The following is a 62102-nucleotide window of genomic DNA, read 5'->3' as shown; positions in this document are numbered from 1 at the left end:
CCATTCCAGTCACTCAGTCCTATCCAGTCCAGTCACTCAGTCCTTTCCAGAAGCTCTCAAGGTCCTACGACTTCCTCCTACAGCACCCTGATGAGAAGCACAAACCCCCATGACAGTACGTTTGAATATCTCTAAGTGCTGTACCGTACTGAGACAATCTGACTAGCACCAGACTAGCATTTCGTATACATTGTTTGTCTTCAGGAAGGCAGTGAGTTGCTGCACAACAGCTTTCTCAAATTTTTGAGAGGAATGGAAGATTCGATATAGGCCGATAGTTTTATATTTTCTGGGTCAAGGTTTGGCTTTTCACAAGAGGCTTTATTACTGCCACTTTTAGTGAGTTTGTACATCCGATTGGATAGAGAGCCGTTTATTATGTTCAACATAGGAGGGCCAAGCACAGGAAGCAGCTCTTTCAGTAGTTTAGTTGGAATAGGGTCCAGTATGCAGCTTGAAGGTTTAGAGGCCATGATTATTTTCATCATTGTGTCAAGAGATATAGTACTAAAACACTTGAGCGTCTCTCTTGATCCTAGGTCCTGGGAGAGTGGTGCAGACTCAGGACAACTGAGCTTTGGAGAAATACGCAGATTTAAAGAGGAGTCCGTAATTTGCTTTCTAATAATCATAATCTTTCCTCAAAGAAGTTCATGAATTTATCACTGCTAAAGTGAAATACATCCTCACTTGGGGAATGCTGCTTTTTAGTTAGCTTTGCCACAGTATCAACAATATATTTAGAATTGTTCTTATTTTCCTCAATTAAGTTAGAAAAATAGGATGATCGAGCAGCAGTAAGGGCTATTCGGTACTGCACGGTACCGTCTTTCCAAGCTAGTCGGAAGACTTCCAGTTTGGTGTGGAGCCATTTCTGTTCCAATTTTCTGGAAGTTTGCTTCAGAGCTCGGGTATTTTCTGTGTACCAGGGAGCTAGTTTCTTATGACAAATGTTTTTAGTTTTTAGGGGTGCAACTGCATCTAGGGTATTGCGCAAGGTTAAATTGAGTTCCTCAGTTAGGTGGTTAACTGATTTTTGTCCTCTGGCGTCCTTGGGTAGGCAGAGGGAGTCTGGAAGGGCATCAAGGAATCTTTGTGTTGTCTGTGAATTTATAGCACGACTTTTGATGTTCCTTGGTTGGTCTGAGCAGATTATTTGTTGCGATTGCAAACGTAATAAAATGGTGGTCCGATAGTCCAGGATTGTGAGGAAAAACATTAAGATCCACATTTATTCAATGGGACAAAACTATGTCCAGAGTATGACTGTGACAGTGAGTAGGTCTGGAGACATGTTGGACAAAACCCACTGAGTCGATGATGGCTCCGAAAGCCTTTTGGAGTGGGTCTGTGGACTTTTCCATGTGAATATTAAAGTCACCAAAAATGTGAATATTATCTGCTATGACTACAAGGTCCGATAGGAATTCAGGAACTCAATGAGGAACGCTGTATATGGCCCAGGAGGCCTGTAAACAGTAGCTATAAAAACGGATTGAGTCGGCTGCATAGATTTCATGACTGGAAGCTCAAAAAATGAAAACATAATTTTATTTTTGTAAATTGAAATTTGCTATCGTACGGGGGACATGGTCACGAGTGTAACCAGGAGGAGAGGCCTCATTTAAAACACAGTAAATTCATCATTGTATTGTAATGTATGTTCTATAACGGCTCTCATTTTGCTGAACCTCAGGAAGAGTTTTATTTGATTTATTTCACCTTTATTTAACCAGGTATTTATATATATATATATAAAACCCTTTATTTAACCAGGTATTTCTATATATATATATAACCCTAACCCTTTATTTAACCAGGTATTTCTATATATATATATATATATATAACCCTTTATTTAACCAGGTATTTATATATATATATATATATAACCCTTTATTTAACCAGGTATTTATATATATATATATATATATATAACCCTAACCCTTTATTTAACCAGGTATTTATATATATATATAACCCTTTATTTAACCAGGTATTTATATATATATATAACCCTAACCCTTTATTTAACCAGGTATTTATATATATATATATATAACCCTTTATTTAACCAGGTATTTATATATATATATATAACCCTAACCCTTTATTTAACCAGGTATTTATATATATATATAACCCTAACCCTTTATTTAACCAGGTATTTATATATATATATATATATATAACCCTTTATTTAACCAGGTATTTATATATATATATATATAACCCTTTATTTAACCAGGTATTTATATATATATATATAACCCTAACCCTTTATTTAACCAGGTATTTATATATATAACCCTTTATTTAACCAGGTATTTATATATATATATAACCCTAACCCTTTATTTAACCAGGTATTTTATATATATATATATATATATATATATAATAACCCTTTATTTATATATATATATATATATTTAACCAGGTATTTATATATATATATATATATAACCCTTTATTTAATAGGTATTTATATATATATATATTTAACCAGGTATTTATATATATATAACCCTTTATTTAACCAGGTATTTATATATATATAACCCTTTATTTAACCAGATATTTATTTATATATATATATAACCCTAACCCTTTATTTAACCAGGTATTTATATATATAACCCTTTATTTAGGTATTTATATATATATATAACCCTAACCCTTTATTTAACCAGGTATTTATACCCTTTATTTATATATATATAACCCTAACCCTTTATTTAACCAGGTATTTATATATATATATATATAACCCTAACCCTTTATTTAACCAGGTATTTATATATATATATAACCCTAACCCTTTATTTAACCAGGTATTTATATATATATATAACCCTAACCCTTTATTTAACCAGGTATTTATATATATATATATAACCCTAACCCTTTTATTTAACCAGGTATTTATACAGGTATTTATATATATATATAACCCTAACCCTTTATTTAACCAGGTATTTATATATATATATATATATAACCCTTTATTTAACCAGGTATTTATATATATATAACCCTAACCCTTTATTTAACCAGGTATTTATATATATATATATAACCCTAACCCTTTATTTAACCAGGTATTTATATATATATTTATATTTATATATATATATATATATATATATATATATATATATATAACCCTAACCCTTTATTTAACCAGGTATTTATATATATATATATATATATATATTTATATATATATATATATATATAACCCTAACCCTTTATTTAACCAGGTATTTATATATATATATATATAACCCTAACCCTTTATTTAACCAGGTATTTATATATATATATATAACCCTTTATTTAACCAGGTATTTATACATATATATATATAACCCTAACCCTTTATTTAACCAGGTATTTATATATATATATATAACCCTTTATTTAACCAGGTATTTATATATATAATAACCCTTTATTTAACCATATTTATATATATATATATATAACCCTTTTATTTAACCATATTTATATATATATATATATATATATATATAACCCTTTATTTAACCAGGTATTTATATATATTTATATTTATATATATATATATATATATATAACCCTAACCCTTTATTTAACCAGGTATTTATATATATATATATAACCCTAACCCTTTATTTAACCAGGTATTTATATATATATATAATATATTTATATATATATATATATATATATATAACCCTAACCCTTTATTTAACCAGGTATTTATACATATATATATATATATACCCTAACCCTTTATTTAATCAGGTATTATATATATATATATAACCCTTTTATTTAACTAGGTATTTATATATATATATATATATATATATATAACCCTAACCCTTTATTTAACCAGGTATTTATACATATATATATATATATAACCCTAACCCTTTATTTAATCAGGTATTTATATATATATATAACCCTTTATTTAACCAGGTATTTATATATATAACCCTAACCCTTTATTTATATATATATATATATATATAATAACCCTTTATTTAACCAGGTATTTATACATATATATATATATATATATATATAACCCTAACCCTGTATTTAACCAGGTATTTATATAGTATATATATATATAACCCTAACCCTTTATTTAACCAGGTATTTATATATATATATAACCCTAACCCTTTATTTAACCAGGTATTTATATATATATATATATATATATATATAACCCTAACCCTTTATTTAACCAGGTTGGCCAGGTGAGAACAAGTTCTCATTTACAACTGCGACCTGGCCAAGATAAAGCAAAGCAGTGCGACACAAACAACAACACAGAGTTATACATGGAATTAACAAGCGTACAGTCAATAACACAATAGAAAAAAGAAAGTCTATATACAGTGTGTGCAAATGGCATGAGGAGGTAAGGCAATAAATAGGCCAATAGTAGCGAAGTAATTACAATGTATCAAATTAACACTGGAGTGATAGATGTGCAGATGATGTGCAAGTAGAAATACTGGTGTGCAAAAGAGCAGAAAAGTAAATAAAAACAATATGGGGATGAGGTAGGTAGATTGGGTGGGCTATTTACAGATGGACTAAGTACAGCTGCAGCGATCGGTTAGCTGCTCTAGCTGCTGGTCCTTCTGTAGCTCAGTTGGTAGAGCATGGCGCTTTTAACGCCAGGGTTGTGGGTTCGATCCCCGGGACCACCCATACGTAGAATGTATGCACACATGACTGTAAGTCGCTTTGGATAAAAGCGTCTGCTAAATGGCATATATTTATATATTTGCTCAGATTACGTTTAAAGTTAGTGAGGGAGATATGAGTCTCCAGCTTCAGAGATTTTTGCAAATCGTACCAGTCAATGGCAGCAGAGAACTGGAAGGAAAGGCGACCAAATGAGGTGTTTGTTTTGGGGATGACCAGTGAGATATACCTGCTGGAGCGCGTGCTAGGGGGTGAGTGTTGTTATGGTGACCAGTGAGATATACCTGCTGGAGCGCGTGCTAGGGGGTGAGTGTTGTTATGGTGACCAGTGAGATATACCTGCTGGAGAGCGTGCTAGGGGGTGAGTGTTGTTATCATGACCAGTGAGCTGAGATAAGGCAGAGTTTTACCAAGCATGGACTTATAGATGACCTGGAGTAGCAGCTGGCTTGGCAGGAACTAATGGGGATCCATAATAAACCCCAGGAAGAGAAGCTGCTGCCTTGGCAGGAATTAATGGGGATCCATAATAAACCCCAGGAAGAGAAGCTGCTGCCTTGGCAGGAACTAATGGGGATCCATAATAAACCCCAGGAAGAGTAGCTGCTGTCTTGACAGGAACTAATGGGGATCCATAATAAACCCCAGGAAGAGTAGCTGCTGCCTTGACAGGAACTAATGGGGATCCATAATAAACCCCAGGAAGAGAAGCTGCTGCCTTGGCAGGAACTAATGGGGAACCATAATAAACCCCAGGAAGAGTAGCTGCTGCCTCGGCAGGAACTAATGGGGATCCATAATAAACCCCAGGAAGAGAAGCTGCTGCCTTGACAGGAACTAATGGGGATCCATAATAAACCCCAGGAAGAGTAGCTGCTGCCTCGGCAGGAACCAATGGGGATCCATAATAAACCCCAGGAAGAGAAGCTGCTGCCTTGACAGGAACTAATGGGGATCCATAATAAACCCCAGGAAGAGTAGCTGCTGCCTTGACAGGAACTAATGGGGATCCATAATAAACCCCAGGAAGAGTAGCTGCTGCCTTGACAGGAACTAATGGGGATCCATAATAAACCCCGGGAAGAGTAGCTGCTGCCTTGACAGGAACTAATGGGGATCCATAATAAACCCCAGGAAGAGTAGCTGCTGCCTTGGCAGGAACTAATGGGGATCCATAATAAACCCCAGGAAGAGTAGCTGCTGCCTTGACAGGAACTAATGGGGATCCATAATAAACCCCAGGAAGAGTAGCTGCTGCCTTGGCAGGAACTAATGGGGATCCATAATAAACCCCAGGAAGAGAAGCTGCTGCCTTGACAGGAACTAATGGGGATCCATAATAAACCCCAGGAAGAGTAGCTGCTGCCTTGGCAGGAACTAATGGGGATCCATAATAAACCCCAGGAAGAGAAGCTGCTGCCTTGACAGGAACTAATGGGGATCCATAATAAACCCCAGGAAGAGTAGCTGCTGCCTTGGCAGGAACTAATGGGGATCCATAATAAACCCCAGGAAGAGTAGCTGCTGCCTTGACAGGAACAATGGGGATCCATAATAAACCCCAGGAAGAGTAGCTGCTGTCTTGGCAGGAACTAATGGGGATCCATAAAACCCCTGGAAGAGTAGCTGCTGTCTTGGCAGGAACTAATGGGGATCCATAATAAACCCCTGGAAGAGTAGCTGCTGTCTTGGCAGGAACTAATGGGGATCCATAATAAACCCCAGGAAGAGAAGCTGCTGCCTTGACAGGAACTAATGGGGATCCATAATAAACCCCAGGAAGAGTAGCTGCTCTTGGCAGGAACTAATGGGGATCCATAATAAACCCCAGGAAGAGTAGCTGCTGCCTTGACAGGAACTAATGGGGATCCATAATAAACCCCAGGAAGAGTAGCTGCTGTCTTGGCAGGAACTAATGGGGATCCATAATAAACCCCTGGAAGAGTAGCTGCTGTCTTGACAGGAACTAATGGGGATCCATAATAAACCCCTGGAAGAGTAGCTGCTGTCTTGGCAGGAACTAATGGGGATCCATAATAAATACCAATGAGGTATATCTGTTGTTGTTTTAGTAAATCTCAGTCTGGAAACTGTTACATTTTAGACATATTTTCAACACCAGTATCCAAAATGATCTGGCTGCTCCCATTGGACGGTGCAGAACGCTGAAAGTAGGGCCACAGTATAACATCTCTCGTATGGTGTTTGTCATTAGAATGTTGCTGAGCCTTATGCTGGCCGGCCCAATGGTTACACGGCCCTGATAAAACTAGATTCTGAATCAGAATGTCATTAGAATGTTGCTGAGCCCTATGCTGGCCGGCCCAATGGTTACATGGCCCTGATAAAACTAGATTCTGATTCAGAATGTCATTAGAATGTTGCTGAGCCCTATGCTGGCCGGCCCAATGGTTACATGGCCCTGATAAAACTAGATTCTGAATCAGGGGAATGTTCATGAGGGGTGGGGGGAGGGGGCGGGGGCCATTTGATTAATTGTTCTTCCCAAGCCATAAGACTGCTGAACAATTACTCAAATGCGAGTAGCAGCAGTTTAAAAACAAATGGGGGGTGTCAATGTAAATTGTCCGATGGCCATTTGATTAATTGTTCTTCCCCAAGCCATAAAACTGCTGAACAATTACTCAACTGGCCACCTGGATTATTTACATTGCCCCCCCCCACACGACTGCAACTCGCTGTTTTATCTATGCATAGTCACTTTACCCCTACTTATATGAACAAATGACCTCGACTAACCTGAACTCGTTATTTTATTTTATTGTGTTACTTATTTTAAATATTGTTTTACTTTATTTGGTAAATATTTTCATAACTCTTTCTTGAACTGAATGGTTTGGTTAAGTTAAGAGCATGTAAAGCAGCGTTACACGGTAAGGTCTAAACCGGTTGTATTGAGCGCATGTGATAAATAAAGTTTGATTTCATTTGAACACTCACCTTCCAATCAGTGTTGTCGACTCAATAACAGTGGAAATGACAGGTAGTCTAGTGGTTAGAGGGGAGGGGAGGTAGGTAGTCTAGTGGTTAGAGGGGAGGCAGGTAGTCTAGTGGTTAGAGGAGGCAGGTAGCCTAGTGGTTAGAGGGGGAGGCAGGTAGTCTAGTGGTTAGAGGGGAGGGGAGGCAGGTAGTCTAGTGGTTAGAGGGGAGGCAGGTAGTCTAGTGGTTAGAGGGGAGGGGAGGCAGGTAGTCTAGTGGTTAGAGGAGGCAGGTAGCCTAGTGGTTAGAGGAGGCAGGTAGCCTAGTGGTTAGAGGGGGAGGCAGGTAGTCTAGTGGTTAGAGGGGGAGGGGGAGGGGAGGCAGGTAGTCTAGTGGTTAGAGGAGGCAGGTAGCCTAGTGGTTAGAGGGGAGGCAGGTAGTCTAGTGGTTAGAGGGGAGGGGGAGGCAAGTAGTCTAGGGGTTAGAGGGGGAGGCAGGTAGCCTAGTGGTTAGAGGAGGCAGGTAGCCTAGTGGTTAGAGAGGGAGGCAGGTAGTCTAGTGGTTAGAGGAGGCAGGTAGTCTAGTGGTTAGAGGGAGGCAGGTAGTCTAGTGGTTAGAGGAGGGGAGGCAGGTAGTCTAGTGGTTAGAGGAGGCAGGTAGCCTAGTGGTTAGAGGGGAGGCAAGTAGTCTAGTGGTTAGAGAGGGGGGAGGCAGGTAGTCTAGTGGTTAGAGTGCCTAGTGGTTAGGAGGCAGGCCTAGTGGTTAGAGAGGGGAGGCAGGTAGTCTAGTGGTTAGGGGAGGGAGGGGAGGCAGGTAGTCTAGTGGTTTAGAGGGGGAGGCAGGTAGTCTAGTGGTTAGAGGGGGAGGGGAGGCAAGTAGTCTAGTGGTTTGGGAGAGGTAGCCTAGTGGTTAGAGGGGGAGGCAGGTAGTCTAGTGGTTAGAGGGGGAGGGCAGGCAGTAGTCTAGTGGTTAGAGGAGGGGGGAGTAGCTAGTGGTTAACCTAGTGGTTAGAGGGGGAGGCAGGTAGCCTAGTGGTTAGTGGAGGGGAGGGGAGGCAGGTAGTCCAGTGGTTAGAGAGGGAGGGGAGGCAGGTAGTCTAGTGGTTAGAGGGGGGAGGAGGCAGGTAGTCTAGTGGTTAGAGGGGACCTGGTGGTTGGGAGGCAGGTGGTCTAGTGGTTGAGGGAGGCAAGAGTCTGGTGGGAGGGGAGAGGGAGTTAGAGGGGAGGCCTAGTGGTTAGTGAGTTAGCAGGTAGTCTAGGGTTAGAGGAGGGGAGGCAGGTAGTCTAGTGGTTAGAGGGGAGGGGGAGGCAGGTGGTCTAGTGGTTAGAGGGGAGGGGAGGCAGGCAGGTAGTCTAGTGGTTAGGGAGGGGAGGCAGGTAGTCTAGTGGTTAGAGGGGGAGGGGAGGCAGGTGGTCCAGTGGTTAGAGGGGAGGGGAGGCAGGTAGTCTAGTGGTTTAGAGGGAGGAGGTAGGGGAGGCAGGTAGTCCAGTGGTTAGAGTCTGTGGGAGGGGAGGCAGGTAGTCTAGTGGTTGGGGGGAGGAGGCAGGTAGTCTAGTGTGGTTAGGTAGTCTAGTGGTTAGAGGGGAGGCAGGTAGTCTAGTGGTTAGAGGGGGAGGGGCAGTAGTCTAGTGGTTAGAGGGGGAGGCAGGTAGTCTAGTGGTTAGAGGGGGAGGGGAGGCAGGTAGTCTAGTGGTTAGGGGGGAGGGGAGGCAGGTAGTCTAGTGGTTAGGGGAGGGGAGGCAGGTAGTCCAGTGGTTAGGAGGGGGGAGGGGCAGGTAGTCTAGTGGTTAGAGGGGAGGCAGGTAGTCTAGTGGTTAGAGGGAGGGAGGCAGGTAGTCTGAGTGGTTGAGGGGGAGACAGGGTAGTCTAGTGGTTAGAGGAGAGGGGGAGGCAGGTAGTCTAGTGGTTGAGGGAGAGGGGGAGGGCAGGTAGTCTAGTGGTTAGAGGGGGAGGCAGGTAGTCTAGTGGTTAGAGGGGGGGAGACAGGGTAGTCTAGTGTTAGAGTGCTGGTCCATTAAACCCACAGCTTTAGAACCCTCCCATTGGCTCCTCAGTGTCTCATTAGAACCCCTCCCATTGGCTCCTCTGTGTCTCATTAGAACCCCTCCCATTGGCTCCTCAGTGTCTCATTAGAACCCTCTCCCATTGGCTCCTCTGTGTCTCATTAGAACCCTCGCATTGGCTCAGTGTCTCATTAGAACCCCTCACATTGGCTCCTCAGTGTCTCATTAGAACCTCCCATTGGCTCCTCAGTGTCTGGGTTAGAACCCCTCCCATTGGCTCTCTGTGTCTCATTAGAACCCTCCCATTGGCTCCTCAGTGTCTGGCTAGAACCCCTCCCATTGGCTCCTCAGTGTCTCATTAGAACCCCTCCCATTGGCTCCTCAGTGTCTCGTTAGAACCTCCCATTGGCTCCTCAGTGTCTCGTTAGAACCCTCCCATTGGTCCTCGGTGGAATGCATGATATTCACAGCCAGGACCTCAGAAACCTTGTTACATTCCGCTCATGCATACCGAGAGTGAAACAGACTATTGTTGACATAACTCCTTATCAGTGAGACTGGAGACGGTGAGAGAAGCTCTGGGGTTTAATTAACATGTGTATAGATCCTGAACCCAGCCACACCTCCCACTGGGGTAAAACAATAGTCATTTCAACACCCAGAACCGAAACCCGTCTATCAGAGAGACTGAAACAATTGGTACCCCAATGCACCACAGCAGGAGTCGTACATGTGGTTAGCACTGAAACCCCACCTCTGGAATTTGTGGTCTGATATAGTTTCAGGATGAGGATTTATTTAGGGGAGGGGGGCAGGTATTCCAGACAGAGTTTTGTACATGTGGGCACTTTTACACACCAGGCTACGGACTCATTTGAGGTTCAAATCACAGTTTTCACCGCCACAGAAATACACTGAAGCAGGCCCAGGTTTGGGCTCAGACAGGTGTGGTTAAAGTAGGTTCTCCTACTGGCTGCTTCCCCTGGTGGTTGTGAGAGGAAAGAGCAGGCTGAAGGTGTACAGTGGAGGAAAAAAAAACATTACAACAAAAACCACAGAACAATGAGCCATACATTTTGCCAGAAGTTTCAATGTGAAGCATCTGGTTGGCGTGTTCCACTCACTACCAAATATGGTAATGAGAGGAAGTCCAGTGGTCAGCGGTGGAGAAGATGGAACGAAATGAATTTATGACAAAATTCTGCTCATTTTCTCATCTATGAAACATTTGAACTCCATACAGTTTCTGTTTCCAAAACTAGAATAAAATATCAAACAGAGTGGACTGCGTTTTGTAGACTTTAACCTTTGCCAACGTTTTTGTTGTTGTTGTTGAATGGTTGTTGTTTAGGAATGCAAACGAGAAATGAGTTCTTACACATGCGCACTTCAATGAGTAGGCGTTCCCTAACGGAAACATGCAAATGAATGCTTGAACGCACCAATAGAATTGAATAGCTCTTGCTTGGCTCTGCCCACCTCCTTGCTCGTTCTGTCCCACTATGATTAATTTGGCTCCCATTTGGAACGATAAGCTTTGGTCTATCTTGGTTTAGTATATAACAAATAAAAAATAGCTAAAACAGGTACTGCACGCATACTGCGAATGTCTTTATGACTCAAAAGTACAGCATCTGCACATTTACCAGACGGACACCCTCATCAGCGGGGAGGGAAATTAACACCAGCCGAATGCTGGTAGAGTTTGGCATTGACTGATAGAATGTATATTATCCAAAACCACTCAGTTAAATCCAAAAACCCACATGCAAAACAACGTATCTGTGTGATATAACATTACATGCGTTTTCTATGTATTATAGTCATTATTTTCGGGAAGAAAATGTGGGCATCGACCAGCCATCCTGCTCATATGAGTTACTGTCTGTCTTGAACCTGAAGACAGGAACCAGTGAATGCTGTTTCCACCCGTTATAGATATACAACCATGCGTGAACTTGTTTTTACCTCAAAGACCAATGGCTGTGTTGCATTTGCTAACAGCAGAAATTTGAGAGCAGCAATAGCGGTCAAATCAAGGAATATTATTTGGTAGAATTGAAGAAGAAAACAAAACAACAACAAAAAAAACAATACGTGTAATTGATCAAAGAGGTCTTTGATTAATAAGATCTCGCGTTGATAGGATCAGATGACGCAAACCAACGCGAGAATCTGCGAGATCTGTGTTTTAAGGGGGTTCAACAGCACATGACCACATGTTCATTCCCTTCTGCGTAGCTACGCTAGAGTGTGTTCCGGAGCCTCGGCACACATTTTATTATCAAAAAAAAAACACAAAAAAAATATATAAAATAAATAAACACAAGGGAAGATTATTTTTTTGTAAGAAAAAGAAAAAACTCGGTGAAGCAGGATTTAACAAGTAACCCGTCGAAAATAGGACGAGATTTCGGAAGAGAAGGTCATTTTGTTCCATTTTGATAACATTGCTGGAAAGGCGTGGGGTGATTTCATTTTAATAGTTAACCGAGACATTTTATGATTATTTTATTAGCTAGAAGCTATAACGTAGCAGGGGATTTTTTGTTGTTGTCGCATCTGTTATTATTGTAACGTTAACTAGTCGTAGCTACTATTAAACTTTTATTTTGTAATTTATTTCCTCCCGAAGGTAACGTAGCAGAATTAGCCAACCGGCCCGCATTGCTTTTTTTTAGGGCCTAAGTGCGAAGTAGTTAACGTCAAAACATTTATTTTTATTTCATTTTTTTTAGCAAACAGCAAATCTTCGGTGTCATAAGACACCATTTCACGTTAACCTGACAACGTAACGTGTTTATTCCCCTCCGTATTAGTTATTTAAAAACCCCATAATGAATCCAAGCGCCCCCAGTTACCCGATGGCCTCCTGTACGTGGGCGACCTGCACCAGGATATCACCGAGGCCATGCTGTACGAGAAGTTCAGCCCCCGCCGGGCCCATCCTCTCCATCCGGGTCTGCAGGGACATGATCACTCGGCGATCCCTCGGATATGCCTACGTCAACTTTCAACAACCAGCCGATGGTAACTATTTTATTATATTATTATTTTATATTTATTATTTTTATTTATTATTTATTATTTTTTAGATAATAATAATACATCGTATTTAATCGTAATGGTATCACCAGTAAAAAAAAATATATATATATATATATATATATAACATGACGTGGCTCACACGTTCACGTTGCACCAAAAAAATTAAAATGTCAATCCGGTGTGATGAATAACATTATAGGTGTAAGTACATAATCACGCGTCAACATTTGATCTAACATGGTTTCAGTTCAGCAAGCTATGTAAGGCCAACGAGTCTTTCACTGTCCTAATTTGTTGTAGGTTCAATAATTAAATTGGGAGTATTGGCTGCAAATGGCGCGGTTTCCTTCAACCGCATTCTTAATGGTACACGGCTCCCGATATGTGTTTTCTAGCTGAACGTGCCCTGGACACCATGAACTTTGACGTCATCAAAGGAGACCTCTGCGTATCATGTGGTCTCAGCGTGACCCTTCCCTGAGGAAGAGTGGGGTGGGCAACATCTTCATCAAGAACCTGGACAAGTCCATTGACAACAAGGCCCTCTATGACACCTTCTCGGCGTTCGGAAACATCCTATCCTGCAAGGTAGGATGAGAGAGACGCTTTCTGGCTGTGTGTGGTTGCCATGTGCTGTGTTGTTCAACCCCCCAGTGTTGGTTGAAATGTGTGTTGGATTCTGAGTCTGTTGTTTTGGTGCGCATGGTGTTTTTAAAACCACCGCCTGTGCTCTCGATGTTTCTTCTCCCAGGTGGTTTGTGATGAGAATGGCTCAAAAGGCTATGGCTTTGTGCATTTTGAGACCCAGGAGGCGGCTGAAAGAGCCATTGAGAAAATGAACGGCATGCTGCTCAATGACAGAAAAGTGTAAGTGTGATCAGTCCTCGTGAACTTAGAGACGTAATCAATAATAGATGGGGGTGGTAGGGAAGGGGCTAGTCAGCTGTTTACAGAGTTAAAATGCAACTCAACCCGTACAGAAATGTAACTTGAGTTGTAAACGCGAACTGGTTTTCAATTTCAACTAGATTCAAAAGAATTGGTTTGATTTTTAAAGCATGATTTTGTTTTGTGTGAGTTCTAAACTTTTAATTTGACTAACTCAAGGTTTTTTTTGTTTGTTTCAAGTGTCCACTAATAAAGAACTGTTGCTCTGTAGCCTTGTGCTTCTCTCCTCACAGCTTTATCAAACCCAATCCTCTTTCCATGGGGGTGGTTTAGTCAAAATGGTGGTAACATACGCCACCAAGCTCACCTCCCTCCCCAACTCTACAGAACAGGAAGCCCTTTCAACACACTGTTCAACTAACAATATTATTTTATTAACATACAATAGGTTCGTCGGGCGTTTCAAATCCCGCAAAGAGCGCGAGGCTGAGCTCGGAGCCAGAGCCAGAGAGTTCACCAACGTGTACATCAAGAACTTCGGAGAGGACATGGACGACGAGAAGCTCAGGGAGCTGTTTGGGAAATATGGTAAGTGTCTGCCACGTGCTCTGTTCCACGCTGGGGGTCCACGTGTTGTTCTACACCCGGGGGTCCACGTGCTGTTGTTCTACACCCGGGGGTCCACGTGCTGTTGTTCTACACCCGGGGGTCCACGTGCTGTTCTACACCCGGGGGTCCACGTGCTGTTCTACACCCGGGGGTGTGTTCATTAGGGAGCAAACGGCACCAAGGGAGGAGGGAGGGACCTGATTAATGTCCAATAAATAAATGTTTTCTCACGGCAATATAATGGAATCTAGCCCAGATTGTCGATTTTTTCCCCCTCGTGTTGTAAATGTCGGTTCCGTAGAGTTAGAATTTGATGTCGTTTTGTGTTGGGTTCTACTGTTCCAGGACCGGCCCTGAGCATCAGGGTGATGACGGACGACAGCGGGAAGTCCCGAGGGTTCGGCCGTCAGCTTTGAGAGGCACGAGGATGCTCAGAGGGTGAGTTGTACCGCACATTTCCTTATTATCGCTTATCTGGACGTTGAATAGAGCTACGTGTCCTATGAAAGACAGTGAATTCTTGACCTCAACGGGGCCGCCTTTATCCGTTACGTTCTCAGGCTGTAGACGAGATGAACGGGAAGGATTTCAACGGGCGACAGGTCTACGTGGGCCGAGCCCAGAAGAAGGGAGAGCGCCAGACGGAGTTGAAACGCAAGTTTGAGCAGATGAAGCAGGACCGTATGACCCGCTACCAGGGGGTCAACCTGTACGTCAAGAATCTGGACGATGGCCTCGACGACGAGCGGCTGAGGAAGGAGTTCTCTCCTTTCGGTACCATCACCAGCGCCAAGGTAACCTTCCCACACCCTTCTACACCCTCCTACAACCTTCTACACCCTCCTACAACCTTCCTACACCCTTCTACAACCTTCTACACCCTCCTACAACCTTCTACACCTTCCTACACCCTCCTACACCTTCCCACAACCTTCTACACCCTCCTACAACCTTCTACACCCTCCTACAACCTTCTACACCTTCCTACAACCTTCTACACCTTCCTACAACCTTCTACACCTTCCTACACCCTCCTACACCTTCCCACAACCTTCTACACATTCCTACACCTTCCTACAACCTTCTACACCTTCCTACAACCTTCTACACCTTCCTACAACCTTCTACACCTTTCTACAACCTTCTACACCTTTCTACAACCTTCTACACCTTTCTACAACCTTCTACACCTTCCTACAACCTTCTACACCCATCTACACCTTCCTACAGCCTTCCTAAGTCAATATCACCCTCTGATTGAGCCATTACTGTAGTGTGGTGGTACGCTTGTTGCCTGTCTCTATAAAGCGGTGTGGTCTATAGGCCCCTGTCTTTCTGGTTCAGAAACCCCTTTTATTTAATGTGCCTCTCTCTCTAGGTGATGATGGAAGGTGGTCGCAGCAAGGGCTTCGGCTTTGTGTGCTTCTCCTCCCCGGAGGAGGCCACCAAGGCCGTGACGGAGATGAACGGGCGCATCGTGGCCACCAAGCCGCTGTACGTGGCGCTGGCCCAGAGGAAAGAGGAGCGCCAGGCTCACCTCACCAACCAGTACATGCAGAGGATGGCCACCGTCCGGCCCGTACCCAACCCAGTCCTCAACCCCTACCAGCCTGCCCCTCCCTCTGGGTACTTCATGGCTGCCATCCCCCAGACTCAGAACCGCGCTGCCTACTACTCCACCAATCAGCTGGCTCAGCTGAGACCAGGCCCACGCTGGGCCACCCAGGGCGTCAGACCACAACGTAAAGATCTACAATTTTTTTTATTTTAGTCAACAGTTTCACTCCAGACTAGAATAGCTCCACCCAGGAAGTCGTTTGTTTTAATTGTCTGTTCTGCTTCCAGACTTCCAGAACATGCCCAACGCCATGCGCCCGTCCGCCCCCAGGCCGCAGACCTTCGGCGCCATGAGGCCCTCGTCATCCCAGGTGCCACGCATGATGGCCGGCCAGAGAATGGGTGAGTTTACCTGGTTAACCCAGAGGATGGGTGAGTTTACCTGGTTAACCCAGAGGATGGGTGAGTTTACCTGGTTAACCCAGAGGATGGGTGAGTTTAACCAGAGGATGGGTGAGTTTACCTGGTTAACCCAGAGGATGGGTGAGTTTACCTGGTTAACCCAGAGGATGGGTGAGTTTACCTGGTTAACCCAGAGGATGGGTGAGTTTACCTGGTTAACCCAGAGGATGGGTGAGTTTACCTGGTTGACCCAGGGGATGGGTGAGTTTACCTGGTTGACCCAGGGGATGGGTGAGTTTACCTGGTTGACCCAGGGGATGGGTGAGTTTACCTGGTTGACCCAGGGGATGGGTGAGTTTACCTGGTTGACCCAGGGGATGGGTGAGTTTACCTGGTTGACCCAGGGGATGGGTGAGTTTACCTGGTTGACCCAGAGGATGGGTGAGTTTATCTGGTTGACCCAGAGGATGGGTGAGTTTACCTGGTTGACCCAGAGGATGGGTGAGTTTACCTGGTTGACCCAGGGGATGGGTGAGTTTACCTGGTTAACCCAGCCCTGTATATACCATAATGCTTTTCACAACCACCTTTCAGCTACTATTTACTCTATTTCTACCGTCGGTTGAAGGATTTAAGCCTTGAGGCATGGTGTGTGTGTATGGTGTCATTCAGAGGGTGAACGGGCAAGACAAAATATTTAAGTGCCTTTGAACGGGGGGTGGTAGGTAGTAGGTGCCTTTGAACGGGGGGTGGTAGGTAGTAGGTGCCTTTGAACAGGGGGGTGGTAGGTAGTAGGTGCCTTTGAAGGGGGGGTGGTAGGTAGTGGGTGGTGGTAGGTGCCTTGAACGGGGTGGTAGGTAGTGGGTGCCTTTGAACGGGGGTGGGTAGGTAGTAGGTGCCTTTGAACGGGGGGTGGTAGGTAGTGGGTGCCTTTGAACGGGGGGTGGTAGGGCGCCTTTGAACGGGGGGTTAGGTGCCTTTGAACGGGGGGGGTGGTAGGTAGTGGTGTGTGGTAGGTAGTAGGTGCCTTTGAACGGGGGGGTGGTAGGTAGTAGGTGCCAGGCGCCCCGGTTTGAGTTTGTGAAGAACTGCAACGCTGCTGGGTTTTTGAGACTCAACAGTTTCCCCTGTGTATCAAGAATGGTCCACCACCCAAAGGACATGCCGCCATCTTGACACAATTGTTGGAACGCTTTCAACATCTTGTAGAGTCCATGTTCCGACAAGTTAAGGCTGTTATGGGGTTTGGGGGGGGGGGTACAGCTCAATATTAGGAAGGTGTTCTTAATGTTTTGTACGCTCACCATGTCTCAATATATGAATCTGTCTCTTGGATGTTGACTGACTCTCCTCCTCTTCCTCCCCTCTCCCTTTTCTTCCTCCCGCTCTTCTTCTCTTCCTCCCCCTCTTCTTCTCTTCCTCCTCTCCCCTCCTCTCCCTCTCCAGCCACCCAGGCCCTGGGCCAGCGTCCTGCCGGTGCGGCGGCTGCTGCAGCCCCGGTGAGGATGCCTCAGTACAAGTATGCAGCAGGCGTGAGGAACCCCCAGCAGCACATGTCCAGCCAGCCCCAGGTGCCCATGCAGCAGCCGGCTGTCCACGTCCAGGGACAGGAGCCTCTGACGGCCTCCATGCTGGCGGCGGCTCCTCCTCAGGAACAGAAGCAGATGTTGGGTGAGTCTCTTTTTACTGACCTTCCAGTCTCCTTCAGTTAAAGGTGCTTCCTCTGCATTGGAAGGTCAGGAATATATCTGTAGTAATAGTGCTAAAGGTCTGTAGTAATAGTGCTAAAGGTCTGTAGTAATAGTGCTAAAGGTCTGTAGTAATAGTGCTAAAGGTCTGCTAAAGGTAGTAATAGTGCTAAAGGTCTGTAGTAATAGTGCTAAAGGTCTGTAGTAATAGTGCTAAAGGTCCGTAATATATCTGTAGTAATAGTGGAATGATAAAGAGTTTCTGTAGTAATATGAATGATAAAGTTTCTTAACCGGGCGGCGTTGTGGATTGGCTGATTTTCGCCTGTTGATTTCTCCCGGCCATTTCCCGGTTGCTAAAATTCAAATATTTTTGAAAAAACTTCCAGTTTTACGTGATAAAATAATCGGTCATTGTGTAGAGAATCATTGTTCTGTCTAAAACCGCTGTTAAATATATTTTAAATCATTAAATATTGTCTTTTCAGTTATTTGAAGCTGGTGCACAAAAAACGCACGTAAAACACACACAAAAAAAACAACTTCAGAACAGGAAGTATAGAAATAGCGACATAGATCATATCTACCTCTTCTTAGACTTGCTTTCAGTGAGAATGCCAGATCTATAACGCCCGTTTCTATGTGAATCTGGTCTGGTCGCCCAAAGAGTTACACACCGTTTGCTGCTTCTTCTTCTTTTTTCAAAAGGACGATCAACATTTTTATGTGCTCTTTGTCAATGATGTATTCTGTAAAAATGTCTGAACTTATGACTTTCAGTGATTCTTATTTTTCAACTGAGACAAAGAGCCCAACCTGTCTGTCAATGAACCACTGAAGAAGTAGCATCTGTTGTCTTGACTGTTGGCCCTCAAATGGCTGCTGAGCCTTTTTCTGGGTCCTTTTATTGATGCTGAATCCCCCCCCGCCCCTCCTCATTCTCCAGGCGAGCGTCTGTTCCCTCTCATCCAAAACATGCACCCTAGTCTGGCTGGAAAGATCACCGGCATGCTGTTGGAGATCGACAACTCCGAGTTGCTCCACATGCTGGAGTCTCCCGAGTCTCTCCGCTCCAAGGTGGACGAGGCTGTCGCTGTGCTGCAGGCTCACCAGGCCAAGGAGTCCGCCCAGAAGCCCACCAACCCCGCCGGAGTCCCCAGCTAAGAACCGGTAAGGACTATATTTAGACTGTAGATGTATTTAATCTGTTTTAAGTGTACCATCGACGTTGTCATGCTACTAATGTTAACGTTTGTTTGTTTGTTTCAGAGACGGTAATCTTGCTTCACCGAAGAAAATGGTAGAAAAAAATTTAAACATGGAAAAAACCCTGAAAACTCTGAAAACATTGCAAAAATGAATAAAGTTTTTCTTTACAAAAAATGAATACAACATCTGCCGGGTCTAGAGAAGATTAAGCTAGTCCTCGTTATTAAAAGTTACAAAAGTGGACAAACACAAAAAAAAAATAGAAAAACACTTATCTTAATTATTGAAAAATGTTTGACAAAATGTGACCATTAAAATTAAAAACATTCCATTGTTTTATTTCCTCTTCCAGTATCAATACTCAGATTATCAGCTGTTGTGTTCGGAGATGAGATAGCTGAGTACTTTGTCATTTGGATTGAAAACTGCTAAATAAAGATATCAAACACTTAAAATGGCCGTCTTTTCCTTTTGAGCTGGTGCACGAAGGTTCATCCTAACCTCCTTTGTAGATGGCATTCACCTTATAGTAATTATTACGATGAAGAGATATATGTTTTTCCCCCACACTTTTTAGTGCACTGTAGTTGCTAATGGAACCGCTGACCTGTACTTTTGAGGTGATGGGTACTGCAGAGCACTGGTGTGGTGTAGCAGGAGCTGTGTTCTGCCACTAGGTGGCGCTGTAGTTTACAGTAATAGTGGAGGTGGCTCGTGAATGTGTGATGTGCAGCTCCAGATGATCAGGAGTTGCCTTTACAACCTCCCAAATATGGTCTCTCTTTGTAAACTAATGAGAGTTTTCTTCTGAGGTGACCAGCAATGTTAAAGGCAGGTGTGACTGGTCAACCAGTGATCTGGTCTCTGACCCTCCAGTACTCTGAATGACTGGTCAACCAGTGATCTGGTCTCTGTGACCCTCCAGTACTCTGACTGGTCAACCAGTGATCTAACATCTGTTACCCTCCAGTACTGACTGGTCAACCAGTGATCTTGTCTCTGACCCTCCAGTACTCTGAATGACTGGTCAACCAGTGATCTAACATCTGTTACCCTCCAGTACTCTGAATGACTGGTCAACCAGTGATCTAACATCTGTGACCCTCCAGTACTCTGACTGGTCAACCAGTGATCTGGTCTCTGACCCTCCAGTACTCTGACTGGTCAACCAGTGATCTAACATCTGTGACCCTCCAGTACTCTGACTGGTCAACCAGTGATCTGGTCTCTGACCCTCCAGTACTCTGACTGGTCAACCAGTGATCTAACATCTGTTACCCTCAGTACTCTGAATGACTGGTCAACCAGTGATCTAACAAATATTAGTTCTGTCAAGGTCCATGACCTGAATATTAGTTCTGCCAAGGTCAATGATCCTAATATTAGTTCTGCCAAGGTCCATGATCCTAATATTAGTTCTGCCAAGGTCCATGACCCTAATATTAGTTCTGTCAGTATGCCAAGGTCAATGACCCTAATATTAGTTCTGCCAAGGCCCATGACCCTAATATTAGTTCTGCCAAGGCCCATGACCCTAATATTAGTTCTGCCAAGGTCCATGACCCTAATATTAGTTCTGCCAAGGTCAATGATCCTAATATTAGTTCTGCCAAGGCCCATGATCCTAATATTAGTTCTGTCAAGGTCCATGACCTGAATATTAGTTCTGCCAAGGTCAATGATCCTAATATTAGTTCTGCCAAGGTCAATGATCCTAATATTAGTTCTGCCAAGGCCAATGACCCTAATATTAGTTCTGCCAAGGCCCATGACCCTAATATTAGTTCTGCCAAGGTCCATGACCCTAATATTAGTTCTGCCAAGGCCCATGACCCTAATATTAGTTTGCCAAGGCCCATGACCCTAATATTAGTTCTGCCAAGGCCCATGACCCTAATATTAGTTCTGCCAAGGTCCATGACCCTAATATTAGTTCTGCCAAGGTCCATGACCCTAATATTAGTTCTGTCAGTATGTCAGTCAGGACCATCGGTCCATGCTGTGCTGCCTGTCCTTACCTTAACCATCCAACCGTCGGTCCATGCTGTGCATGCTGTCCTTTGCCTTAACCATCCAACCGTCGGTCCATGCTGTGCTGGCTGTCCTTACCTTAACCATCCAACTGTCGGTCCGTGCTGTGCTGGCTGTCCTTACCTTAACCATCCAACTGTCGGTCCGTGCTGTGCTGGCTGTCCTTACCTTAACCATCCAACCGTCGGTCCATGCTGGCTGTCCTTACCTTAACCATCCAACCGTCGGTCCGTGCTGTGCTGGCTGTCCTTACCTTAACCATCCAACTGTCGGTCCGTACTGGCTGTCCTTACCGTAACCATCCAACCGTCGGTCCATGCTGTGCTGGCTGTCCTTACCTTAACCATCCAACTGTCGGTCCGTGCTGTGCTGGCTGTCCTTACCTTAACCATCCAACTGTCGGTCCGTGCTGTGCTGGCTGTCCTTACCTTAACCATCCAACTGTCGGTCCGTACTGGCTGTCCTTACCTTAACCATCCAACCGTCGGTCCATGCTGGCTGTCCTTACCTTAACCATCCAACCGTCGGTCCATGCTGTGCATGCTGTCCTTTGCCTTAACCATCCAACTGTCGGTCCGTGCTGTGCTGGCTGTCCTTACCTTAACCATCCAACTGTCGGTCTGTACTGGCTGTCCTTACCGTAACCATCCAACCGTCGGTCCATGCTGTGCTGGCTGTCCTTACCGTAACCATCCAACCGTCGGTCCATGCTGTGCATGCTGTTGTTCTTGGGTTTCAGCCCCATTTCTGGGGTCCTGACTTTTCAGGCTAAAAACAAAGGTCAGTTTGTCATCAACTAAGGACTAATCAATGGTAACCTGTTCATGTAGGCCTAATCAATGGTAACCTATTCATGTAGGCCTGATCAATAGGCCTGATAACCTGTTCATGTAGGCCTGATCAATGGTAACCTGTTCATGTAGGCCTGATCAATGGTAACCTGTAGGCCTAATCAATGGTAACCTGTAGGCCTAATCAATGGTAACCTATTCATGTAGGCCTAATCAATGGTAACCTGTAGGCCTAATCAATGGTAACCTGTTCATGTAGGCCTAATCAATGGTAACCTATTCATGTAGGCCTAATCAATGGTAACCTGTTCATGTTATTAGGAACATTTCTTGGTGTTTTGTAACTGTCTTTTTCCATTCATCAAATGGTAAAATTGTAGCCTATGCACAGGTAGACACCATGCACAGGTAGACAACATGCACAGACACCATGCACAGGTAGACAACATGCACAGGTAGACACCATGCACAGGTAGACACCATGCACAGGTAGACAACATGCACAGGTAGACACCATGCACAGGTAGACACCATGCACAGGTAGACACCATGCACAGGTAGACACCATGCACAGGTAGACACCATGCACAGGTAGACACCATGCACAGGTAGACACCATGCACAGGTAGACACACCATGCACAGGTAGACAACATGCACAGGTAGACAACATGCACAGGTAGACAACATGCACAGGTAGACAACATGCACAGAGTAGACACCATGCACAGGGACACAGGTACCAGAGTCAATGTGGGGGTACAGGTACCGAGTCAATGTGCGTGGGGGTACAGGTACCGAGTCAATGTGCTACAGTGGGGGTACAGGTACCGAGTCAATGTGTGGGGGTACAGGTACCGAGTCAATGTGGGGGTACAGGTACCGAGTCAATGTGTGGGGGTACAGGTACCGAGTCAAGTGTGGGGGGTACAGGTACCGAGTCAATGTGAGTCAATGTGTGGGGGTACAGGTACCGAGTCAATGTACAGGTACCGAGGGGGTACAGGTACCGAGTCAATGTGGGGGCACAGGTACAGAGTCACAGAAGTCTAAACTGTGCAAAGTAGAGGGGAAGTCATTGTGTTAAAGTCATCTATTCTGTTACCAAGAAGTCTAAACTGTGGGGAAGTCATTGTTACCTGGGATTCTATTCAAGGTTGTTGTGAAGGGGGAGAAATCATGAGCAGAGAGCCTCCAACCCTGAATACCAGTTCTATTCAAGGTTGTTGTGAAGGGGAGAAATCATGAGCAGAGAGCCTCCAACCCTGAATACCAGTTCTATTCAAGGTTGTTGTGAAGGGGAGAAATCATGAGCAGAGAGCCTCCAACCCTGAATACCAGTTCTATTCAAGGTTGTTGTGAAGGGGGAGAAATCATGAGCAGAGAGCCTCCAACCCTGAATACCAGTTCTATTCAAGGTTGTTGTGAAGGGGAGAAATCATGAGCAGAGAGCAGGACCGTGTGGTGACAAAACACTGACACAGGAAACAAACACCCACAAACCAACAGAAACCTGAAACAGGACCGTGTGGTGACAAAACACTGACACAGGAAACAAACACCCACAAACCAACAGTGAAACCCAGGCTACCCAAGTATGATTCTCAGTCAGAGACAACTAACGACACCTGCCTCTGATTGACAACCATACTGGGCCGAAAACAGAAACCTAAACATAGACTGCCAACCCCAACTCACACCCTGACCACACTAAATAAAGACAAAACATAGACTGCCCACCCCAACTCACGCCCTGACCATACTAAATAAAGACAAAACATAGACCGCCCGAGTGCTTCAGGTAAACCCGTCTCTATTGATCAGACTGAGTCCTTCAGGTAAACCCATCTCTATTGATCAGACTGAGTCCTTCAGGTAAACCCATCTCTATTGATCAGACTGAGTCCTTCAGGTAAACCCATCTCTATTGATCAGACTGAGTCCTTCAGGTAAACCCGTCTCTATTGATCAGACTTCTCTTACTGTTATATATAGTTATTACAACTATTCGCAAATAATAAGCAATCTACACTGTACCATTTCTAATGCCAGAGAAAATAATTTGTTTTCACTTAGACTCTCTTTCAGCATGTTAGGTCTCACTGTGTCGGCACCTTGATCTCCCTGTTCCTGTGCGTTCTCCTGATCTCCCTGTTCCTGTGCGTTCTCCTGATCTCCCTGTTCCTGTTCTCCTGATCTCCCTGTTCTCCTGATCTCCCTGTTCCTGTGCGTTCTCCCGTTCTCCCTGTTCCTGTGCGTTCTCCTGATCTCCCTGTTCGTTCTCCTGGAACCCGTTGAGGGGTCTCTCACGCAGCCCTGTCAGCCCATCAACCAGACTGTGTCTCTGGAGAAGGAAGGCTGCCCAACATGCCTAGTCATTCAAACCCCTATCTGCCCTGTCCACTGCGTCACCAAGTTACAATGAACAAACTGGCTCTAACTCTGACCACTTTCAGTGTCCTTTTTTTTTAAAGGGACTCCGGGAGAGAATGGGAACAAAAGAGGAGAGTGATCTCAAATATCCACATGATCAGTTTATTGAAAGAAACAAGTCCATATTTTTCTGAAAAGCTGCAATACAAGCCCAACACAGATAGCGCAATGCAGAATAGGGCTGAGTACAATACAGTATGTCATGTATTGTATATAAAAAAATCAAGGCATGTACTCTTCACATTTTAACTACAAGCCTAGTGGTTAGAGCGTTGGACTAGTAACCGGAAGGTTGCAAGTTCAAATCCCGAGCTGACAAGGTACAAATCTGTCGTTCTGCCCCTGAACAGGGTAGTTAACCCACTGTTCCCAGGCCGTCATTGAAAATAAGAATTTGTTGTTAACTGACTTGCCTCGTTTAAATAAAGGTAAAATAAAAAATAAACTTTTATACTGTCCCAAGATGCAAAGAAATACAACAATACCTGACAAAACAACAAATGGTGTCTTTTCCATTTTTAACTGTGTTTTTGGAATTCTTCTCACAGACACAGGAATGGTAACTTTTTATATTTTTAAATACAGATACAGTCCATTACCCTGCATCTGTCCTACCTGGAGCCTTCTACTACACTCTCAGTCATGGTCATAGTGTTAGTGACTTGGCTCTGCTCCTCGTCACCCATCAGCTTGTCGAAGCAGGGGAAGGCAAGAGTGTCCTTCGCTCCCTTTCTCATGAACACGTAGAGTAAGGGATCCACAAGGGGGCTGAATCTCTCAAGGAGTGTCCCGATCTCTACATTGTGACGGCCTGTCACCCCTGATATCAGATATTGTATGATGAGGGGTAAGAACAGGACTGTGTAATTGCCCAGCACAAGGGCCAGGGTACCAATAATCCGTCTCCGTTCGACAGCCGGCACGGAGACGGAGACGGACAGAGCTTTCAACGTGCCCGCGAGGAAGAATACGAGCAATGGAAAGGGTATGAGGAGGTTAACCGCAAACAGAATCAGCTTCGTATCGAGAGTCGGCGTGAGGTATAACATGGAGATTTGGAGGAAAGGGATAACCCAGATGACGGAGGACATTATGAGCGAGTATTTGATGTTACGACGAAAACGGTACCAGAGAGGAAATGCAATCACGAGATATCTCTCCAGAGCAACACACACCATGAAACCAATGCTCGCACTAATACCAAAGAATTCAATAAACATCACAATCAATTTCCAGGTACCAGACAGGTTGAACGGCCTCGTGCAGATCTGAATGAGATCTGCAATAAGAAGGTTGATAACGTAGACTGGAGCGATGTGATCAGCTCTGACCAGGAAGTACATGGCATAAATGGACAGACAGATCAGAGGAAAACCGATGGAGAACGTCGTCCACTGAACGACGGTTTCAACGATGCTCCAAGTGGATGGGATGTCGTCCGTAACATTGTACAGGTTTTCTCCAGCCATCCCTGGCGGTGCTTGTTGTTGCAGGAACTGGTGAACGGCAGGGTTTCCTTCAGATTCCAAGTTCAAGGTCCTTTAATATTTTCCTGTTGTGCGCCTACACTCAGAAAGAAAAAAACAGAGAAATAGCTGGTGTTATACTCCTATAACATCTAAGATCCCAGTCATGATTCTTTAAAACAGGTCTAGTTTTGAGCTCGATTATGCATCTTTACTCTAAATCTAAAAGCATTTCCCTTCTGAAGAAACAGGAAGTGTGCTCAATATAGTTCTACGTTCTGTGTATTTTTAGTAAAACAGACCATGTAATACAAAATAGAACTATCAAAGTGCAATGTCTGCAGACATTAACATTCTTACATTGTGTAAATGTTAGGATACCTTAAAACGTCTCTTTTTTACGCAATTAACTAATCAATTGAGCCATTACGACATTTTTTTATGAATATCATATAATAGAAAAAACGAAGAAAAACAAAGTCATCACTGTGTATTACAGTGGTTAACGCGTGAAGCACAAGAACAGTTAAAATAGCCATTTAGTAACCTTGTGGAATCTACAGTATCGTCTCCATTTAGTAACCATGTGGAATCTACAGTATCGTCTCCATTTAGTAACCATGTGGAATCTACAGTATCGTCTCCATTTAGTAACCATGTGGAATCTACAGTATCGTCTCCATTTAGTAACCATGTGGAATCTACAGTATCGTCTCCATTTAGTAACCATGTGGAATCTACAGTATCGTCTCCATTTAGTAACATGTGGAATCTACAGTATCGTCTCCATTTAGTAACCATGTGGAATCTACAGTATCGTCTCCATTTAGTAACCATGTGGAATCTACAGTATCGTCTCCATTTAGTAACCATGTGGAATCTACAGTATCGTCTCCATTTAGTAACTATGTGGAATCTACAGTATCGTCTCCATTTAGTAACCATGTGGAATCTACAGTATCGTCTCCATTTAGTAACCTTGTGGAATCTACAGTATCGTCTCCATTTAGTAACCATGTGGAATCTACAGTATTGTAACCATGTGGAATCTACAGTATTGTCTCCATGTAGTAACCATGTGGAATCTACAGTATTGTCTCCATTTAGTAACCATGTGGAATCTACAGTATTGTCTCCATTTAGTAACCATGTGGAATCTACAGTATTGTAACCATGTGGAATCTACAGTATTGTAACCATGTGGAATCTACAGTATTGTCTCCATGTAGTAACCATGTGGAATCTACAGTATCGTCTCCATTTAGTAACCATGTGGAATCTACAGTATTGTAACCATGGGGAATCTACAGTATTGTAACCATGTGGAATCTACAGTATTGTCTCCATGTAGTAACCATGTGGAATCTACAGTATTGTCTCCATTTAGTAACCATGGGGAATCTACAGTATTGTAACCATGTGGAATCTACAGTATTGTCTCCATGTAGTAACCATGGGGAATCTACAGTATTGTAACCATGTGGAATCTACAGTATTGTCGCCATTTAGTAACCATGTGGAATCTACAGTATTGTCTCCATGTAGTAACCATGTGGAATCTACAGTATTGTAACCATGTGGAATCTACAGTATTGTCTCCATGTAGTAACCATGTGGAATCTACAGTATTGTCTCCATGTAGTAACCATGTGGAATCTACAGTATCGTCTCCATTTAGTAACCATGTGGAATCTACAGTATTGTCTCCATGTAGTAACCATGTGGAATCTACAGTATTGTCTCCATTTAGTAACCATGGGGAATCTAATCTACAGTATTGTAACCATGTGGAATCTACAGTATTGTCTCCATGTAGTAACCATGGGGAATCTACAGTATTGTAACCATGTGGAATCTACAGTATTGTCGCCATTTAGTAACCATGTGGAATCTACAGTATTGTCTCCATGTAGTAACCATGTGGAATCTACAGTATTGTAACCATGTGGAATCTACAGTATTGTCTCCATGTAGTAACCATGTGGAATCTACAGTATTGTCTCCAGGTAGTAACCATGTGGAATCTACAGTATCGTCTCCATTTAGTAACCATGTGGAATCTACAGTATTGTCTCCATGTAGTAACCATGTGGAATCTACAGTATTGTCTCCATTTAGTAACCATGTGGAATCTACAGTATTGTAACCATGTGGAATCTACAGTATTGTCTCCATGTAGTAACCATGTGGAATCTACAGTATCGTCTCCATTTAGTAACCATGTGGAATCTACAGTATTGTAACCATGGGGAATCTACAGTATTGTAACCATGTGGAATCTACAGTATTGTCTCCATGTAGTAACCATGTGGAATCTACAGTATTGTCTCCATTTAGTAACCATGGGGAATCTACAGTATTGTAACCATGTGGAATCTATAGTATTGTCTCCATGTAGTAACCATGGGGAATCTACAGTATTGTAACCATGTGGAATCTACAGTATTGTCGCCATTTAGTAACCATGTGGAATCTACAGTATTGTCTCCATGTAGTAACCATGTGGAATCTACAGTATTGTAACCATGTGGAATCTACAGTATCGTCTCCATGTAGTAACCATGTGGAATCTACAGTATTGTCTCCATGTAGTAACCATGTGGAATCTACAGTATTGTCTCCATGTAGTAACCATGTGGAATCTACAGTATTGTCTCCATTTAGTAACCATGTGGAATCTACAGTATTGTCTCCATTTAGTAACCATGTGGAATCTACAGTATTGTCTCCATTTAGTAACCATGTGGAATCTACAGTATTGTCTCCATTTAGTAACCATGTGGAATCTACAGTATTGTCTCCATGTAGTAACCATGTGGAATCTACAGTATCGTCTCCATGTAGTGGAATCCATGTAACCATGGGAATCTACAGTATTGTCTCCATGTAGTAACCATGTGGAATCTACAGTATCGTCTCCATGTAGTAACCATGTGGAATCTACAGTATCGTCTCCATGTAGTAACCATGTGGAATCTACAGTATTGTCTCCATGTAGTAACCATGGGGAATCTACCTGGTCTTACCTGGTGGTTCCATTAGATTGACTGGCGTTCCTCTTGTAGCACCTATCAAATCAACTCATTATCAGGAAGTGGAAATGCAAGTTAGAAACATGCCATTTTTACAGCACAGATACAGATACAGATACAGATACTCACAGATACAGATACAGATACTCACAGATACAGATACAGATACTCACAGATACAGATACAGATACTCACAGATACAGCACAGATACTCACAGATACCGCATAGATACTCATAGATACAGATACAGCACAGATACTCATAGATACAGATACAGATACTCACAGATACAGATACAGCACAGATACTCACAGATACTCACAGATACTCATAGATACAGATACAGCACAGATACTCATAGATACAGATACAGATACTCACAGATACAGATACAGCACAGATACTCACAGATACTCACAGATACAGATACAGCACAGATACTCACAGATACTCATAGATACAGATACAGCACAGATACTCATAGATACTCACAGATACTCATAGATACAGATACAGCACAGATACTCACAGATACAGATACAGATACTCACAGATACAGATACAGCACAGATACAGCACAGATACAGCACAGATACAGCACAGATACAGATACAGATACTCACAGATACAGATACAGCACAGATACTCACAGATACTCATAGATACAGATACAGCACAGATACAGCACAGATACAGATACAGATACAGATACAGATAAAGATACTCACAGATACAGATACTCACAGATACAGATACTCACAGATACAGATACTCACAGATACAGATACAGCACAGATACAGATACAGCACAGATACAGATACAGATACAGATAAAGATACTCACAGATACAGATACTCACAGATACAGATACTCACAGATACAGATACAGCACAGATACTCACAGATACAGATACAGATACAGATACAGATACAGACACAGATACAGATACAGATACAGACACAGATACAGATACAGCACAGATACAGATACAGATACAGATACAGATACAGATACAGCACAGATACAGATACAGCACAGATACAGATACAGACACAGATACAGATACAGCACAGATACAGATACAGATACAGACACAGATACAGATACAGCACAGATACAGATACAGATACAGATACAGATACAGATACAGCACAGATACAGATACTACAGATACAGATACAGATACAGACACAGATACAGATACAGATACAGACACAGATACAGATACAGCACAGATACAGATACAGATACAGATACAGATACAGATACAGCACAGATACAGATACAGATACAGATACAGATACAGATACAGATACAGATACAGATACAGCACAGATACAGATACAGATACAGATACAGATACAGCACAGATACAGATACAGCACAGATACAGATACAGATACAGATACAGATACAGATACACAGATACAGATACAGATACAGACACAGATACAGATACAGACACAGATACAGATACAGATACAGATACAGATACAGATACAGATACAGCACAGATACAGATACAGCACAGATACAGATACAGACACAGATACAGATACAGCACAGATACAGATACAGATACAGACACAGATACAGATACAGCACAGATACAGATACAGCACAGATACAGCACAGATACAGATACAGATACAGATACAGCACAGATACAGATACAGCACAGATACAGATACAGCACAGATACAGATACAGATACAGATACAGATACAGATACAGATACAGATAAAGATACTCACAGATACAGATACTCACAGATACAGATACTCACAGATACAGATACAGCACAGATACTCACAGATACAGATACAGATACAGATACAGATACAGACACAGATACAGATACAGATACAGACACAGATACAGATACAGCACAGATACAGATACAGATACAGATACAGATACAGATACAGCACAGATACAGATACAGCACAGATACAGATACAGACACAGATACAGATACAGCACAGATACAGATACAGATACAGACACAGATACAGATACAGCACAGATACAGATACAGATACAGATACAGATACAGATACAGCACAGATACAGATACTACAGATACAGATACAGATACAGACACAGATACAGATACAGATACAGACACAGATACAGATACAGCACAGATACAGATACAGATACAGATACAGATACAGATACAGCACAGATACAGATACAGATACAGATACAGATACAGATACAGATACAGATACAGATACAGATACAGCACAGATACAGATACAGATACAGATACAGATACAGATACAGATACAGCACAGATACAGATACAGATACAGATACAGATACAGCACAGATACAGATACAGATACAGATACAGATACAGATACAGATACAGATACAGCACAGATACAGATACAGATACAGCACAGATACAGATACAGATACAGATACAGATACAGATACAGATACAGATACAGATACAGATACAGATACAGATACAGCACAGATACAGATACAGATACAGCACAGATACAGATACAGCACAGATACAGATACAGCACAGATACAGATACAGATACAGCACAGATACAGATACAGATACAGCACAGATACAGATACAGATACAGATACAGATACAGATACAGATACAGATACAGATACAGCACAGATACAGATACAGATACAGCACAGATACAGATACAGATACAGATACAGATACAGATACAGATACAGATACAGATACAGATACAGATACAGATACAGATACAGCACAGATACAGATACAGATACAGATACAGATACAGATACAGATACAGATACAGATACAGCACAGATACAGATACAGATACAGCACAGATACAGATACAGCACAGATACAGCACAGATACAGATACAGCACATATACAGATACAGATACAGCACAGATACAGATACAGATACAGCACAGATACAGATACAGATACAGATACAGATACAGCACAGATACAGATACAGATACAGATACAGCACAGATACAGATACAGATACAGCACAGATACAGATACAGCACAGATACAGATACAGATACAGATACAGATACAGATACAGATACAGATACAGATACAGATACAGCACAGATACAGATACAGCACATATACAGATACAGATACAGATACAGATACAGATACAGCACAGATACAGCACATATACAGATACAGATACAGCACATATACAGATACAGATACAGCACAGATACAGATACAGCACATATACAGATACAGATACAGCACAGATACAGCACAGATACAGCACAGATACAGATACAAATACAGCACAGATACAGATACAGATACAGATACAGATACAGATACAGATACAGATACAGATACAGATACAGATACAGATACAGCACAGATACAGCACAGAAACAGATACAGATACAGCACAGATACAGCACAGATACAGATACAGATACAGCACAGATACAGCACAGATACAGATACAGATACAGATACAGATACAGATACAGATACAGATACAGATACAGATACAGATACAGATACAGCACAGATACAGATACAGATACAGATACAGCACAGATACAGATACAGCACAGATACAGATACAGCACAGATACAGCACAGATACAGATACAGCACAGATACAGATACAGCACAGATACAGCACAGATACAGCACAGATACAGATACAGCACAGATACAGATACAGATACAGCACAGATACAGATACAGCACAGATACAGATACAGATACAGATACAGCACAGATACAGATACAGATACAGCACAGATACAGATACAGCACAGATACAGCACAGATACAGATACAGCACAGATACAGATACAGATACAGATACAGATACAGATACAGCACAGATACAGATACAGCACAGATACAGATACAGATACAGATACAGATACAGATACAGATACAGATACAGATACAGATACAGATACAGATACAGATACAGATACAGATACAGATACAGCACAGATACAGATACAGATACAGCACAGATACAGATACAGATACAGATACAGCACAGATACAGATACAGCACAGATACAGATACAGATACAGATACAGATACAGCACAGATACAGATACAGCACAGATACAGATACAGATACAGATACAGATACAGATACAGATACAGATACAGCACAGATACAGATACAGCACAGATACAGATACAGCACAGATACAGATACAGCACAGATACAGATACAGATACAGCACAGATACAGATACAGATACAGATACAGATACAGATACAGATACAGATACAGCACAGATACAGATACAGATACAGATACAGATACAGCACAGATACAGATACAGATACAGATACAGATACAGATACAGCACAGATACAGATACAGATACAGATACAGATACAGATACAGATACAGCACAGATACAGATACAGATACAGATACAGATACAGCACAGATACAGATACAGCACAGATACAGATACAGCACAGATACAGATACAGATACAGATACAGATACAGCACAGATACAGATACAGATACAGATACAGATACAGATACAGATACAGATACAGATACAGATACAGATACAGATACAGATACAGATACAGATACAGATACAGCACAGATACAGATACAGATACAGATACAGATACAGCACAGATACAGATACAGATACAGATACAGATACAGATACAGCACAGATACAGATACAGATACAGATACAGATACAGATACAGCACAGATACAGCACAGATACAGATACAGATACAGATACAGCACAGATACAGATACAGCACAGATACAGATACAGCACAGATACAGATACAGATACAGATACAGATACAGATACAGATACAGATACAGATACAGATACAGATACAGATACAGATACAGATACAGATACAGATACAGATACAGATACAGATACAGATACAGATACAGATACAGATACAGATACAGATACAGATACAGATACAGATACAGATACAGATACAGATACAGATACAGATACAGATACAGATACAGATACAGCACAGATACAGATACAGATACAGATACAGATACAGATACAGATACAGATACAGATACAGATACAGATACAGATACAGATACAGATACAGCACAGATACAGATACAGATACAGATACAGATACAGATACAGATACAGATACAGATACAGATACAGATACAGATACAGATACAGATACAGATACAGATACAGATACAGATACAGATACAGATACAGCACAGATACAGATACAGATACAGATACAGATACAGCACAGATACAGATACAGATACAGCACAGATACAGATACAGATACAGATACAGATACAGATACAGATACACAGATACAGATACAGATACAGATACAGATACAGATACAGATACAGATACAGATACAGATACAGATACAGATACAGATACAGATACAGATACAGATACAGATACAGATACAGATACAGATACAGATACAGATACAGATACAGATACAGATACAGATACAGATACAGATACAGATACAGATACAGATACAGATACAGATACAGCACAGATACAGATACAGATACAGATACAGATACAGATACAGATACAGATACAGATACAGATACAGCACAGATACAGATACAGATACAGATACAGCACAGATACAGCACAGATACAGATACAGCACAGATACAGATACAGATACAGCACAGATACAGATACAGATACAGATACAGATACAGATACAGATACAGCACAGATACAGATACAGATACAGCACAGATACAGATACAGATACAGATACAGATACAGATACAGATACAGATACAGCACAGATACAGCACAGATACAGATACAGATACAGATACAGCACAGATACAGATACAGATACAGATACAGATACAGCACAGATACAGATACAGCACAGATACAGCACAGATACAGATACAGATACAGATACAGCACAGATACAGATACAGATACAGCACAGATACAGCACAGATACAGACACAGATACAGATACAGATACTCACAGATACTCACGGTGCACACCCAGTGACAATACAGCTGTAACGGCGTTCGTCTGTTGAAGGAAGAGAGTCGGACCGAAATGCAGCGTGTTTGTTTCTCATGACTTTAATGTGATACATGAAATAACTGAAAGACGAAAACAACAAACGGAACGTGAAACTATTACAGCCTATCTGGTGACTAACACAAAGACAGGAACAAACACCCACGAAATACAGAGCGAAACTCAGGCTACCTAAATACGGTTCCCAATCAGAGACAACGAGAATCACCTGACTCTGATTGAGAATCGCCTCAGGCAGCCAAGCCTATACAACACCCCTAAACATCCGCGATCCCAAATACTACAAACCCCAATACGAAAAACAACAATATAAACCCATGTCACACCCTGGCCTACCCAAACATATAACAAAAACACAAAATACAATGACCAAGGCGTGACAACAGCACAGATACTCACAGATACTCACAGACCCAGTGACAATACAGCATGCACGTCTGAGCCTTCAATACTGTGAGACAGGAAGTCCACCACTCCAGGATGTCAAAAGTCATTGCACAATGTGTGTTACTGTATCATTTGTCTTCGACAGCTGATTGGTCAGGGAGATCACATGACATCACTACCAGTGGTTAAAAGATCCCCGGACCTAATCCATTCCACACTAAGTTTCCACTTCCATGTATTTCAGAAGGACAACAGGAATATGACATAATACGCTTCATGCACACATCTTATCATACGCATTAGAGGTCGCGTTCAGCTTCCTGTGTAAACCAGAAGTGCCTTAAAATGATGTCATAGGTGCTGTTTCGAAGGGTTAAAAAAGGTCAGATCTTTTCAAAACTTCATATGTGTGATTAGGCAACCCCCATGAACTGTAAGTCAGTCATTTCCCCCAACAGATGTCAAAGAAAAGCTCTCTCTCTCACGCACACACACACGCACGCACGCACGCACGCACGCACGCACGCACGCACGCACACACACACACACACACACACACACACACACACACACACACACACACACACACACACACACACACACAAAGTGACAAAGTGCAGTGCTTAAAGACACACAGAACCTGCAATGGCATTTCCATATTCTCTAGGCCGTGCCGAGTTCAACGAGATGCCCCGCTTGACCGTAGCCCGCTCTGAGTGCAGCGACCGTGAAAAAACGTAGGCCCAAAATGAAGCCTGGCCCTAAATGTCATTTGCTTTTGGGTGACAGTGAGAGAACCGTTAGGGTGAGAAGCACAATTCGACCTCAGGTACATTCCTGAGGTCCTCCCGATCCGTGCAAGCCTAACCTTGACCGTGTGGCATTAACCCTTAACAGTAAAACAGGGTTTTTTGATCTCACAGATTATAATGACTTCTCTCCCCATAGGAATACATTGCCTGCTCCTCTAAAGTCAACCTAAAGCCTATGTAGGTTATGAATGCCTTATAAACCTGTCTTCAATGACAGTCCATCAGGCCAGTATGAGGTCTACCTGTGTCGATTTTAAGCTTCCTGTAGCAACCGGAAGTGGTTAAAATCACCCCAAAAGTGTATATCCATACCCTGCCTGCAGTTTGATAGACATAGTGCATTCAACCCTGTGTAAATCGGTCAGTTCTTGAAGTAAACACTTAAGACCCAGGATTCTGTAAAAGCCCCAATGAGGATATGTCTTTACCTATAGCTTCCTGTGCCAACCGGAAGTGCCATAATTGGTGTCTCTTGGGCTGTTTCGAGGGGTTAAAAAGTCAGATCTGTCCAAAACTTCATATGTGTGATTAGGCAACCCCCATGAACTGTAAATCAGTCATTTTTCCCATAAAATTTAATAGAACAGAATAGAATAGAATAGAATAATAAAACTAAATCACACACACACACAGCTTGGAAGGAGGGACACATTGGGGTGCATGGAGACATACACTGCCTGCATTAGTTAACCTTGTTCGAACTATTAAAGAACCGTCAGACATAGACTTCCGAAACTTTAGAAACCTGTTCTAGACCTCAGGTCGATAGTGCAAGGTGAGTTACGTGGCTCTAGAAGGTTCTCGGATCGAGAAACAGCCTCATACATTTGCAATAATTTCATTTTTGCATCACGAAAATGACGACATTTAGAAATGTCCCAGAGTCGCAAGACTAGGTGCATTGCAAACGTCTCGGCCCATATAGACATTTACATTTACATTTAAGTCATTTAGCAGACGCTCTTATCCAGAGCGACTTACAAATTGGACGGACCCCAACGTTTCTATCCGATAGCTCATTCAAGGACCCCGTAGCAAGGCATGGAAAAAAGTGGATTTTCAGAACCAATTAGTGTATTGCTCGGGCAACAAATTACCTATCGAGCCGAAACTTGGGATTCGGGGTCGCCTCAGCTAGGCCTACACATGATGTCAGAACTGGACCCGCAGCTGGAACGTAACTACGTGTTTTACGTTTTCATTATGGTTTGAACAGAAGGCGTTGTGAATGTTGGGCCAGCTCTGAAGTATGTGATAGTTGGCTTCTAAACGAGTTGGAAAAAGTGGGTTTGGTGTCAGTTTGTATCAGTTTGGTGTCAGAATGATTTCTAATTGACTGATGGACGGTGACTTGCTGGTGACTTTTGTCCATTTGCAATATGTTTAGACAGTGAGTTACCATCACCAAAAGTGACATTCTGAAATCAACCCTAACGAGTGATGGAGAGGAACCAGAATCACTGCCCGGCCATCCTGTGTTCATCAGGCCAGTCAATTTAGCATTCCTGCAGGATTTTTGAGCATGACAAATTTGTGATGGTAAATGCCCATTGAAACATATTGCAAATGCACATGCATTTGCAATATGATTCAACATTGAAAAAAACATCACCAAATGGACATGATGAAATCAACACAACAAGCGATGGAGAGGAACCACTATCACTGCCCGGCCATCCCGAGTTCATCAGGCCAGTCAATTTTGCATTTCTGCAGTATTTTTGAGCATGTCAAATTTGTGATGGTACATGGCAAATGGACATAACATCCTGATTTGGCATTTTCAAATCTTTCATATTGCATTTGGACATTTCTTATGGCATTTGGCCAAAATAAAGTGACTTTTGACTTCCTATGAAATCATATTGCAAATGGACAAGTAAAAAAAAAAAAAGAATTTTAAAGAAAAATAATGATCATAAAAGTTGACAAAAGTATATTCATACAGTTCTTACACATGTGTAATTGACAAAAAATCGAAAGATTTTCAAGAAACGGTTCAGAAAGCACTTTTTAAGGGGGTGATATTTTTTTTTTTTTATTCACTTTTTAAAAATGTTACTTTTGGATGTTGACTTGTGTTACATTTGCAATATGAAAAACCACGGTGGAGCGCACTCGCCACCTGTTGGATTTTTAAAGTGTTACACCTGGCATTTGCCATATGGCATTTGCAATCAACTTTGAACGAAACGACGCCGAATTGAGTGGTATTGGACACCGTGTATATGGTTTCTCCAGTGCCAATGACTTCCCATTCATTTTTGTCCATTTCAGGGGGGTGTTCCCTTACTTAATATAATACATCAATAAAATCAATTTAGCCTCAAATAAATAATGAAACATGTTCAATTTGGTTTAAATAATGTAAAACATAGTGTTGAAGAAGAAAGTAAAAGTGCAATATGTGCTATATAAGAAAGCTAACGTTTCAGTTCTTTGCTCAGAACATGAGAACATATGAAAGCTGGTAGTTCCTTTTACCTTTTAACATGAGTCTTCAATATTCCCAGGTAAGAAGTTTTAGGTTGTAGTTATTATAGGAATTATAGGACTATTTCCTTCTAAACCATGGGCCGTCATTGAAAATAAGAATTTGTTCTTAACTGACTTGCAGTTAAATAAAGGTATAAAAAAATCGGCCCTAATGAATCGGCCCTAATGAATCGGCCCTTCCGATGAATCGGTCGACCTCTAATATGCATACACCTCTTTGGGTGAAGAAGCTGTTAGTTTTATATTCACAGACTTGATGTGCTGGAGTACAGGCAGCTACTTGAGAAAATAAAACAAACTTACTAGTGATATTCCACCATACTTTTATAGGTCAGTCACAATGTCTAGGTCCATCAGACTTAAAACCAATATGTTGAGACAATGATGAAATGTGACAACTGTCCTCCACCACACACAAATGCAACAAATGAAATATTGTGCAAATACTTCAGAAAAATGACTTCCTTGTCACTAATGTTGAAATTGTGGGGTTACATACAGTACCTGTCAAAAGTTTGGACACACCTGCTCATTCAAGGTTTTTTTTTCCATTTTTACTATTTTCTACATTGTAGAATAATATGGATGACATGAAAACTATGAAAGAACACATATAGAATCATGTAGTGACCAACAACAAAAAAGTTGTAAATAAATATTTTATATTTGAGATTCTTCAAAGTAGCCACCCTTTGCCTTGATGACAGCTTTGCACACTTTTGGAATTCGATGTGTGGGAGTTCAGGTACCGAGTCAATGCGCGGGGGTACAGGTACCGAGTCGATGTGTGGGGGTACAGGTACCGAGTCAATGTGGGGGGCTACAGGTACCGAGTCGATGTGCGGGGCTACAGGTACCGAGTCGATGCGTGGGGGTACAGGTATCGAGTCAATGTGGGGGCTACAGGTACCGAGTCGATGCGCTGGGCTACAGGTACCGAGTCGATGCGTGGGGGTACAGGTACCGAGTCGATGCGTGGGGGTACAGGTACCGAGTCAATGTGGGGGCTACAGGTACCGAGTCGATGCGCTGGGCTACAGGTACCGAGTCGATGCGTGGGGGTACAGGTACCGAGTCGATGCGTGGGGGTACAGGTACAGAGTCGATGCGTGGGGGTACAGGTACCGAGTCGATGTGTGGGGGTACAGGTACCGAGTCGATGCGCAGGGGTACAGGTACCGAGTCGATGCGTGGGGGTACAGGTACCGAGTCGATGGGCGGGGGTACAGGTACCGAGTCGATGCGTGGGGGTACAGGTACCGAGTCGATGCGTGGGGGTACAGGTACAGAGTCAATGTGGGGGTACAGGTACCGAGTCAATGTGTGGGGGTACAGGTACCGAGCGATGTGCGGGGGTACAGGTACCGAGTCGATGTGCGGGGGTACAGGTACCGAGTCAATGTGGGGGGGCACAGGTACCGAGTCAATGTGCGGGGGTACAGGTACCGAGTCAATGTGGGGGTACAGGTACCGAGTCAATGTGGGGGTACAGGTACAGAGTCACAGAAGTCTAAACTGTGCAAAGTAGAGTTCATGAGGAAGTCATTGTGTTAAAGTCATATATTCTGTTACCAACATGGGATTCTATTCAAGGTTGTTGTGAAAGGGGAGAAATCATGAGCAGAGAGCCTCCAACCCTGAATACCAGTTCTATTCAAGGTTGTTGTGAAGGGGGAGAAATCATGAGCAGAGAGCCTCCAACCCTGAATACCAGTTCTATTCAAGGTTGTTGTGAAGGGGGAGAAATCATGAGCAGAGAGCCTCCAACCCTGAATACCAGTTCTATTCAAGGTTGTTGTGAAGGGGGAGAAATCATGAGCAGAGAGCCTCCAACCCTGAATACCAGTTCTATTCAAGGTTGTTGTGAAGGGGAGAAATCATGAGCAGAGAGCAGGACCGTGTGGTGACAAAACACTGACACAGGAAACAAACACCCACAAACCAACAGAAACCTGAAACAGGACCGTGTGGTGACAAAACACTGACACAGGAAACAAACACCCACAAACCAACAGTGAAACCCAGGCTACCCAAGTATGATTCTCAGTCAGAGACAACTAACGACACCTGCCTCTGATTGACAACCATACTGGGCCGAAAACAGAAACCTAAACATAGACTGCCAACCCCAACTCACACCCTGACCACACTAAATAAAGACAAAACATAGACTGCCCACCCCAACTCACGCCCTGACCATACTAAATAAAGACAAAACATAGACCGCCCGAGTGCTTCAGGTAAACCCGTCTCTATTGATCAGACTGAGTCCTTCAGGTAAACCCATCTCTATTGATCAGACTGAGTCCTTCAGGTAAACCCATCTCTATTGATCAGACTGAGTCCTTCAGGTAAACCCATCTCTATTGATCAGACTGAGTCCTTCAGGTAAACCCGTCTCTATTGATCAGACTTCTCTTACTGTTATATATAGTTATTACAACTATTCGCAAATAATAAGCAATCTACACTGTACCATTTCTAATGCCAGAGAAAATAATTTGTTTTCACTTAGACTCTCTTTCAGCATGTTAGGTCTCACTGTGTCGGCACCTTGATCTCCCTGTTCCTGTGCGTTCTCCTGATCTCCCTGTTCCTGTGCGTTCTCCTGATCTCCCTGTTCCTGTGCGTTCTCCTGATCTCCCTGTTCCTGTGCGTTCTCCCGATCTCCCTGTTCCTGTGCGTTCTCCCGTTCTCCCTGTTCCTGTGCGTTCTCCTGATCTCCCTGTTCGTTCTCCTGGAACCCGTTGAGGGGTCTCTCACGCAGCCCTGTCAGCCCATCAACCAGACTGTGTCTCTGGAGAAGGAAGGCTGCCCAACATGCCTAGTCATTCAAACCCCTATCTGCCCTGTCCACTGCGTCACCAAGTTACAATGAACAAACTGGCTCTAACTCTGACCACTTTCAGTGTCCTCTTTTTTTTAAAGGGACTCCGGGAGAGAATGGGAACAAAAGAGGAGAGTGATCTCAAATATCCACATGATCAGTTTATTGAAAGAAACAAGTCCATATTTTTCTGAAAAGCTGCAATACAAGCCCAACACAGATAGCGCAATGCAGAATAGGGCTGAGTACAATACAGTATGTCATGTATTGTATATAAAAAAATCAAGGCATGTACTCTTCACATTTTAACTACAAGCCTAGTGGTTAGAGCGTTGGACTAGTAACCGGAAGGTTGCAAGTTCAAATCCCCGAGCTGACAAGGTACAAATCTGTCGTTCTGCCCCTGAACAGGGTAGTTAACCCACTGTTCCCAGGCCGTCATTGAAAATAAGAATTTGTTGTTAACTGACTTGCCTCGTTTAAATAAAGGTAAAATAAAAAATAAACTTTTATACTGTCCCAAGATGCAAAGAAATACAACAATACCTGACAAAACAACAAATGGTGTCTTTTCCATTTTTAACTGTGTTTTTGGAATTCTTCTCACAGACACAGGAATGGTAACTTTTTTATATTTTTTAAATACAGATACAGTCCATTACCCTGCATCTGTCCTACCTGGAGCCTTCTACTACACTCTCAGTCATGGTCATAGTGTTAGTGACTTGGCTCTGCTCCTCGTCACCCATCAGCTTGTCGAAGCAGGGGAAGGCAAGAGTGTCCTTCGCTCCCTTTCTCATGAACACGTAGAGTAAGGGATCCACAAGGGGGCTGAATCTCTCAAGGAGTGTCCCGATCTCTACATTGTGACGGCCTGTCACCCCTGATATCAGATATTGTATGATGAGGGGTAAGAACAGGACTGTGTAATTGCCCAGCACAAGGGCCAGGGTACCAATAATCCGTCTCCGTTCGACAGCCGGCACGGAGACGGAGACGGACAGAGCTTTCAACGTGCCCGCGAGGAAGAATACGAGCAATGGAAAGGGTATGAGGAGGTTAACCGCAAACAGAATCAGCTTCGTATCGAGAGTCGGCGTGAGGTATAACATGGAGATTTGGAGGAAAGGGATAACCCAGATGACGGAGGACATTATGAGCGAGTATTTGATGTTACGACGAAAACGGTACCAGAGAGGAAATGCAATCACGAGATATCTCTCCAGAGCAACACACACCATGAAACCAATGCTCGCACTAATACCAAAGAATTCAATAAACATCACAATCAATTTCCAGGTACCAGACAGGTTGAACGGCCTCGTGCAGATCTGAATGAGATCTGCAATAAGAAGGTTGATAACGTAGACTGGAGCGATGTGATCAGCTCTGACCAGGAAGTACATGGCATAAATGGACAGACAGATCAGAGGAAAACCGATGGAGAACGTCGTCCACTGAACGACGGTTTCAACGATGCTCCAAGTGGATGGGATGTCGTCCGTAACATTGTACAGGTTTTCTCCAGCCATCCCTGGCGGTGCTTGTTGTTGCAGGAACTGGTGAACGGCAGGGTTTCCTTCAGATTCCAAGTTCAAGGTCCTTTAATATTTTCCTGTTGTGCGCCTACACTCAGAAAGAAAAAAAACAGAGAAATAGCTGGTGTTATACTCCTATAACATCTAAGATCCCAGTCATGATTCTTTAAAACAGGTCTAGTTTTGAGCTCGATTATGCATCTTTACTCTAAATCTAAAAGCATTTCCCTTCTGAAGAAACAGGAAGTGTGCTCAATATAGTTCTACGTTCTGTGTATTTTTAGTAAAACAGACCATGTAATACAAAATAGAACTATCAAAGTGCAATGTCTGCAGACATTAACATTCTTACATTGTGTAAATGTTAGGATACCTTAAAACGTCTCTTTTTTACGCAATTAACTAATCAATTGAGCCATTACGACATTTTTTTATGAATATCATATAATAGAAAAAACGAAGAAAAACAAAGTCATCACTGTGTATTACAGTGGTTAACGCGTGAAGCACAAGAACAGTTAAAATAGCCATTTAGTAACCTTGTGGAATCTACAGTATCGTCTCCATTTAGTAACCATGTGGAATCTACAGTATCGTCTCCATTTAGTAACCATGTGGAATCTACAGTATCGTCTCCATTTAGTAACCATGTGGAATCTACAGTATCGTCTCCATTTAGTAACCATGTGGAATCTACAGTATCGTCTCCATTTAGTAACCATGTGGAATCTACAGTATCGTCTCCATTTAGTAACCATGTGGAATCTACAGTATCGTCTCCATTTAGTAACCATGTGGAATCTACAGTATCGTCTCCATTTAGTAACCATGTGGAATCTACAGTATCGTCTCCATTTAGTAACCATGTGGAATCTACAGTATCGTCTCCATTTAGTAACTATGTGGAATCTACAGTATCGTCTCCATTTAGTAACCATGTGGAATCTACAGTATCGTCTCCATTTAGTAACCTTGTGGAATCTACAGTATCGTCTCCATTTAGTAACCATGTGGAATCTACAGTATTGTAACCATGTGGAATCTACAGTATTGTCTCCATGTAGTAACCATGTGGAATCTACAGTATTGTCTCCATTTAGTAACCATGTGGAATCTACAGTATTGTCTCCATTTAGTAACCATGTGGAATCTACAGTATTGTAACCATGTGGAATCTACAGTATTGTAACCATGTGGAATCTACAGTATTGTCTCCATGTAGTAACCATGTGGAATCTACAGTATCGTCTCCATTTAGTAACCATGTGGAATCTACAGTATTGTAACCATGGGGAATCTACAGTATTGTAACCATGTGGAATCTACAGTATTGTCTCCATGTAGTAACCATGTGGAATCTACAGTATTGTCTCCATTTAGTAACCATGGGGAATCTACAGTATTGTAACCATGTGGAATCTACAGTATTGTCTCCATGTAGTAACCATGGGGAATCTACAGTATTGTAACCATGTGGAATCTACAGTATTGTCGCCATTTAGTAACCATGTGGAATCTACAGTATTGTCTCCATGTAGTAACCATGTGGAATCTACAGTATTGTAACCATGTGGAATCTACAGTATTGTCTCCATGTAGTAACCATGTGGAATCTACAGTATTGTCTCCATGTAGTAACCATGTGGAATCTACAGTATCGTCTCCATTTAGTAACCATGTGGAATCTACAGTATTGTCTCCATGTAGTAACCATGTGGAATCTACAGTATTGTCTCCATGTAGTAACCATTGGAAGTCCATTTAGTAACCATGGGGAATCTACAGTATTGTAACCATGTGGAATCTACAGTATTGTCTCCATGTAGTAACCATGGGGAATCTACAGTATTGTAACCATGTGGAATCTACAGTATTGTCGCCATTTAGTAACCATGTGGAATCTACAGTATTGTCTCCATGTAGTAACCATGTGGAATCTACAGTATTGTAACCATGTGGAATCTACAGTATTGTCTCCATGTAGTAACCATGTGGAATCTACAGTATTGTCTCCAGGTAGTAACCATGTGGAATCTACAGTATCGTCTCCATTTAGTAACCATGTGGAATCTACAGTATTGTCTCCATGTAGTAACCATGTGGAATCTACAGTATTGTCTCCATTTAGTAACCATGTGGAATCTACAGTATTGTAACCATGTGGAATCTACAGTATTGTCTCCATGTAGTAACCATGTGGAATCTACAGTATCGTCTCCATTTAGTAACCATGTGGAATCTACAGTATTGTAACCATGGGGAATCTACAGTATTGTAACCATGTGGAATCTACAGTATTGTCTCCATGTAGTAACCATGTGGAATCTACAGTATTGTCTCCATTTAGTAACCATGGGGAATCTACAGTATTGTAACCATGTGGAATCTATAGTATTGTCTCCATGTAGTAACCATGGGGAATCTACAGTATTGTAACCATGTGGAATCTACAGTATTGTCGCCATTTAGTAACCATGTGGAATCTACAGTATTGTCTCCATGTAGTAACCATGTGGAATCTACAGTATTGTAACCATGTGGAATCTACAGTATCGTCTCCATGTAGTAACCATGTGGAATCTACAGTATTGTCTCCATGTAGTAACCATGTGGAATCTACAGTATTGTCTCCATGTAGTAACCATGTGGAATCTACAGTATTGTCTCCATTTAGTAACCATGTGGAATCTACAGTATTGTCTCCATTTAGTAACCATGTGGAATCTACAGTATTGTCTCCATTTAGTAACCATGTGGAATCTACAGTATTGTCTCCATTTAGTAACCATGTGGAATCTACAGTATTGTCTCCATGTAGTAACCATGTGGAATCTACAGTATCGTCTCCATGTAGTAACCATGGGGAATCTACAGTATTGTCTCCATGTAGTAACCATGTGGAATCTACAGTATCGTCTCCATGTAGTAACCATGTGGAATCTACAGTATCGTCTCCATGTAGTAACCATGTGGAATCTACAGTATTGTCTCCATGTAGTAACCATGGGGAATCTACCTGGTCTTACCTGGTGGTTCCATTAGATTGACTGGCGTTCCTCTTGTAGCACCTATCAAATCAACTCATTATCAGGAAGTGGAAATGCAAGTTAGAAACATGCCATTTTTACAGCACAGATACAGATACAGATACAGATACTCACAGATACAGATACAGATACTCACAGATACAGATACAGATACTCACAGATACAGATACAGATACTCACAGATACAGCACAGATACTCACAGATACCGCATAGATACTCATAGATACAGATACAGCACAGATACTCATAGATACAGATACAGATACTCACAGATACAGATACAGCACAGATACTCACAGATACTCACAGATACTCATAGATACAGATACAGCACAGATACTCATAGATACAGATACAGATACTCACAGATACAGATACAGCACAGATACTCACAGATACTCACAGATACAGATACAGCACAGATACTCACAGATACTCATAGATACAGATACAGCACAGATACTCATAGATACTCACAGATACTCATAGATACAGATACAGCACAGATACTCACAGATACAGATACAGATACTCACAGATACAGATACAGCACAGATACAGCACAGATACAGCACAGATACAGCACAGATACAGATACAGATACTCACAGATACAGATACAGCACAGATACTCACAGATACTCATAGATACAGATACAGCACAGATACAGCAGATACAGATACAGATACAGATACAGATACAGATAACAGATACAGATACTCACAGATACAGATACTCACAGATACAGATACTCACAGATACAGATACTCACAGATACAGATACAGCACAGATACAGATACAGCACAGATACAGATACAGATACAGATAAAGATACTCACAGATACAGATACTCACAGATACAGATACTCACAGATACAGATACAGCACAGATACTCACAGATACAGATACAGATACAGATACAGATACAGACACAGATACAGATACAGATACAGATACAGACACAGATACAGATACAGCACAGATACAGATACAGATACAGATACAGATACAGATACAGCACAGATACAGATACAGCACAGATACAGATACAGACACAGATACAGATACAGCACAGATACAGATACAGATACAGACACAGATACAGATACAGCACAGATACAGATACAGATACAGATACAGATACAGATACAGCACAGATACAGATACTACAGATACAGATACAGATACAGACACAGATACAGATACAGATACAGACACAGATACACAGATACAGATACAGATACAGATACAGATACAGATACAGATACAGATACAGATACAGATACAGATACAGATACAGATACAGATACAGATACAGATACAGATACAGATACAGATACAGATACAGATACAGATACAGATACAGATACAGATACAGATACAGATACAGATACAGATACAGATACAGATACAGATACAGATACAGACACAGATACAGATACAGACACAGATACAGATACAGATACAGACACAGATACAGATACAGATACACAGATACAGATACAGATACAGATACAGATACAGATACAGATACAGATACAGCACAGATACAGATACACACAGACACAGATACAGATACAGATACAGATACAGATACAGATACAGACACAGATACAGATACAGCACAGATACAGATACAGCACAGATACAGCACAGATACAGATACAGATACAGATACAGCAGATACAGCACAGATACAGATACAGCACAGATACAGATACAGCACAGATACAGATACAGATACAGATACAGATACAGATACAGATACAGATAAAGATACTCACAGATACAGATACTCACAGATACAGATACTCACAGATACAGATACAGCACAGATACTACAGATACAGATACAGATACAGATACAGATACAGATACAGACACAGATACAGATACAGATACAGACACAGATACAGATACAGCACAGATACAGATACAGATACAGATACAGATACAGATACAGCACAGATACAGATACAGCACAGATACAGATACAGATACAGATACAGATACAGCACAGATACAGATACAGATACAGCACAGATACAGATACAGATACAGCACAGATACAGATACAGATACAGATACAGATACAGATACAGCACAGATACAGATACAGATACAGATACAGATACAGATACAGATACAGATACAGATACAGATACAGACACAGATACAGATACAGCACAGATACAGATACAGATACAGACAGATACAGATACAGATACAGCACAGATACAGATACAGATACAGATACAGATACAGATACAGATACAGATACAGATACAGCACAGATACAGATACAGATACAGATACAGATACAGATACAGATACAGATACAGATACAGATACAGATACAGATACAGATACAGCACAGATACAGATACAGATACAGATACAGATACAGATACAGATACAGATACAGCACAGATACAGATACAGATACAGCACAGATACAGATACAGATACAGATACAGATACAGATACAGATACAGATACAGATACAGATACAGATACAGATACAGATACAGATACAGATACAGATACAGCACAGATACAGATACAGCACAGATACAGATACAGCACAGATACAGATACAGATACAGCACAGATACAGATACAGATACAGCACAGATACAGATACAGATACAGATACAGATACAGATACAGATACAGATACAGATACAGCACAGATACAGATACAGATACAGCACAGATACAGATACAGATACAGATACACAGATACAGATACAGATACAGATACAGATACAGATACAGATACAGATACAGATACAGATACAGATACAGATACAGATACAGATACAGATACAGATACAGATACAGATACAGATACAGATACAGCACAGATACAGATACAGATACAGCACAGATACAGATACAGCACAGATACAGCACAGATACAGATACAGCACATATACAGATACAGATACAGCACAGATACAGATACAGATACAGCAGATACAGATACAGATACAGATACAGATACAGATACAGCACAGATACAGATACAGATACAGATACAGATACAGATACAGATACAGATACAGATACAGATACAGATACAGATACAGATACAGCACAGATACAGATACAGATACAGATACAGATACAGATACAGATACAGATACAGATACAGATACAGATACAGATACAGATACAGATACAGCACATATACAGATACAGATACAGATACAGATACAGATACAGCACAGATACAGCACATATACAGATACAGATACAGCACATATACAGATACAGATACAGCACAGATACAGATACAGCACATATACAGATACAGATACAGCACAGATACAGCACAGATACAGCACAGATACAGATACAAATACAGCACAGATACAGATACAGATACAGATACAGATACAGATACAGATACAGATACAGATACAGATACAGATACAGCACAGATACAGCACAGAAACAGATACAGATACAGCACAGATACAGCACAGATACAGATACAGATACAGCACAGATACAGCACAGATACAGATACAGATACAGATACAGATACAGATACAGATACAGATACAGATACAGATACAGCACAGATACAGCACAGATACAGATACAGCACAGATACAGATACAGCACAGATACAGATACAGCACAGATACAGCACAGATACAGATACAGCACAGATACAGATACAGCACAGATACAGCACAGATACAGCACAGATACAGATACAGCACAGATACAGATACAGATACAGCACAGATACAGATACAGCACAGATACAGATACAGATACAGATACAGCACAGATACAGATACAGATACAGCACAGATACAGATACAGCACAGATACAGCACAGATACAGATACAGATACAGATACAGATACAGATACAGATACAGATACAGATACAGCACAGATACAGATACAGCACAGATACAGATACAGATACAGATACAGATACAGATACAGATACAGATACAGATACAGATACAGATACAGATACAGATACAGATACAGATACAGATACAGATACAGATACACAGATACAGATACAGATACAGATACAGATACAGATACAGATACAGATACAGCACAGATACAGATACAGACAGATACAGATACAGATACAGATACAGATACAGATACAGATACAGATACAGCACAGATACAGATACAGATACAGATACAGATACAGATACAGATACAGATACAGCACAGATACAGATACAGCAGATACAGATACAGATACAGCACAGATACAGATACAGCACAGATACAGATACAGATACAGATACAGATACAGATACAGATACAGATACAGATACAGATACAGATACAGATACAGATACAGATACAGATACAGATACAGATACAGATACAGATACAGCACAGATACAGATACAGATACAGATACAGATACAGATACAGATACAGATACAGATACAGATACAGATACAGATACAGATACAGATACAGATACAGCACAGATACAGATACAGATACAGATACAGATACAGCACAGATACAGATACAGATACAGATACAGATACAGCACAGATACAGATACAGATACAGATACAGATACAGATACAGATACAGTACAGATACAGATACAGATACAGATACAGATACAGATACAGATACAGCACAGATACAGATACAGATACAGATACAGATACAGATACAGATACAGATACAGATACAGATACAGATACAGATACAGATACAGCACAGATACAGATACAGATACAGATACAGATACAGATACAGCACAGATACAGATACAGATACAGATACAGATACAGATACAGATACAGATACAGATACAGATACAGATACAGATACAGATACAGATACAGATACAGATACAGATACAGATACAGATACAGACACAGATACAGATACAGATACAGATACAGATACAGATACAGATACAGATACAGATACAGATACAGATACAGATACAGATACAGATACAGATACAGATACAGATACAGATACAGATACAGATACAGATACAGCACAGATACAGATACAGATACAGATACAGATACAGATACAGATACAGATACAGATACAGCACAGATACAGATACAGATACAGATACAGATACATACAGATACAGATACAGATACAGATACAGATACAGATACAGATACAGATACAGATACAGATACAGCACAGATACAGATACAGATACAGATACAGATACAGATACAGATACAGATACAGATACAGATACAGATACAGATACAGATACAGATACAGATACAGATACAGCACAGATACAGATACAGATACAGATACAGATACAGATACAGATACAGATACAGCACAGATACAGATACAGATACAGATACAGATACAGATACAGCACAGATACAGATACAGATACAGATACAGATACAGCACAGATACAGCACAGATACAGATACAGCACAGATACAGATACAGATACAGCACAGATACAGATACAGATACAGATACAGATACAGATACAGATACAGCACAGATACAGATACAGATACAGCACAGATACAGATACAGATACAGATACAGATACAGATACAGATACAGATACAGCACAGATACAGCACAGATACAGATACAGATACAGATACAGCACAGATACAGATACAGATACAGATACAGATACAGCACAGATACAGATACAGCACAGATACAGCACAGATACAGATACAGATACAGCACAGATACAGATACAGATACAGATACAGCACAGATACAGCACAGATACAGACACAGATACAGATACAGATACTCACAGATACTCACGGTGCACACCCAGTGACAATACAGCTGTAACGGCGTTCGTCTGTTGAAGGAAGAGAGTCGGACCGAAATGCAGCGTGTTTGTTTCTCATGACTTTAATGTGATACATGAAATAACTGAAAGACGAAAACAACAAACGGAACGTGAAACTATTACAGCCTATCTGGTGACTAACACAAAGACAGGAACAATCACCCACGAAATACAGAGCGAAACTCAGGCTACCTAAATACGGTTCCCAATCAGAGACAACGAGAATCACCTGACTCTGATTGAGAATCGCCTCAGGCAGCCAAGCCTATACAACACCCCTAAACATCCGCGATCCCAAATACTACAAACCCCAATACGAAAAACAACAATATAAACCCATGTCACACCCTGGCCTACCCAAACATATAACAAAAACACAAAATACAATGACCAAGGCGTGACAACAGCACAGATACTCACAGATACTCACAGACCCAGTGACAATACAGCATGCACGTCTGAGCCTTCAATACTGTGAGACAGGAAGTCCACCACTCCAGGATGTCAAAAGTCATTGCACAATGTGTGTTACTGTATCATTTGTCTTCGACAGCTGATTGGTCAGGGAGATCACATGACATCACTACCAGTGGTTAAAAGATCCCCGGACCTAATCCATTCCACACTAAGTTTCCACTTCCATGTATTTCAGAAGGACAACAGGAATATGACATAATACGCTTCATGCACACATCTTATCATACGCATTAGAGGTCGCGTTCAGCTTCCTGTGTAAACCAGAAGTGCCTTAAAATGATGTCATAGGTGCTGTTTCGAAGGGTTAAAAAAGGTCAGATCTTTTCAAAACTTCATATGTGTGATTAGGCAACCCCCATGAACTGTAAGTCAGTCATTTCCCCCAACAGATGTCAAAGAAAAGCTCTCTCTCTCACGCACACACACGCACGCACGCACGCACGCACGCACGCACGCACGCACGCACACACACACACACACACACACACACACACACACACACACACACACACACACACACACACACACACACACACACAAAGTGACAAAGTGCAGTGCTTAAAGACACACAGAACCTGCAATGGCATTTCCATATTCTCTAGGCCGTGCCGAGTTCAACGAGATGCCCCGCTTGACCGTAGCCCGCTCTGAGTGCAGCGACCGTGAAAAAACGTAGGCCCAAAATGAAGCCTGGCCCTAAATGTCATTTGCTTTTGGGTGACAGTGAGAGAACCGTTAGGGTGAGAAGCACAATTCGACCTCAGGTACATTCCTGAGGTCCTCCCGATCCGTGCAAGCCTAACCTTGACCGTGTGGCATTAACCCTTAACAGTAAAACAGGGTTTTTTGATCTCACAGATTATAATGACTTCTCTCCCCATAGGAATACATTGCCTGCTCCTCTAAAGTCAACCTAAAGCCTATGTAGGTTATGAATGCCTTATAAACCTGTCTTCAATGACAGTCCATCAGGCCAGTATGAGGTCTACCTGTGTCGATTTTAAGCTTCCTGTAGCAACCGGAAGTGGTTAAAATCACCCCAAAAGTGTATATCCATACCCTGCCTGCAGTTTGATAGACATAGTGCATTCAACCCTGTGTAAATCGGTCAGTTCTTGAAGTAAACACTTAAGACCCAGGATTCTGTAAAAGCCCCAATGAGGATATGTCTTTACCTATAGCTTCCTGTGCCAACCGGAAGTGCCATAATTGGTGTCTCTTGGGCTGTTTCGAGGGGTTAAAAAAGTCAGATCTGTCCAAAACTTCATATGTGTGATTAGGCAACCCCCATGAACTGTAAATCAGTCATTTTTCCCATAAAATTTAATAGAACAGAATAGAATAGAATAGAATAATAAAACTAAATCACACACACACACAGCTTGGAAGGAGGGACACATTGGGGTGCATGGAGACATACACTGCCTGCATTAGTTAACCTTGTTCGAACTATTAAAGAACCGTCAGACATAGACTTCCGAAACTTTAGAAACCTGTTCTAGACCTCAGGTCGATAGTGCAAGGTGAGTTACGTGGCTCTAGAAGGTTCTCGGATCGAGAAACAGCCTCATACATTTGCAATAATTTCATTTTTGCATCACGAAAATGACGACATTTAGAAATGTCCCAGAGTCGCAAGACTAGGTGCATTGCAAACGTCTCGGCCCATATAGACATTTACATTTACATTTAAGTCATTTAGCAGACGCTCTTATCCAGAGCGACTTACAAATTGGACGGACCCCAACGTTTCTATCCGATAGCTCATTCAAGGACCCCGTAGCAAGGCATGGAAAAAAAGTGGATTTTCAGAACCAATTAGTGTATTGCTCGGGCAACAAATTACCTATCGAGCCGAAACTTGGGATTCGGGGTCGCCTCAGCTAGGCCTACACATGATGTCAGAACTGGACCCGCAGCTGGAACGTAACTACGTGTTTTACGTTTTCATTATGGTTTGAACAGAAGGCGTTGTGAATGTTGGGCCAGCTCTGAAGTATGTGATAGTTGGCTTCTAAACGAGTTGGAAAAAGTGGGTTTGGTGTCAGTTTGTATCAGTTTGGTGTCAGAATGATTTCTAATTGACTGATGGACGGTGACTTGCTGGTGACTTTTGTCCATTTGCAATATGTTTAGACAGTGAGTTACCATCACCAAAAGTGACATTCTGAAATCAACCCTAACGAGTGATGGAGAGGAACCAGAATCACTGCCCGGCCATCCTGTGTTCATCAGGCCAGTCAATTTAGCATTCCTGCAGGATTTTTGAGCATGACAAATTTGTGATGGTAAATGCCCATTGAAACATATTGCAAATGCACATGCATTTGCAATATGATTCAACATTGAAAAAAACATCACCAAATGGACATGATGAAATCAACACAACAAGCGATGGAGAGGAACCACTATCACTGCCCGGCCATCCCGAGTTCATCAGGCCAGTCAATTTTGCATTTCTGCAGTATTTTTGAGCATGTCAAATTTGTGATGGTACATGGCAAATGGACATAACATCCTGATTTGGCATTTTCAAATCTTTCATATTGCATTTGGACATTTCTTATGGCATTTGGCCAAAATAAAGTGACTTTTGACTTCCTATGAAATCATATTGCAAATGGACAAGTAAAAAAAAAAAGAATTTTAAAGAAAAATAATGATCATAAAAGTTGACAAAAGTATATTCATACAGTTCTTACACATGTGTAATTGACAAAAAAATCGAAAGATTTTCAAGAAACGGTTCAGAAAGCACTTTTTTAAGGGGGTGATAAGTTTTTTTTTTTTTATTCACTTTTTAAAAATGTTACTTTTGGATGTTGACTTGTGTTACATTTGCAATATGAAAAACCACGGTGGAGCGCACTCGCCACCTGTTGGATTTTTAAAGTGTTACACCTGGCATTTGCCATATGGCATTTGCAATCAACTTTGAACGAAACGACGCCGAATTGAGTGGTATTGGACACCGTGTATATGGTTTCTCCAGTGCCAATGACTTCCCATTCATTTTTGTCCATTTCAGGGGGGTGTTCCCTTACTTAATATAATACATCAATAAAATCAATTTAGCCTCAAATAAATAATGAAACATGTTCAATTTGGTTTAAATAATGTAAAACATAGTGTTGAAGAAGAAAGTAAAAGTGCAATATGTGCTATATAAGAAAGCTAACGTTTCAGTTCTTTGCTCAGAACATGAGAACATATGAAAGCTGGTAGTTCCTTTTACCTTTTAACATGAGTCTTCAATATTCCCAGGTAAGAAGTTTTAGGTTGTAGTTATTATAGGAATTATAGGACTATTTCCTTCTAAACCATGGGCCGTCATTGAAAATAAGAATTTGTTCTTAACTGACTTGCAGTTAAATAAAGGTATAAAAAAAAATCGGCCCTAATGAATCGGCCCTAATGAATCGGCCCTTCCGATGAATCGGTCGACCTCTAATATGCATACACCTCTTTGGGTGAAGAAGCTGTTAGTTTTATATTCACAGACTTGATGTGCTGGAGTACAGGCAGCTACTTGAGAAAATAAAACAAACTTACTAGTGATATTCCACCATACTTTTATAGGTCAGTCACAATGTCTAGGTCCATCAGACTTAAAACCAATATGTTGAGACAATGATGAAATGTGACAACTGTCCTCCACCACACACAAATGCAACAAATGAAATATTGTGCAAATACTTCAGAAAAATGACTTCCTTGTCACTAATGTTGAAATTGTGGGGTTACATACAGTACCTGTCAAAAGTTTGGACACACCTGCTCATTCAAGGTTTTTTTTCCATTTTTACTATTTTCTACATTGTAGAATAATATGGATGACATGAAAACTATGAAAGAACACATATAGAATCATGTAGTGACCAACAACAAAAAAGTTGTAAATAAATATTTTATATTTGAGATTCTTCAAAGTAGCCACCCTTTGCCTTGATGACAGCTTTGCACACTTTTGGAATTCGATGTGTGGGAGTTCAGGTACCGAGTCAATGCGCGGGGGTACAGGTACCGAGTCGATGTGTGGGGGTACAGGTACCGAGTCAATGTGGGGGGCTACAGGTACCGAGTCGATGTGCGGGGCTACAGGTACCGAGTCGATGCGTGGGGGTACAGGTATCGAGTCAATGTGGGGGGGGCTACAGGTACCGAGTCGATGCGCTGGGCTACAGGTACCGAGTCGATGCGTGGGGGTACAGGTACCGAGTCGATGCGTGGGGGTACAGGTACCGAGTCAATGTGGGGGGCTACAGGTACCGAGTCGATGCGCTGGGCTACAGGTACCGAGTCGATGCGTGGGGGTACAGGTACCGAGTCGATGCGTGGGGGTACAGGTACAGAGTCGATGCGTGGGGGTACAGGTACCGAGTCGATGTGTGGGGGTACAGGTACCGAGTCGATGCGCAGGGGTACAGGTACCGAGTCGATGCGTGGGGGTACAGGTACCGAGTCGATGGGCGGGGGTACAGGTACCGAGTCGATGCGTGGGGGTACAGGTACCGAGTCGATGCGTGGGGGTACAGGTACAGAGTCAATGTGGGGGTACAGGTACCGAGTCAATGTGTGGGGGTACAGGTACCGAGCGATGTGCGGGGGTACAGGTACCGAGTCAATGTGGGGGTACAGGTACCGAGTCAATGTGGGGGCACAGGTACCAGTCAGTCAATGTGCGGGGGTACAGGTACCGAGTCAATGTGGGGGTACAGGTACCGAGTCAATGTGGGGGTACAGGTACAGAGTCACAGAAGTCTAAACTGTGCAAAGTAGAGTTCATGAGGAAGTCATTGTGTTAAAGTCATATATTCTGTTACCAACATGGGATTCTATTCAAGGTTGTTGTGAAGGGGGAGAAATCATGAGCAGAGAGCCTCCAACCCTGAATACCAGTTCTATTCAAGGTTGTTGTGAAGGGGGAGAAATCATGAGCAGAGAGCCTCCAACCCTGAATACCAGTTCTATTCAAGGTTGTTGTGAAGGGGGAGAAATCATGAGCAGAGAGCCTCCAACCCTGAATACCAGTTCTATTCAAGGTTGTTGTGAAGGGGGAGAAATCATGAGCAGAGAGCCTCCAACCCTGAATACCAGTTCTATTCAAGGTTGTTGTGAAGGGGGAGAAATCATGAGCAGAGAGCAGGACCGTGTGGTGACAAAACACTGACACAGGAAACAAACACCCACAAACCAACAGAAACCTGAAACAGGACCGTGTGGTGACAAAACACTGACACAGGAAACAAACACCCACAAACCAACAGTGAAACCCAGGCTACCCAAGTATGATTCTCAGTCAGAGACAACTAACGACACCTGCCTCTGATTGACAACCATACTGGGCCGAAAACAGAAACCTAAACATAGACTGCCAACCCCAACTCACACCCTGACCACACTAAATAAAGACAAAACATAGACTGCCCACCCCAACTCACGCCCTGACCATACTAAATAAAGACAAAACATAGACCGCCCGAGTGCTTCAGGTAAACCCGTCTCTATTGATCAGACTGAGTCCTTCAGGTAAACCCATCTCTATTGATCAGACTGAGTCCTTCAGGTAAACCCATCTCTATTGATCAGACTGAGTCCTTCAGGTAAACCCATCTCTATTGATCAGACTGAGTCCTTCAGGTAAACCCGTCTCTATTGATCAGACTTCTCTTACTGTTATATATAGTTATTACAACTATTCGCAAATAATAAGCAATCTACACTGTACCATTTCTAATGCCAGAGAAAATAATTTGTTTTCACTTAGACTCTCTTTCAGCATGTTAGGTCTCACTGTGTCGGCACCTTGATCTCCCTGTTCCTGTGCGTTCTCCTGATCTCCCTGTTCCTGTGCGTTCTCCTGATCTCCCTGTTCCTGTGCGTTCTCCTGATCTCCCTGTTCCTGTGCGTTCTCCCGATCTCCCTGTTCCTGTGCGTTCTCCCGTTCTCCCTGTTCCTGTGCGTTCTCCTGATCTCCCTGTTCGTTCTCCTGGAACCCGTTGAGGGTCTCTCACGCAGCCCTGTCAGCCCATCAACCAGACTGTGTCTCTGGAGAAGGAAGGCTGCCCAACATGCCTAGTCATTCAAACCCCTATCTGCCCTGTCCACTGCGTCACCAAGTTACAATGAACAAACTGGCTCTAACTCTGACCACTTTCAGTGTCCTCTTTTTTTTAAAGGGACTCCGGGAGAGAATGGGAACAAAAGAGGAGAGTGATCTCAAATATCCACATGATCAGTTTATTGAAAGAAACAAGTCCATATTTTTCTGAAAAGCTGCAATACAAGCCCAACACAGATAGCGCAATGCAGAATAGGGCTGAGTACAATACAGTATGTCATGTATTGTATATAAAAAAATCAAGGCATGTACTCTTCACATTTTAACTACAAGCCTAGTGGTTAGAGCGTTGGACTAGTAACCGGAAGGTTGCAAGTTCAAATCCCCGAGCTGACAAGGTACAAATCTGTCGTTCTGCCCCTGAACAGGGTAGTTAACCCACTGTTCCCAGGCCGTCATTGAAAATAAGAATTTGTTGTTAACTGACTTGCCTCGTTTAAATAAAGGTAAAATAAAAAATAAACTTTTATACTGTCCCAAGATGCAAAGAAATACAACAATACCTGACAAAACAACAAATGGTGTCTTTTCCATTTTTAACTGTGTTTTTGGAATTCTTCTCACAGACACAGGAATGGTAACTTTTTTATATTTTTTAAATACAGATACAGTCCATTACCCTGCATCTGTCCTACCTGGAGCCTTCTACTACACTCTCAGTCATGGTCATAGTGTTAGTGACTTGGCTCTGCTCCTCGTCACCCATCAGCTTGTCGAAGCAGGGGAAGGCAAGAGTGTCCTTCGCTCCCTTTCTCATGAACACGTAGAGTAAGGGATCCACAAGGGGGCTGAATCTCTCAAGGAGTGTCCCGATCTCTACATTGTGACGGCCTGTCACCCCTGATATCAGATATTGTATGATGAGGGGTAAGAACAGGACTGTGTAATTGCCCAGCACAAGGGCCAGGGTACCAATAATCCGTCTCCGTTCGACAGCCGGCACGGAGATGGAGACGGACAGAGCTTTCAACGTGCCCGCGAGGAAGAATACGAGCAATGGAAAGGGTATGAGGAGGTTAACCGCAAACAGAATCAGCTTCATATCGAGAGTCGGCGTGAGGTATAACATGGAGATTTGGAGGAAAGGGATAACCCAGATGACGGAGGACATTATGAGCGAGTATTTGATGTTACGACGAAAACGGTACCAGAGAGGAAATGCAATCACGAGATATCTCTCCAGAGCAACACACACCATGAAACCAATGCTCGCACTAATACCAAAGAATTCAATAAACATCACAATCAATTTCCAGGTACCAGACAGGTTGAACGGCCTCGTGCAGATCTGAATGAGATCTGCAATAAGAAGGTTGATAACGTAGACTGGAGCGATGTGATCAGCTCTGACCAGGAAGTACATGGCATAAATGGACAGACAGATCAGAGGAAAACCGATGGAGAACGTCGTCCACTGAACGACGGTTTCAACGATGCTCCAAGTGGATGGGATGTCGTCCGTAACATTGTACAGGTTTTCTCCAGCCATCCCTGGCGGTGCTTGTTGTTGCAGGAACTGGTGAACGGCAGGGTTTCCTTCAGATTCCAAGTTCAAGGTCCTTTAATAGTTTCCTGTTGTGCGCCTACACTCAGAAAGAAAAAAACAGAGAAATAGCTGGTGTTATACTCCTATAACATCTAAGATCCCAGTCATGATTCTTTAAAACAGGTCTAGTTTTGAGCTCGATTATGCATCTTTACTCTAAATCTAAAAGCATTTCCCTTCTGAAGAAACAGGAAGTGTGCTCAATATAGTTCTACGTTCTGTGTATTTTTAGTAAAACAGAACATGTAATACAAAATAGAACTATCAAAGTGCAATGTCTGCAGACATTAACATTCTTACATTGTGTAAATGTTAGGATACCTTAAAACGTCTCTTTTTTACGCAATTAACTAATCAATTGAGCCATTACGACATTTTTTTATGAATATCATATAATAGAAAAAACGAAGAAAAACAAAGTCATCACTGTGTATTACAGTGGTTAACGCGTGAAGCACAAGAACAGTTAAAATAGCCATTTAGTAACCATGTGGAATCTACAGTATCGTCTCCATTTAGTAACCATGTGGAATCTACAGTATCGTCTCCATTTAGTAACCATGTGGAATCTACAGTATCGTCTCCATTTAGTAACCATGTGGAATCTACAGTATTTAGTAACCATGTGGAATCTACATTTAGTAACCATGTGGAATCTACAGTATCGTCTCCATTTAGTAACCATGTGGAATCTACAGTCGTCCATTTAGTAACCATTTAGTAACCATGTGGAATCTACAGTATTGTAACCATGTGGAATCTACAGTTTAGTAACCATGTGGAATCTACAGTATTGTCTCCATGTAGTAACCATGTGGAATCTACAGTATTGTAACCATGTGGAATCTACAGTATTGTAACCATGTGGAATCTACAGTATTGTCTCCATTTAGTAACCATGTGGAATCTACAGTATCCATTTAGTAACCATGTGGAATCTACAGTATTGTAACCATGTGGAATCTACAGTATTGTAACCATGTGGAATCTACAGTATTGTCTCCATTTAGTAACTATGTGGAATCTACAGTATTGTAACCATGTGGAATCTACAGTATTGTCTCCATTTAGTAACCATGTGGAATCTACAGTATTGTCTCCATTTAGTAACCATGTGGAATCTACAGTATCGTCCATTTAGTAACCATGTGGAATCTAGTAACCATGTGGAATCTACAGTATTGTCCATTTAGTAACCATGTGGAATCTACAGTATTGTAACCATGGGGAATCCATTTGTAACCATGTGGAATCTACAGTATTGTCTCCATTTAGTAACCATGTGGAATCTACAGTATCGTCTCCATTAGTAACCATGTGGAATCTACAGTATTGTCTCCATTTAGTAACCATGTGGAATCTACAGTATTGTCTCCATTTAGTAACCATGTGGAATCTACAGTATTGTAACCATGTGGAATCTACAGTATTAGTAACCATGTGGAATCTACAGTATTGTCTCCATTTAGTAACCATGGGGAATCTACAGTATTGTAACCATGTGGAATCTACAGTATTGTCTCCATTTAGTAACCATGGGGAATCTACAGTATTGTAACCATGTGGAATCTACAGTATTGTCTCCATGTAGTAACCATGGGGAATCTACAGTATTGTCTCCATTTAGTAACCATGTGGAATCTACAGTATTGTCTCCATGTAGTAACCATGTGGAATCTACAGTATTGTCTCCATTTAGTAACCATGTGGAATCTACAGTATTGTCTCCATTTAGTAACCATGTGGAATCTACAGTATTGTAACCATGTGGAATCTACAGTATTGTCTCCATGTAGTAACCATGTGGAATCTACAGTATTGTCTCCATTTAGTAACCATGTGGAATCTACAGTATTGTAACCATGTAGTAACCATGTGGAATCTCCAGTATTGTCTAGTAACCATGTGGAATCTACAGTATTGTCTCCATGTAGTAACCATGTGGAATCTAACATGTGGAATCTATTGTCTCCATGTAGTAACCATGGAATCTACATTGTATTGTAACCATGTGGAATCTACAGTATTGTCTCCATGTAGTAACCATGTGGAATCTACAGTATTGTCTCCATGTAGTAACCATGTGGAATCTACAGTATTGTCTCCATGTAGTCCATGTAGTAACCATGTGGAATCTACAGTATTGTC

The 62102-nt window shown here is 42.0% G+C and overlaps 3 protein-coding genes, 1 non-coding gene and 1 pseudogene across 10 annotated transcripts; 2 read left to right on the top strand and 3 right to left on the bottom strand.

The window, feature by feature from the left end:
- The first annotated feature begins 12478 nt into the window (after positions 1 to 12478).
- On the top strand, positions 12479 to 19018 carry LOC124017609 (annotated as a pseudogene). Its single transcript, XR_006835512.1, has 10 exons — positions 12479 to 12686; positions 13100 to 13292; positions 13456 to 13571; positions 14041 to 14180; positions 14547 to 14639; positions 14762 to 14995; positions 15580 to 15943; positions 16047 to 16160; positions 17607 to 17831; positions 18795 to 19018. The product of XR_006835512.1 is annotated as a polyadenylate-binding protein 1A-like (transcript).
- On the top strand, positions 18579 to 18657 carry LOC124017613. Its single transcript, XR_006835513.1, has one exon. It is a non-coding gene; the product is annotated as a small nucleolar RNA SNORD72 (small nucleolar RNA).
- Positions 19019 to 24900: 5882 nt separating the features above from the next.
- On the bottom strand, positions 24901 to 35341 carry LOC124017611 (G-protein coupled receptor 4-like). 3 transcript variants are annotated; one of them, XM_046332865.1, is made up of 4 exons: positions 35274 to 35341; positions 34813 to 34862; positions 28804 to 28845; positions 24901 to 25874 (listed from the first exon to the last, which is right to left on the bottom strand). In XM_046332865.1, exon 4 carries the CDS (start codon positions 25778 to 25780, stop codon positions 24923 to 24925), a length of 858 nt encoding a protein of 285 aa, XP_046188821.1. In that variant the 5' UTR covers positions 25781 to 25874; positions 28804 to 28845; positions 34813 to 34862; positions 35274 to 35341; the 3' UTR covers positions 24901 to 24922. The 3 variants fall into 3 exon arrangements, with proteins under 3 accessions (XP_046188821.1, XP_046188822.1, XP_046188823.1); XM_046332866.1 differs by having other exon boundaries at positions 28804 to 28857; positions 35274 to 35312; XM_046332867.1 differs by having other exon boundaries at positions 34823 to 34862; positions 35274 to 35288.
- Positions 35342 to 41544: 6203 nt separating this feature from the next.
- LOC124017610 (G-protein coupled receptor 4-like) lies at positions 41545 to 52298 on the bottom strand. 4 transcript variants are annotated; one of them, XM_046332861.1, is made up of 4 exons: positions 52231 to 52298; positions 51770 to 51819; positions 45961 to 46002; positions 41545 to 43022 (listed from the first exon to the last, which is right to left on the bottom strand). In XM_046332861.1, the coding sequence occupies exon 4, from the start codon at positions 42926 to 42928 to the stop codon at positions 42071 to 42073; it is 858 nt and encodes a 285-aa protein (XP_046188817.1). In that variant the 5' UTR covers positions 42929 to 43022; positions 45961 to 46002; positions 51770 to 51819; positions 52231 to 52298; the 3' UTR covers positions 41545 to 42070. The 4 variants fall into 4 exon arrangements, with proteins under 4 accessions (XP_046188817.1, XP_046188818.1, XP_046188819.1 ...); XM_046332862.1 differs by having other exon boundaries at positions 45961 to 46014; positions 52231 to 52267; XM_046332863.1 differs by lacking the exon at positions 52231 to 52298 and having other exon boundaries at positions 45961 to 46014; positions 51770 to 51890.
- A 6215-nt stretch (positions 52299 to 58513) lies between these two features.
- Positions 58514 to 59987, bottom strand: LOC124017612 (G-protein coupled receptor 4-like). Its single transcript, XM_046332868.1, has one exon. The coding sequence runs from the start codon at positions 59895 to 59897 to the stop codon at positions 59040 to 59042; it is 858 nt and encodes a 285-aa protein (XP_046188824.1). The 5' UTR covers positions 59898 to 59987; the 3' UTR covers positions 58514 to 59039.
- Between the last annotated feature and the right edge of the window lie 2115 nt (positions 59988 to 62102).

This window comes from Oncorhynchus gorbuscha, unplaced genomic scaffold (genome assembly GCF_021184085.1).
Source record: "Oncorhynchus gorbuscha isolate QuinsamMale2020 ecotype Even-year unplaced genomic scaffold, OgorEven_v1.0 Un_scaffold_2901, whole genome shotgun sequence".
Taxonomy (NCBI): Eukaryota; Metazoa; Chordata; class Actinopteri; order Salmoniformes; family Salmonidae; genus Oncorhynchus; species Oncorhynchus gorbuscha.
Note: the sequence above shows the minus strand (reverse complement) of the source record. Positions and strands in the feature narration are given on the sequence as shown.

Excerpts from the sequence above, each read along its gene's own strand:
- LOC124017611 (XM_046332865.1), bottom strand. The coding sequence starts at position 25,780 with ATGGCTGGAGAAAACCTGTACAATGTTACGGACGACATCCCATCCACT.
- LOC124017610 (XM_046332861.1), bottom strand. The coding sequence starts at position 42,928 with ATGGCTGGAGAAAACCTGTACAATGTTACGGACGACATCCCATCCACT.
- LOC124017612 (XM_046332868.1), bottom strand. The coding sequence starts at position 59,897 with ATGGCTGGAGAAAACCTGTACAATGTTACGGACGACATCCCATCCACT.